Source organism: Tympanuchus pallidicinctus, unplaced genomic scaffold, assembly GCF_026119805.1.
Source record: "Tympanuchus pallidicinctus isolate F22 unplaced genomic scaffold, pur_lepc_1.0 scaffold4, whole genome shotgun sequence".
Lineage (NCBI taxonomy): Eukaryota > Metazoa > Chordata > Aves > Galliformes > Phasianidae > Tympanuchus > Tympanuchus pallidicinctus.
The window spans coordinates 22,288,755-22,360,843 of record NW_026294758.1 but is presented as its reverse complement, the minus strand read 5'-3'; the positions used below and the strand labels follow the sequence as shown (position 1 = coordinate 22,360,843).

At 40.4% G+C, this 72,089-nt stretch overlaps 1 protein-coding gene across 1 annotated transcript; it reads right to left on the bottom strand.

The window, feature by feature from the left end:
- Window positions 1–38,569: 38,569 nt before the first annotated feature.
- Window positions 38,570–66,370, bottom strand: PCSK1 (proprotein convertase subtilisin/kexin type 1). The gene is made up of 14 exons (XM_052701527.1): window positions 66,191–66,370; window positions 65,182–65,286; window positions 61,983–62,093; window positions 59,841–59,987; window positions 59,324–59,400; window positions 57,217–57,305; window positions 53,021–53,193; window positions 50,235–50,447; window positions 48,949–49,049; window positions 47,732–47,965; window positions 46,220–46,377; window positions 44,153–44,286; window positions 42,212–42,373; window positions 38,570–39,449 (listed from the first exon to the last, which is right to left on the bottom strand). Exons 1-14 carry the CDS (start codon window positions 66,368–66,370, stop codon window positions 39,087–39,089), a joined length of 2,247 nt encoding a protein of 748 aa, XP_052557487.1. The 3' UTR covers window positions 38,570–39,086.
- Window positions 66,371–72,089: the final 5,719 nt, after the last annotated feature.

Below are 72,089 nucleotides of genomic sequence, written 5' to 3'. Positions count from 1 at the left end.
CGTTGCAGTGGGAAGACAGAGGTCTGGCTGTCTGGGTGTTTGGCTTCCTTTTCCATCTTGTTGGGTTTCCTGAGAGACCTCAGCATTGTCACTTTCTATCTTTCCTGTCTTTTACTTGCTTGAAAACACTTTTTGAAACTAGGTTTGTCCAATGTTTTGTCTTGATCAAGACAAAGGGAATGATGGCATGGACCTTATAAAACCACAGCTGTCACCAATTCTGGAAGTTTTATCTCTAAGCTCATAAGAACTATATATGTTCTTCTTCTGGAGGAATGTAATTACATAAATACATATATACATATTATAATTTATATATTATTCTGTATACCATATACTAAATAGAATATAAAATATATTAGTTTATGTTATATTTATAAAATTTTTCTATTCTGACAAAAACTTTTGGTACACATGGTTACAAAGAAGCTGGCTGGAAATTATAATGTGAGAAGACCCACAAAATAATTCCTGTTTTTTAAAAAAGGAAAGAAAAAGCAAAGAGAGAGTGAATCATGCCTTTTCCACACAGCACTTTGAGGGTGGTATCCAAATGGCTCTTCACTTCCAAGGGTTTGGGGATGATGGTGCTCTGACTGTGGAGACCTGAGCTTGAAATGCCAGGCAGATCCCTCCTGGAGCATCACAGAAACACGCAGTGAAACCAGCAGAATATATTTCAATCTTGAAGAATCAGAGCCTTGCCTGAGCTTGAGAATGAAGAGAGAAGGGGAATAGGTAATTATTATCCAGAGCAACTTTCTTGTTGCCTTGTGTCTTACTCTGAGCAGCTTCAAAACACCTCCCCGGCAACCCTGCAGTGGGATTCCTGACCCTGTGCCCAGGGGTTGTTGGTACATTGCTGGGTGAATGCAGCAAGGAAAGAATGCTTTTTCAAGTCAAAGCATCACAATATCATTTTTGTATAGGCTTTTCTTAATGTTTGTTTTCTTGATCTATGATTCTTCTGGTATTTTTATGTTAATTTTTATTATTTCAGTATTTTTATTTCTGCACCATGTTCCTCTTGTTTCAGTGCAGACGCACAGTGCTCTTATTTCAGGCACTCCTCTGTAAGCATCTCACACAGGGTGGCATGCAGGTGTTCTTTTAAAGAGTACATGCAATTTCTAGACTTTTCAAAGATGGAAAGAAAAGCAGACCTCATCTGCCCTGGTAACACAATGGATGTATTTGACTGTCATTAAGCAGCCGTGCTGGGGACAGCCTGGCATGTACAGTTCCTGCACATCTCTGCCCTGGTACAAGCTGTTATTGCTGCAGAGAGCTCTCTACCTTCCTGGAAATCGACCAGGCATGGGGACATTCGCCCAGTGCTGGAGGGTTAAGCAACAGCATCCTCTGCATCCATCAACTGCTCCTCTCCCTCCTCCGCTTCCTCTGATTTGACCTGCCAACATTGAGGACAACCTCCCAGAACCACCGTGCTTTGGACAGATCACTGCACTGCACCATAATAGCTGCACACACAGCTCTGCTCTTGGCTTAAATTGCTTCTGAAATTGTTTCGGTTTGTTTTGTACGGAGGAAGATGATTGAAGAGCTCATGCAGTTCTTTGTGGCATTCCCCAGGCTGACTTAGCAATGCATTTTCTCTACCGGTTCTGCTTTACGTGGGAGTATTGTGACTTGGAAAGTCAAAACAAAATCTCAGCCGGCAGCTTTACATCTCAGACAGTTACCTGCATGTGTGCTTCTACGGGTGACAACCACACATCTTTCCTCTCATCATTTCAAACCAGAAAAAGAAAATAAATTGGTGACAAGTATGCATTTTGCACAGTTGGAAAACAAGTTTCACATTCATTCTGTTTCCTTCTGGCAGCAACTTAGAACTACAAATGGAAAAAAAAAAGGAGAAAAAAAAAGATAATTGTGATAATTGGATCAATTCTTTCTCTCTTTATGTAAAGAAAACCTCAGTCTCATTTCTCTTTCAGTGTTGGAAATGCAGGCTCTACTTGTCTGTAATTTCCTGTATTACGTTGTGTTACTTTCCCAGTCATACTACAGTGATGCTGAAAGAGAACAGTCAGAACTTAGGAAATAAAGGACATTTAGTTCAGTTTTGTACCTGATTTGCTTTCCTAAAATACCTGCTCTCCCATATGTGATGGTGCTGCATAGGGTTTTCCCTATGGAAGTATGGCTCTGTTATATCCCACTGAAGTTTACTGTGGATCCACAATAAATATCCTTTATTCTTCTATGTTCTGCAGATAAGGGAGGCTCAGACTTCAGTATTTCTATTTTTAAAAAGGAAAAACTAAACAATAGAATAATGCCAGGCATATGAAGACTTTTTCTTTATTCATTAAAAAATAATTTTTAAAAAGGGGCTAGGGGGTGATGGAGGAAGAAATGCTGTATTTGGAAATCTAAACAGGTTTCCTCCAGCAGGGATAAACTTACAAGAGGTTATAATATCCCTGAAAGGGTCATTGCAAGGAAAGCACTGGATTCCTGTGCATTTTCACTTCCATGTGCTTGCAGTGCACACAGTGAATGTGAGACATGGGAAAGACATCATCAGAGCAGAGAGCTTTTCAAATGCCAGCAGTACTTTTAATTGTCTAGAAATGTTCATTTCTGCCTGAGATAACTAAATCTGCCAATAGCGGTACCGCAAGGCCATGTTTTGAGTTCACTGAGGTCTCACTTGTCATTTATGTCCATTTTCCTTATGGATAACTCATGTTTGTGCACAGGAAAAGAGCAAAAGTGATCCATCCTGCATCAGAACCTTTCCTGACATATAAATTACATAGATTAGGGGCAGGTGATGCTGATATACAGCAATTTGAAAGGACTTTGTGACAAGTGCAGATCAGCCTCTTTTCCCTGGTTACTGAGATAGGACAAGAGGAGATGGCCTCAAGTTGTACTAGGAGAGGTTTGGGTTGGATATTTCAAAAAATTTTTCCTCTGAAAGAGGGTTAATGCATTGGAACAGGCTGACAGGGAAGTGATGGAGTTACTGGTGTTTGAGGAAATGGGTAGGGAGGGATAGTAGTGAGGGTTGTAGTTTGGTGGGCAATATTTGTGGTATGTGGATGGTTGGACTAGACAATCTCAATCTCATAGGTCTTTTCCAACCTTAATGATTCTATGAGCTGCCACCTTCCCCAGCCCACCGCCAATACTGCTGATGCATGCTTTGCAATTGCTCTGTAGATGCTGTGATCAGCAGCGATGGGATGCACGTTGCATTGAGCAGGCACAGGATTTTTGGTGGGCTTGTTCCTGAAGCAGATGTTGTTGCCTGGAAAACATCCTTTTTTTTTTTTTTTTTTTTTTTTTAGGAACCAGATCTCAAAACATGCAAAGAAATTTGTACGAGATAATTCATGGGATAATAGAAGTAATTGATGACTGTTCTGGGACCATTAAACCCTTTTCATTTACTACACTATAGGCAAGATTTTAACTCCTCATCAGATATACAAAGCCTATTCACTGACACACTGAGTCACTAACTGCCTTTAAAGTTTCATTAAAAACAGATGCCTTGCTAAAGAGCAGATATTAGTCACAGTCTGATCAAGGTGCAGCGAGACTTGTGAGCATGAGCGATAACACAGCTAATGATGTGGAAAGCAGCTGCTAATGCCCACGACTCATTCTCCTCTGTGCAGCTGCAATTAATATCGATAATCACAAAGTGCCTCGTGGAAATGCATCCTGTGCACTATGTAATCAGAATACTGATAGAGAAAGAAAGGAAGACAGGTCCAAATGCAAACCATTGATACAGAGCTCGTTTTCCCCTTCCCTGTTTCTAATGTACAGTGATGAATCTGGTATTTGCCAGCGACACATCCATGTCTGAGTGCTATGTAATTTTGCAAAATATTTTCAGTGGAGCGATATTCTACACAAACTAATAACAGTAAGTTGCAAGACACGAGACCTGGTATTGTCAAAGCTTATCTTGTCGTCATACTACCGTGTGTTCTGCTTTATCTAGCTCACTTGGCGCAATTAAGTACTTCAAGTAGGACGCCTCTGGTAGTTTAATTGCTTCCACTGAACACAGGCTTTCTACAGTGATTTATGCGAGAAAGCTCCTGGCCTTAACCTATGTGACACAGGACTATTTCAGACTGGCATGCATGGGCGCAGCGACGTGCTTCATTCACAAGCTACATGCAGGTGAGAAAGCTGTCACCTCAAATAACGTGACGGGGCAGAAGTCGGAGGCGTTCCTTAGGAGGGCATGCACCTCGGGGCAGGTGAGGTCTGAGTGCTATCTGTCCTTGGGAAAACATACAACTGCTGTTACTGGGTGATTTCATCTAAATTTAAATCATCTGCCTTCTTTCCATTTTGTTTCATCTGCTTTGCAACCAGCTTAAGCTAATACCAATTTACTTCTTTTCAGATGGCATAGAGGATTAATGGCTTGCTTGTATGGAGGTGTGATGAACCGTGGAGGCAGAATGTGTGAAGCATCACTGATGTGAGCTTAGAAGAGTGCCTGTCTTTTCCAGTTTGACCTGCTCAGGTATAATTATGCCAAGTGCTGTGCAAAGTGAGGCCTTGGTGTCTCCGTGGGCAAATTGTTTGGTTTCTGAATAAAAGCTTTGCAAATTCTAAGCCTGTGAAGACACACAGATATCTCAAATGTTGCTCCTTACCCTTGGACTACCTTCTAAGACTAAGATTCACAAGGACATATTAGGAGTTGTTCTCACAGTATAGCACTGGGGGCTTTCTACATCTGGTAAGAACACCAGAAAGCCAGCAGCTTTTTCAAATCTTTTCTACACACCCTTTCGTGATGGAAATACTCCCATGGAAAACTTGTTAATTTGTCTGCATCTCTGCTTTCAACCACTCTCCACACAAAGAGGGAAAATACTGTCTTGACTGCTCTCAGTTGTACATCATGGCTCACGCTCTCGTAGCTTTATTGTACCTTTTGCCTCACTCTGTGATTTTTCTTCTGATATTTTTTTTTTTTTTTTTTTTGCCTTAAGATAATAAGAATTTTACAAATACCAGGGCTGATAAACATTTTTTCCTAGAATTAGGACTTATAAACTATCATGGTTTACCAAACAATGATACAGAGCAATTTTCAGCATGAAAACTCACGAAGAAAGATTGAGGAGATAGGCATGTTCAGTCTGGAGAAGAGAAGGCTCTAGGACACAGCAAACCTCAGCACAGCACACCACGTTATGGCCTTTCAAGACTTAAAGGGAACCTACAAGTGGTAAATAGACTGACTGTTTACATGATCTGACAGTGATAGGACAAAGGGGAATGATTTTACACTAAAGGAGATTCAGGTTAGCTATTAGGGAGAAATTCTTTACTCAGAGTCCAGCAAGGCCCTCGCACAGCTGCCCAGATGCAGTGCCCCATCACTGGAGCTGCTCAAGGCCAGGTTGGATGAGGCCCTGGGCAGCCTCAGCTGGCAGCTCTTCCCAGATTTTCCAGACTTGTTCTTTACATCATCAGCTGAAAGCAAACTGGGGAGAACTAGGGGAAGGTAAAAGAATATATTTCCAGAACAGATTAGTAAATTGCCAAAGTATTTATATAAAAATTCCAACAAAAGAACAGTAGAAGTAAAAATTCCATTTACATAAATCTATTTCCTTGTATTGTTGGGCATCTTAAATGTTCACAAAAATAAAATTTATTAAAATTTCTTTTTCTCATGCAGATTTTTCAAGCAAGTGGGGAGATAATGTAGGCCATAATTCTTAAAAAGTCTTTTAACTGTATAATAAATCAAGCAGACTTGCTGTTGATTATGTCTATTTCATGTGCTGCAATAATAAGGATGCTGCTTTTCTTCAAGATCTCTTTTGGAACTTGCTTTTTCCTAGAATCCTTCTAAGCTATCCTCCTTCTCTCAAGGAAAATGTAGCTGTTCCTGCCTTCAATTACAAAGCACCACTAACAAAAAGAATCAATAAATAATTCAAACCCACCGCACTCATCAGAATCAAGTCGTATCAGCTGAGCACTCATTTCGCATGTAGATAAACACAGATGTCTGCGTCATAGTTATATAACTGCTGGTTCTGGGACCTCATAATCCTCTATTTCCTGGTGAGAGAGAGAAAAACGACTGCACTGGACAGGTATAATTTTCAAATTCACAAAAGCAGGAAAAGCTTCTAGAAGAAGCTTGACTGTCCCGTGTGTCCCTTCAGCCATGAGGTCAGATGTCCCCTCTTCATCTGGGGCAAGGCTCAGGAGGAAGAGTAATTTTGTAACTCGTATAAGGGAAATTGAAACTCTGGTATCAGCTCTGACTCACATCACATGTAAAGTCCAGCGCATTGCTTACTCTCAGTGACTCAGCTTCTCTGTCTGTGAATCAAGATACTGCTCACTGCCTCCTCCAGAGGCAGAATGGAGATTAAGTTCATTGGCACTTCTCAAGAGCTCAGATATTCTGGGAAGGCACATCATCTCGGAAACAAACTGGTTGGAATGACTAAGTTCTGCCTTTTTTATACACTACAGTAGAAAAAACATGCACTTAAAAAATGTGATTGTTGTTATTTTATTGTTAATACTAGGTTTGTAAGCAGTTTATTTACCCTATTTGCATCACACACAATTCATTAGCACAGAAAGGATTGGTTGCTGCACACAGAATGAACAAAGTGAGACCCATCTGTTCTGCTCAGTTCATCCATCTGCAACAATGACATGCATCGTATCAACTAAAGGGACTTCATCACTAAGGATCAAATCCCAAGCCAAAGTGCAGTGTGCCATTTTTAAAGGCACATACTGTGTGCTGAAAAGGCTACAGATGCATTTCAGAAAGCCCGGCCAGAAGCAAACAAAGCTATTTTCATAATCTCAAAATAATTCAACCAAGTTGGGCTTAAATATATAGTGTATACATTGTTTGTTTCCATTGACTATAGGCAAACATAAGCAACTAACAATAGCTGAACTGTGCTTGGCCTCTGCCTGAGTTCCTTCGGTGCAGAGCTTCCACAGAGCACAGGCACAGCTGTAGGGTGCTTAGGGAGGTGAGAAACAGCATTAGTCAGGGCTTGACGATATGGATTCCTGCAGCAGCTCCAAGCCTTTGCCTTTTCTTTCCTCCAGCAATGAATTTGACCCATGGCACAAACAGCTTTATAGTTACACCAAGCCATGCTGGCAGACCTCCATTCACATTTGAAGCACTAAAGTCCCACAGAGGGAATTGCTCTCTTCTCACCTCCCACCATCTCAGTTACAGCAGGCAAATAGTCACTTCACTTCAGAAATCGAAAAATCTGGGAAGTTTATAGCCAGATCAAGCTGACAGACATGTACAAGGACAGATCCCTCAGGCACAACTAATATTGATGGGTATTTATGATGGGCTAAGAGCAAGCCAGCACAAGAGTCTGTCCTACAGCCATGACAAGCAAAACTGTATTTGCACGATTGCAGTCTTTCAGGTTATCATTTTGCATGTTGGGAACAACAAAATTAAGTCCTTTAGATCCACTTGCACACTAAAGACTTCTAGAGCTGTAAAGCATGTCACTGTAAGACCAGTGCATGGAGTGATATTTGTGGAATTAAGTATTTCCCCTCTTTGTTCTTCTGTGGAGTCTTTCATTATAAAGAGCAATTACAGTAATGAACATCTAGAAGCTACAAGCATGTTGGTGGTCATTTATTCAGTTGGGGAAACTGAGGAACTTGGTGTCAAATGGACTAAACATTTTAGGGGAACCCCACAACAAATCAACTGAACTCAGAATTACAATTAGGCCAGTACTGTGAGCAAGTCATTGCAAGAGCACAAAACAGAAAGTGGAGTGTCTCTTCTGTGTTTCCTGTTTCACTGCCAGATTGGTCTCTGACACAAGACCTTTTGGAGGAGGAACTCTCTTCCTAAGAGCATTTCATGTATAACCATGAAAACTTTTGGCTGCTTCTGTACAACTTATTTCATGCTCCCATGCAGTAATTCAGAACCAAGAATACACTACCTGAATAGAAAGTCATACATAAAAAGATATCCATTTCAAGAGAGATGTCGACAAACAAATTATATCACTTGTTTGAAATATTTTACAGAAGTTCAGAGTCCACAGTGGTGGTTTTAAGATCTTGGCACAAGCAAAATACAGCAATTTGTGACACAGCTCTTTCTCCCAGGGTTCATCTAAAGCTTAAATGAAATGCGAGCTTTGAGGTTTGGAAGCTCAATCAAAACTTCTTTGATTTTATCCTTACTCCATCTTTCTCCATGCTGGAAAGTATATTAAAGTCAGTGAGATAATATCAGCTGCTACAAGTCTAGTGTGGGAAGACAAAATATAACCAGAATCTTCATAGGGTCAGGCTCCACACCACAGAAATATTGGTAAGCACTTGTGTTGATCATTATTGATTGCAATCTTCCCTCTTGTGAAGGTAGTAGCTGAATGGAAAGTGTAGAACAACTCACAGGAAAGAGAAACTCATAGATCTAGGTAGGTAAACAGAGGGGGATGAGGAGTTAATTACAAAAATAAACTGTTCCTTATGGCTCTGCTTAGTGCCTTGGACTCTGAATTGCATCATGCTCACTGTACTCATCTCCTTGTATGGCCAAACATTTAATAAGTTTGCTGCACTTGCTAGTGATAATAAATAAATAAATAGTATTGTAATAATTAGTAATTTGTCATTAAATGAACACTCTTCCACTAGATACAAGGACTGCTCCAAAAATAATGCCTCCACTTTTATGATGTTGGCTCATAATGTCAGAGGCAGATATTGGTGGTATGGCAGTAGAGGTTGAACCTTCCCACCAATATCCCATTGCACATTGCTGTGTAACAGATGGCAGCAGAGGGGCAGTCTGACAGAATGGTGTCCAGCATGGAAGTGCTGATGAAGCAAGGTGTGGAACTGAATTCCTCCATGTGGAAAAAGTGGCACACTGACTTTCACTGATGATTGCTGAATGTTTACGGAGCCCAAACTGTGGATGTGAACACAGAGAGGCGATCCGTGATGTGTTTCAGCAGTGGCAACAGCAATATGAAAGACAGGCCACACACAGCTGTCACACCATATATCTCAATCAGCTCATCTGCACAAATTGGCAGATTATGACCAGAGCACTGTGCATGGTGCTTACTTTTTGCTTCAGTGCACTAAGAATGACGGTGGCAACACTGGAATACCACAAAGTTTGCTACAGGTTGATTCCACAAATGCTTACACATGAACAGAAAGAACTCAATATGCAAGCTCATCAGTACCTAATGAACCAAAACAAGGCTGAAGGCAACATTACTGGTGACACGAAATGATGTCACTACTACGAGCTGGAGTCAAAACAGCAGCCCATGGAGTGGTGATATGTGAATTCCTCAAGGAACAAAATGTTCAAGATTCAGCACTCAGTGATGTCTTTTGGAATGGGAAAGGTTCTGAATTTCTTGGAAACTGGACAAACCATTAACTTTGGCTGCTCCATTGCAACACTGAGTGAGCTGAAGGCTGTGGTGAACTTCCAGAGTCAGCCCAGAGAAGAAGTCATTTCTCTTGCAATGCAGTAACTCCAAGGCCCATACCACTTTGAAGACTGTGGAGCACACTGTCAGTCTTGGATGCTCTGTCCTACCACAAAGTTTCAATTTGGTGCCTTCTGACTTCCACCTGTCTGCGTCAATGAAAGACGGACTGCAACATATTCCTAGCAACAATGTTGTCACAGTAGGTGTAGAACAGCAGTTCACCTCCGCTGACGCAGATTTTTATGAGCATGGCGTGCAGGCTCCTGTTGAGTATTAAAATGATTAAAATATGTTCTCATTTTTAATGGATGTTCGCAGTAGAGGCAGAACAGCTCCCTGCTTACAGATGGTCATGAAAGAAATCCTTGTCAGAGACAGAAGGGAAGCCACGTCAAGGCCCTGAAAAACTGAAGTTGACCATTCCATTACCTGTACTGAGACCTGGCAGAATGAAATATCATGCACTGAGAAGATCTTGGGCTTTTTTTAATATTCTGAGACCATACTGGTTTTCAGGCATCCATCAACATTTCTTCTGTTACTATACATGACTTCAGTCTCCAACTTGTGATGTGTACCAGCTGAAGTGAGGGCTCAGTTCTGCATTTATGAGATTGAATTTTGAAATAGTAACTCACTCCTTTGCACTGCCAAGGAGGACCTGTAGTGCTTTATTTCCCTTCACAGGCCAGCAGTAGTGATCTTACTGGACAATCAGGATGTTATTGCATTTCAGCTCTTCCAGCTGCAAATGGTGAATCTCATGAGTTGCTATGTATTGCTGTTTCACACACCACCTGGGTGGGGAAAAGCAACACTTCGTAGTTCCGAGAAACTGAAAACTACTTTTGAAGGAGTTATTCAAAGCCCAGTTGGCTTTTCAGTCCTCTGCCTGGGGACATGAAAACATTTCTGTACTTACTTCTTTTTTTTTTTTTTCTCCGCCTCTATGGAACCTAGCCTTTAAAAAGCTAGGAGGTTTCCCGCTGGCAGCTTTCTTTTTTTTTTTTTTTTAGACTTAATTTCCTGCCCTTTTCTCCTTTGGCTGCATCAGGGAGGGTTGTTGGTGCCTCACAGGAGTCACCAGTAACAAAGAGAGAGACACGAATGCTAATTTTGCCAGCTCTCAAGAGTTGGTCAAAGAAGGTATCTTAAATAGACTGGATGTCACTCTCATGCTGCTACTCAAAGGATCTAATGGTTGGATTAGGTCTGTGAATATAAATTACAGAATTTCCAGCTTCGCTTCACCACCATCCTTATCAAATTGCTCTAGGTGCGAACTCAATGCCAGATGGCTCCTCAGATGTGTCAGAGGTCCATGCAGAAAATTCATTTCATGGTCACTTCTTTGTTTTGTTTCCTTGAAGACCCTATTGACTCCTGCTCCCCATGGAGAAGGATTTTATTGAGGGCTTGGGAAAAGGAATGCTGCTTAGATGAAAATGCTGAAAGATCAGATCCCTGAAGAGCAAGCAGCAAACTCAGCTAAACCAGACATGCAACATGTGAGATTGGGGATAAAGAGTACACTCCAATTTGCATTCCTTTAAATTGGTTAAATGTTAATGAAACTCAATCAAGACTCAGGGACATGATCCTAATCTGCAATAAAGTTAATTGGCATAGACAGAAAGGTTTAGGAAGGCCATGGGACTTTATTTCGATGTTAAATATATATATATAAAGAAAGGTATATATATATATATATATAGGTATATATAAGGTATATATATATATATATATATTTATATTATATATATATAAAGATAATATATATATTATATATATTATATATATATTTATATAATATATATATAATATATTATATATATTATCTTTATATATATATATATAAATATATATATATAAAGAAAGGTATATATATATATAAAGGTATATATATATATATATTAAAGAAAGGTAAATCTGTGCAAATATTTACATATGCTGGCTAAAATAGGAGATTGGCTTCTATTTGTAAATAAAAAGTAACAATGTGAGTTAAAAAGGATAGAAGAGTTCTAAACTGCATAAAGAATGTTCCCTCAGGGGTTTCTGCATTTCAACTTTATCACAAAAGATGAACAATCTGTGTGTCTGGGTCAGATGTGATCATAACAAAAATCCTGGCTGTAAAAATCATTACACTGACTTCACTGTCAATAAAGGTTTCTGTCTAAGAGCCAATGGGAGAAATAGCTCCTAAAATCTTTTGCTGGACTGAGCTCTAAATATTAGCTGCCTCATTCTCTGATGATGAACATGGCAGGGACAAGGCACTTCTCTTTTCTGCGCTGCAGTGGCTTCAGCTCTTTGGTGTTAAGCAGCATCCCACTTGTAAGTGCATATCCGCATGCAAGGGCTTGCGAAGGCACACTCAATTGTCATTAAAGGATCACTAGATGAAGAGCAGAATTTGGAAATTGCCTGGAGGAGACAGGTTCAAATAAAAGCTATAGAAGATTAAAGGATTCCACACAGTTAATTCTTTTCTCTGCATATCCTGCAGCAAGCTCAGTGCTGATTCGGGAGGTCTGGAAGTCCATGTGCTCACTGCAGTGTTAAAGCTCAAGATGAGTTGGATGGTGGGCTGCCAAATTTGTGTTTACAACAAATTTTATGTATGCCTACCAAATCCTATGAAATCAGGAGGACCTGCAGATGGTGCACACTGCTGACAATTTTGAAAAGTGCAGCCAAAACAAGTTTTGATTTCCTCTTGCTTCATTTTAAAATTACACTTTTTGAGAAAATAGATGTTGCACAACTCTTGTGAAAGTAAACTGTATTTATATTTATGATGGCATACTGCCATTATTAATGTGGCACTAAGTATGAATCTAGAAAAAAAAACGTGTATGTATTTACATTTCTACCTACATCCACATCTATATCCAGATAAGTATATGTGGACTCATCTATAAGATAAAGAGAAAAAAATACCACTAGTTTTCTACTTATACTATCCTACTTTTAACTGTATTGATGGCTGTCTTGTCACAACATTAATTTTATTTTTTTATTTAGATGTTAAAAGAATAAGTGGCCTCATTGAAGTCGACTTACATAATTTTTAATTATCCGTTATTGTATTTAAAAACAAAAATTTTTGCCTAAATAAAGAAAACTTTTAAAATACATGCTTGGAGCATCATTTCTAATAGTTGAAATGATTTAACACGATGAGGTGATGATAGCATGTGTGACATGTCAGAAATAATTGCGTACTGGGACTGCAGAAGCCATTTCTACAGAAGGTATATTTAAAGCTAAAATCCTGCTGTCAGCAAGTGGAGGAGCCCTGATATACGCAGGATGCTGTGACACCATTTTAAACACTGTGTAATTAGGCTTGTCCTCAGCAGGGTTCAGCCAGGGCAACGCTTCCAGTCACTCGGCTGTTACTCTGCCTTCTATTAACACTAAAAGGGCTGAACTGGTTTGAGCAATACCAGCCGGAAACATGAATAAAGTCATGTTTCTCTCTGTGCTCTTCCCTGTCTTCAAGTACCATTGTTCCGACTAGCGGACACAGAAAAATACCCTGACAAATAACACTAGGATGAAGGAACACATTTCAAATTGTGCCAGAGGAGGTTTCAATTGGCTGTCAGGAAAGATATTTCCAAGGAAAGGGTAGTCAAGCACTGGAACAGGCTGTTGGGGCAGTGGTAGAGTCCCCACCCACCCCCAGAGGTACTTCAGTGATTCATGGACCTGGCACTAAGGGTTTCAGTGTGGAGACTGGTATGAGGTTGATGGTGGACTTGGTGATCTTGAGGGTCTTTTCCAGACTAAATGATTCTACGATTCTGCTACTATAATGAAGAACAATTATATATTGTTATTATTGGTATTTGTGTGTTAGCTGCAATACTCTTCACGTGCAGTATATAGCATAATGCCTCTTCTGCAACCAGGCTTTTGTGCTCTGAGGGAAAGCTGACAATAATGCAGACTGAGATACAGACCTTTAGAACGACTGCAAAGCAAAAATCCACCAGAAAAGTAGCCAGAGATTACACTGCTAATGTGATGAATCATAGCTTCTTGTCATGTAGATATCTTAGCTACAGAAGTGCAGACTTTAAAAATAACTATTGCAAGGACATTAACTTAATTTTCTCTTTACTTCTTTTTTCTTGCTTCTTATTATATTATTTTATCCTGTTTGGACTGAAGGCTGAGGGATGGGTGATCAAGAGCTGGGCTCTGATGAAGTCACGTATGTACTTAGATTTCTATCTACAGAGGTAAGCTGACATTCTACTTACAATTCAGCTGCTGAGGTGTAAGTATTCAACTGCCTGAATTTCTACCGAATGGGACATGGCATACTCTTGGTGCAGCATCTGAAGCTAGTTAGAGTCCAACTCCTTCAGTGTATGGGTGGTTTCCCTCATAGTTAATTTCAGAAATGTTGTTAGTAAAGTCTGGAATGAAAGCAATCATATTAGGTAAACTAAAGTGGGGTAGGAAACCTGAAAAATGAGATAGAGTACAGAGTGCATGGCTTCATTTCACTAGCAACTGCCCACTCCTGAATCAAATGCCAAATTCTTTCAAGAGCAGATGAAAGTCAGGCACTTGAAACTAGGCGTGGACAAAAAGGATGCTCAGGTTACAGCGCAATCAATGCCTTACAAACACCACAAGGCATGCCGCAGAGCCTCTAGGGCTGATGCTGAGTGAGATGCGGATCTGTGGAGCTGAAGGAGGTTCTCATCAGATGCACACCTGTCAAGTTGGCATCAGCACGTGTTTTGCATTCATGTCACAGTGTGGATTTGGGTTGATTTTGTGAGCCTCTGCCTGCAGGAACACTTTCCATGCCCATATTGCTGCCCACTAGCTCCCATTTTTCTGTCTGATCAGCAGCAATCCTTGCTAGAAGGCTTTCTGCTTCCTCTGCTTGCCCTGAAAGGAAGTGTGTGTAAAGTCCAGGTAGTAGCTAATAGATGAGGAGCTGGCAAGCCTTGCATAGCCTCTGCGAAGGAACAGGAGGAGCCAAGGAGCATGAGCACTGGCACAGGAGTAAGTGCTTTGGCCCCCCCACTGTGCTATTGTAAAGGAAGGACTCATGGCAGCAGTAAGGCTTATCTTAGCACTCTGTCTCCACAACTTTTTCCATTAGAAGTTATTTGTGTGATTTTAAAGATCAGAGCAGGGTAAGATAAAAGGATACATGCGTCTCTTATGCCATAGTTTGTAAAATGGCTGTAAAAATATTACAACTCCATTACAAAATTATCACAGTGTTCAGCTTTGCATTTCCCTCTTCTCAAGAAGCCAGTCACACAAAGAATGATAATGAGGTATTTAAGTGAAAGACATTTCTCCTGAATTAATCTGTGTAAGAATGAGGTGAGGCTGTCTAAGCTCCACATTTACAAACTGAAGAACACACTTAAAAAACTGGTTAATGACCATGACTTGTAAAGGTGGTGGACACAATACTCTGTAACAGAAAGTGTCAGACTCCAGTTGTACACAACCAAATCCAGAGACAAAAGAGTTGAAAACAAAAAGTGGAGCTCTTGAAAATGTTAATTCAGGGTCTAGCACCTCAAAGGATTCCTTGCCAACAGAATCTTCAGAAGCCTCCTCTCAGTCACTGTAAGCAAGCAGGCAGCCCTTTCCACCTGGCACCTGGATGTGACACAGCTGCCTTGCTGAACTCGTATCAACCCGTGCCAGATCTGGAACCTGGTTGCTCATTTTAATCATGCTTCAAGATGTAGATGTATTCTGTGTATCCACTGAGTCAAGACTTTGGTTGGGCAGATCTGGGAAGAAGCCTCTGAACACAGGGAGCTACAGAGAACTGTCTGTGCCTTGTATATCTGGGGAACAGTCAAGTTGATCCCTCTCTCAAAACTGCTTTAAAACTCTAATTAAATTCCCAGTGGAAAGCTTCTGCTCAAACTCATTTTTCTTAGTGAGATAAGGGTTTTGCTAAAATGTATCCCTTCCCTCATAATACCCTGTGTATTCTGTGAAATTGCTGTGCTCAAAGAAAGCAGTTTCATGAGCACCATAACTGATGGAGCTAGGCTCCTTACAGATCTTCATCTCCTGCACAGCGGACTTTGAGGGCAAGAGGTAGCAAAAACTCAATTTGAAATTTGCCCTGTCATTAGAAAATTTGCCACTTTTTTAATGGATTCTTCAGGATCTTGTAAAATATATTATATCTAGTACAGTAAATAAAACTCGGAAAGGCTTCCCCACTTGTCTTGCTGCAACTCTACAATATCAGCACTTCTGTAAGATTTCTCAGTCTGGCTGAGGAATGCAAGAGTTGTGCTGGGCTCCTGACGTATCTGATCATATCCTCTGCTTTGGCAGAGGGGTTGGACTTGATGATGTCTGAAGGTCCCTTCCAACCCCCATGCTCTGTTTCCTGCACCTGCAACTTTTCTGTATTCTTACTCAGATACAAGTAAGATAGCTGCCTTCCCCAGAAGTTATGATTATTTCTGTATATTCCCAGATCTATAGGGTGACTCTCCAGTATAATAGGTTTACTGGTTCTGTATCGTTTGTTGCAGATTAAAAGCTGAGCTGCAGCTTTCCTTCAGAGTTCTGCCTGGTCAGGGCTAGGTTTTCTCCCTGGGGATTCTGATGCCATTTGGATTACTGCTGGATTAATGCACTCATCCAATTCAAAGGCAAAGGAGACTAACTAGTCTAACTTTCACCTTGCTCCATGCAGTCTGATGACTCCTCTGCTCCTCGGCTGGGGTGAATTGTTACTTTTATGCTGAGTTACTCATGTTTCAAAAAGAAGAAGAAAAAAAAAATAAAAGGAATCTCAGCTTCTCAGGAAGACTTCAAGAGAAGTTTTTGTTCAGTGATTCTTTGCTTCACTATTTACCCATGTATGGCATATCGACTCATGTTTGTTTTCATCACAGTGAAGAACACTTCAGGACAGCTGTACCTCCACCATGATTGCCCAGACTGCTCCCTGCTGATGGTGGTATGACACGGCCAGCTACTTCCCCAGCACCAGTCTGTCCTTGTGGCTTTTCACAGACAAAGGCTTGGCTGGCTTGGAATTTCAGATTTATATTCCCCTACTGTCTGGGAAATTTTAAATTATTGGTTATCACTTAGCTTCTGTTCCTTTCTTCCAAGAAAAAAATCAAAGTCACTTTAAAGTTTTATCTTGCCCAGCAAATGAAATGGATTCATACTGGCAAATCGGTTTTAAAGACAACAGCATCATGGATTCTAGATTCACTGTATTTCTAGGGACTGCTTAATTTTTAAGCAATAAGATTTGAAATCCAAATTGTACTTCAAGGATAAATGGTCAAACTCATGTTTGTCTGTGACTCATTTCATTTGGCTGCTCCTTGCCTCTTCCAGACAGTAAACAAGTGCCAGCAAACACCCAGCTGTTACTTAATTACAAGTAATAAAATTGTCTCTTAACACAAAACTGCTCAAAACACAAAACTGCACTGACCAGACTAAACCTGAATTCCTCTCTGCCAGCCATAAATGCAGTGGAATGGCCAAATACAGTTCTTCAAAATTATTTCACTTGGCCTTGCAAATGCTTTCACAGGACCACGGCCAAACCAAGCATTACCTGAGCAGTGTGATCTGCATGCTGCTGGGGAAGGAAGCCTTGCCTTGGGGTCAGAGCAAGGGACTGGCAATCAGGCAGCCTTCCTAATGCTGGAACAGACACCCAGCCAGACCATGGACATTCCTGCCAGACCTTGTTTCCAAACTTTGCAACAAACCATTTTTTTAGGCCTAAATTTAGCAACCCTAATCCTATCCACTACACAAACACCTAAACCAAACCTTAACCCCTGCCTTAACTCTAACACTAACCCTAACCCTAAAGCCTAAACAGAAAACCCTAAAATCTAAATCCTAACAAAAAACATAATACTACCTCTTAGGACTTAGGACTAAACCTAAGTCCTTACCCTGTAAATATCCTAAACCTCAACCCTAAAGCTAAATTCTAATCCTAACCCGTACCTTAACTCTAACTCAAGTGCTAATCCTAACTCCAAACCTAAACATAATCCTAGCCTTAAACCTAAATCCTAAACCTTAAGGAAGCCATAAAGCCCAAACATAACCCAGAAGTAAATCCAGACATAGCCTTAACCTGAATCGTATCATTCCTACACCTAACCTAAAATAAACTTAACATTAACCGTAAACTTATCCCCAACGTTCTCTCAATCCTAACCCAAACATTAACCTTAACCCTAAATTTAACCTCCACTGCAAACCTAACCCTAACATAATCCTAATCCTAACTCTAAACCTAAACCTAAAGGAAAACCTAATCCTAGCCCTCACCCTCACCATATCCCTGTCTCTATCTCTAACCAAAACAGTAAACTTAAACCAGACTCTAGCCCTAACTATAAATTCTAATCCTACCCCAGACCCTAACCGTAGTGCTAAGGCATGGTGCACACATATGCTGTTGGAAGGCATCCCAGTTACAACCAGTGGTCCACCCCAAAGACCACTCCTGCAACTGACTGCTCTTCTTCATTAGCACAACTCTGCTCTGCATGCAAAATAGGACCCTGGGTTTAGCCAGCTAGCCAGCCTGGCCACACTGAAGCCTATTCTTGGCAAGCTGGATTATAAATAATAAGTGAGGAAGAGAATGCCTGTCTGTTTTGGAGGAATGAAATCTGGTTTATAGGATACTTACACAACTGAAGGCTTACATAGCACTATTTTACTTGCATTTAGCTTGGTAATGAGTGCTGATATCCACTTCAGTCATTCTCAAAGCACTCTAAGACAGCTCCAGTTCCCTCTCTTGTGGGTACCTGATTTGCACCCACAAGCTGATGGTCTGGACACCCTCCAGCCCTGGCCGTGCTCAGGCTGGTGGCTGTGCTTCAGGCTGTTCTCCAGCTGCTCTGCTCCTTGATGCCATTTATAACAGCACTTAAACAATATTAGTGATAAAAGCCATAATTGGAAATACAGTTCTTGCTGTAATACCTTTTAGATTGGCCATGGAGAGCTGAAATCTCTCAGAAGGAAGGACTGCTGCAGGTCTCTGCAGTGGGGAATGTCCCCAGTCTTGAGGAAGGGTAACATTACACGAGGAGCTCGCAGGCCAGACAGCTCTCAGGCAGAGGTGCTTGAGAGCAGGGTGCCCTCTAGAGCGTTCGGAGTGCAACAGGCACTTGGTTCGCATCGATTGCATCGATCACACTTACTAGAAGGCACACATCCCTCATGTTATTGAGGAGCATATGGTGGGATTTAAAAAGCAACGGAATGAATGGAAATGTGACTGGAGCTTCAGCATGTCAGAATGAACAGCAGTTCGGTCTGGAACTCGATTCTCAGGCTTTCTTTCTGTGGGGCCAGTGTTCTGCTGTTTCAAGGTTTGAACAGTTTACCTCCTCAGCTAACAGAGGGGAATTGAAGAAGAGGTTGCGTCCAGACTACAAAAACCAGCAAGAAAGATTTTAGCTTTAGCACCTCTTAGCATTTTTAGCATTTTTTTTTTTTTTTTTTTTTTTTTTTTTTTTTTTTTTTTTTTTCCTCCAGGAGAAAGTTTGCAATGTAAGTGAACGGGCAATCCCAACAACTGTGATCTGAATGTTTTATGCCCCTGGGTCCCGTGCTGAAACCACTAGCTCTGCAGGCTTTGGAGAGGAGAGCTCAGGCTGCCAAATCAGGGAGGAAATTGCCTATCTGACAAGGCACTCAACAGGATGTTCTTGTTTCATCTGATCATTTAGAGCATCTCGGAAATTGTCCAGTTGGCTGTTCAACAAAGGACTTGTTTACTGCGTGGTCTGTATATACACAGATCTATACTACATGGCAAAACAAGAGTCTGGCTTTCAGACAGTGCACAGGCTTTTGGTGAACTCTGCTCCAGCATCTTCTCCAAGCACTGTAGTCTGGAAGGCTTCTTCTTAGGGAATGGCAGTCAGAAATTTTGAGCCAGATCCATTCTGTCTACTCGCCACAAATCCATTTTATCATATAAAATTCTTAGCTTCTGCATCTTCATCAGTGCTGTAGAGGGAGAGCTACTTCCCTTTTTCTTTCTCCAAATGTTTTAGTGTGGCTCAATTTAAAAGTTCTATAAAATAGTTACAATTTCATCTTCACTATGCCTTAACAAGGCTTAGTCCACAGAATTGAATGACATATTCTCTCAAGTGCAGGGTTTCTCACCACAGCCATAATGCCCACAAGCCAGCATCAGTCACAAATATTTTATGTTTCTGTCCTGAATTCTGAACTTGTTTAATCAAAAAACACCTTATTTTCTACTTATGAGATTTCCACTCTCATACTTTGCACACTTCCTGGTGCAAACACAGCACATACATGAATATTCTTTGCAAAAAGAGAAAGAATAAGAAGGAAAAAGAAATATCACTGCAAAGTACCCGAGTCTCTGACAACCTGGTTAGGCTCCAGATCTGCCTAGGAAATTTGAGACTCCACCATCCCTCACCACTGCCCAACCATGTCCACGAGGTGGAGCTCCAAACAAGAAGATGAGCGTTGTAAGGATGGTTCAGTTCGCACAGTGATGCTCATTTATTTATCTTCCCTTTACACAGGACTGCAGAGATATGTTTGGTAATCCATTTTCTTATCTCAAAATTCAGCCTGAGGTTTTTCTTTTCCACCTCTTTCTCTGAATTTACCTAATACCTGTCTTTCTCTCTTGTTCAATTACAGAACCTCTTAAATAAACACGACAAAATCTTACTGTAAAAATAGGACATAAACAACAAATTAAAAGTGTTGGGTTAGCTTCACTCTACTCACACAGTGAGGTCAAGGAGGCAGAGATTGTTGGAAAAGTCAGGAGGTAGATAATGGTAGTTAATGGTAACAGGTGGAGGCAGAACCATGTTCAAGGATTTCAAGTGTTTCACCAAAAAAAAGAAAAAAAAAAAAAAGCAGTTTCAGCTAGCCAATTTCTGTGACTGTAGAAAGGTTTTAAATGTCTTCTCTGTGGCCCCAGCACAAAGAAGTGATGATTACTGTAGAATATAGAAAAAAGAATCAGTAATTATAGAAATCTTACATACGTTTAGAAGGCATTGTTTGCAGAGGAGATTTCTGCTTGTTTTCTCTTAATGTCAAAGATGTAGTTCTGATTCAAGCATAAAAGGTATCTTTCTTACTGACAATTATATAAAAACTCAAGTGTTTCCAAGAACAGTAGTGCATATAATCTCTATCCTTGCTCAATCTTCAAGACTCAGCCCTATCATCACATGGCAGATGTGCTTCATGAAATTTGTTTTCTTGCTGCCTGCCAGGCCTAGCAGACAGGTCCATTTGAGTGCAGGTCCATTTGGACATGGGTCTGAACCAATGCACTGAGTCCATACCCACATGGGTTTGGGTGCAGATGCTCTATATACAACAGGCTCTATCCCACATGGCAGCATTTTAGCAGCAGACTAAAATAAGAGCTAGTTTAAGTCATTTAAAATCTGGTGCGCAACCACCATCCTGCTCAGCTTCAGTGCCCTTGGACTCTGACTGCAAAGACAGGCAGACCTCATGCTGGCTCCTTAGCTGTGGGCAAGGGGATGAATGGGGCTCATTGCCAGCCCAAGGCTCTGGGGGCCTGACAGAGACACACTCATGCCAGGAATATAATAAAGAAAGATTTCTTCTTGCAACAGCTTGCCTGCTGTCTTGCTGCCCAACGAGATGCACCTGAAATCCTCTGCTGTTTGGACTCAGACGATGACTTTCCTATTGCTTTTCGATGAGAACAGCCACTCCTTTGGCTAGAACAGCCACTCTGTGTTTTCATCTGGCTTTAGACCTCCCATTATGAGAGCAGTGACTCACTGTAGGGAAGGAAGGCTTTGTGACGTGATGCCTTAGAGCTGTAATCTCGGTAACATCACCATTAGGGCTCATTAATTTGCTTACATTTTCAATGGGTGGAAAACATTAAAATTCATTGCAGCCTCTGCAGAATGGCAGACTTCACTCTACAGGCATGCCCTAGCTCCTAGTCCTATCTAATGACCTCTTTTTTGGGACCAATGTCTCAGCTCTCATTCTACATCTCGCCTTGTGGACCAGCTAGCCTCCCTGCCCATTATTCAGCCCCAAATCCAAACATTACTCATGATAAATTTTTTGTTTCTCTCATCCTTAATCCCTGTTGCTTTGATCTTAGGGATGACTGCCCCTTCTACCTTTCTACCACCTGTAGTACTGCATCCAGTTCTGGAGCCCCCAGCACAAGGACATGGAGTTGTTGGAGCATGTCCAGAGGAGTGCCACAAAGATGATCAGAGGGCTGGAACACCCTTCCTCTGAGGACTGTGAAGCTCTGAGTAGACCTTATAACAGCCTCCCAGTACCAGAAGGGTGCCTACAGTAAAGCTCTGGAGTCACTTTTCATGAGTATGTAGCAACATGATGGGGGAAAATGTTTTAAACTGGAAGAGGGTAGATTTATAGTAGATATAAGGAAGAAATAATTTACTGTGAGGGTAGTGAGACACTGGAACAGGTTGCCCAATGGGGTTGTAGATGTCCTCTCCTTGGAAGCACTCAAGGCCAGGCTGGATGGGACTGTGAGCAACCTGTTCTGGTGGGAGATGTCCCTGGCTACAGCAGGGGGGTTGGTACTACGATCTTAAAGGTCTCTTCCAACCCAAACCTTTATATGATTCTATGGTTTCAGGCTGCAGAATCACACTTCACACCCTGACAGCTTCTGCTGAAGCACCCAGCTGCATTGACGCATTCCAGCACCAATGGTCCTCAGGGACCTCTTTCTTCCATTGCTAGCTTTTGGTGCACCTACTGTTAGGCTGGATGCTTGCATGGAGCTCTTTTGGATTTGCGCATCAGGAATGGCCAGGTAGTTTTGCAGACAAAGCTTACCCAGTATAGGGATTTCTGGAGTATTTAATAAAGCAAAGCAATGGAAAGTTGTTCCTCTGACCTTTCAAAATTACTCATAACTTGACCACATAACCTAGCTACTGGCTTGAAAAAACAACAATGACACTAAAAATCATCTCAGTCAGAAATCAGATAAGGAAGACAAAGAGTAAAAGCACTGGGATAAAAGTTGCTTTTATCTCTTACACAATGCTACATACAAATCATACATCACAAGATTAAGACAGACAAATCATTTTCTAATTGAGAAGCTACATTTTGTGCTTATGGCACATTATGGCTTGAATTTTAGTACTGGTAAGTGATTTCTAACTGATTATACTGGCCATAAAGGTTTGAGATGTGGAAATGGCATTCTTTCCCACTACTGAATCCCAGTGAAGCCAAGGAGTAAAAGCGATAGAGATTTAATGTCTGCAAGTACACTGAGCACAGCAGTAGGCCGTGCAGGACAGGACTGTGAACAGTCTAGGTCTGATGCAGCTCCTCCTGGAGCTCAGTAAAAATCACCAGGTGATTTTTGACAGTGAAGTGTGACAGGAGAAGCAGCAGTTCCTGGCTGGAAGCCTAATTGCAGGGTGGGAGATTGCTCTTTAGGGAGCATTTGTTTATTGCTTTTAATCCATTTGCCTTTTGCAAGGAAGGCTCATACTACAGTCTGGGATGTTCTCATTGCCAAGTCCCAGATTTTCTAGACAGAATCAGACAACTCTATCTAGACCTGGCTTAAGTGGCTTTGCTCCCACATGGCAGGATTTACAGCTAAACCTTCCCTGTGATTTTCTGCTCAGCACAATGACTCTGAGGCATCTCACCTCCCTGCCCTGATTCTCTCCCCATGTCTCATCTAAAGCTGTGATTTCTGCCTTGGGAGACAGCTGATTATAAGCAAGCTGCTGAGCATTTCAACATGCAGATTCCTAGGATCCAGCCCTAATTAGTGCAATTTATAACCACCTTGTTTTCATGAGGATTTTTCCTCCTCCTAGCTAATCAGAAACAAAACAAATCATTATTTTTCCTATGGAACACTGAGCAGCATGGCTCTCTGGAATAAGATGCTTTATTTTCTGGCATGCTTTTTTTTCTGGCACAGTTTTTTGAAGACTGTATTCAGTGTGATAGTCAGGCCCTATCATCTGAGGCCCAGCCACAAACAAAGCAGCTAACTCCAGATCTCAGACCAGTAGCTAGATCTTGCTATGCAAACAAAATTTTGTGCATTTGATCCACAACAGCAGCTATCAGTTCTGTTTGCTCCTGGTGGTTTGTTGTTGCTTTGAATAACATTGTGTTTTACTTAACTCTGCGTGTACAAAACTTCAATAAGCCTCTGACTCTCTTTACTTATAAACATACCAACATGAAGTCTTGAGAGTAGCTGAAATAGGCCTACCGGCCTAGGAAGAACAAGCTATAGGGCTGAAATAGGAAGTCATTAGTACCACCTTCATTCCTGCCTTATTAGTCAAGGAAGCAAAAGCTGGTTAACATAAAATTATGTTAAAACACCCAGGGATGTTTGTCACTCAGAAAATCCTACTCACAGGATGGGATGAACACACTGTGAATGTGACATGTAGTTCCCTCACACCCCATTATCTAATCAACATTTTCCTTTGATTTATACAAACAAAATTTCATTGTAACCACCAGCCCAAATTGCTAAAGGATCTGAAAACCTGACACAACCATAAAATGTTTTCAAGTAAATATGTAATTAAGACACTGAATCAAATTCAAGTTTTAACATCACACAGTAGCTTTAAATTCTTTGGAGTGGGGCAGCACAGCTGAGGGAAAAGGGAAAAAAATTCAGCTTGCAGGAGACTTGTATGTCTTAGAGAGTGCGGATGGATTAAATAAGTCATGACTGCTGTGCACCTAAGAAGGACAGGAAGAATAGTTCATGCAGCTAATGCCAAGAAAACAGTCATCCTTGCTGCAAGGTCATGCTTTAATTAGAAACAAAACATATGGTCTCAATGAGCCAGGGGAAAACAGGCAATGCTATGGAGAAATTCTTTCCAAAGGTCACAAGAAAGTACAAAAATTAAGAAGTAATTTTGTAATTCTTTACAGTAATACTGCTTTTTTAGGTATTTAACTGATGATAGAATTGACACTACCGTTGAAGTTGTATGATAGAATTATTACATCAGTAGATTATTTGGTAAATAAAAAGAACAAAAGGTTTTCGTACTATTGGTACTTTACCATCTACTATTTCAAGCTTTTATTGAGTAGTCATAATCAACCTTTACTTGTTTAATAAATTCTTATCCCAAAGTGTTGCTTTTTGTGAAAATCACCTTGTCAGTGAAGGGTGTAATTTTTTAGTGCTAAAATGAAAGATGCTCTCAGTACTGGCAATTGTCTAATTATTTAGTACAATTTTTATGTTTTAACAAGCTCTGTGAGTTTCAAGGCAGGGTGAACACATGGTATGGTTTATAAGCATGTTAGACAGGAAGGCACCTGGCAGCCTTTTAATTACATGTGGTCTTCTTGTTGATCACATTGGTTCTTGTTGAGTGTAAAAAAGACATCACTTTTCACGCACCACAACATGAAATATTTTCCTATTCACTTTCCACTCACAAATAATATGTTAGTTTTGAAGTGCCTATGAGACTACAAAGTAAAACCCCATGAAAACAGCTCTACTGGATGCAAGGCTGGCATGCACCAAAGGGACCATGGGAGTTTTCTCTCCTGTCAGACAAATCTTTGATGTCAGAGAAGAGACAGGGAGCCCTGTGCCATGTTCAGCAGTTTGGCTGTGCTCACTTGTTTTTGCAGTAGGCTTCACTCTCAGTGCAAACAATACAGCCTCTATGGCTGGTACTGCTACAAACCTGCGTCCAGATTGCACAGGAATGCTACGTGTTACCCAGGTTACTGAGGATTTATGGCATGCTGGCTGCAAAACAAGAACCAGAAATAGCCTGAAAATATAGTGTGAAGTGATGCTAATCCAAATATGTACTGTAGTGGAAGAGACATCCATGTTTAGAGAGTCTGGTGTTCCCCTGGAGAGAAGGATGAAGACTGGCACCTTCCTTACGGTGTGGTCACTCCCAATACATTAGCTGGAAATGAGGACAGTAGCAAAAGCAGATAGAAGACAGGGCCTGCTCACAGCAAGGCAAAACATTTATTATGGGGAGTACTTTACCAAATCTGAGCTGCAAGTGCTGGGATATCCATGCGCTTGCCTGAAACTTTCCTGTATTGACCTGCTCATCCACCATTACATTTGCCTCTCTCCTTCCGGCCTTTGCAGCACTTCCTCCCCATCTTCTTTTCTTTTCTTTTCTTTTCTTTTCTTTTCTTTTCTTTTCTTTTCTTTTCTTTTCTTTTCTTTTCTTTTCTTTTCTTTTCTTTTCTTTTCTTTTCTTTTCTTTTCTTTTCTTCTCTTTTCTTTTCTTCCCTTCCCTTCCCTTCCCTTCCCTTCCCTTCCCTTCCCTTCCCTTCCCTTCCCTTCCCTTCCCTTCCCTTCCCTTCCCTTCCCTTCCCTTCCCTTCCCTTCCCTTCCCTTCCCTTCCCTTCCCTTCCCTTCCCTTCCCTTCCCTTCCCTTCCCTTCCCTTCCCTTCCCTTCCCTTCCCTTCCCTTCCCTTCCCTTCCCTTCCCTTCCCTTCCCTTCCCTTCCCTTCCCTTCCCTTCCCTTCCCTTCCCTTCCCTTCCCTTCCCTTCCCTTCCCTTCCCTTTCCTTTCCTTTTCTGTTAAGTGGAATGGCAAGGGACATAGTTAAGGCTTATGCAGCTGAACATACTGAGAAGTGAGCAGCCATCCAAAAAACAGTGTAGAGCTTTCCTGCTCTACACTCCATTGGTGCGGCTTCACCACAAGTACTGTGTGTAGCTTTGGGCACCACAGTACAAAAGAAGCATAGAATGATTAAAGAGAGTCTGAAGCAGGGCAACAAAGGTGAGGAAGAGTTTGGCTGGCAAGGTGTGTGAGGAGCGGCTGAGGTCCCTGGGTGTGCTCAGCGCAGAGAGAGGAGCTGAGGGGAGCCGTCACGGCGGCTGCAGCTCCTCCCAGGGAGCGGAGGGCAGCGCTGAGCTCTGCTGTGTGTGCAAGCGACAGGGCCGAGGGAACGGCATGGAGCTGCGTCAGGGGAGGGCAGCTGGGGGTCAGGGAAAGGGGCTGCACCAGAGGGCGGTGGGCACGGAACGGGATGCACAGGGCGGTGGGCACGGCCCCAGTGCTGGAGTTCAAGGAGTGTTGGGACACTGCTCTCAGATGTAGGTTTGAATTTTGGGTGGCACTGTGTGAAGCCAGGGGTTGGACTTGATCTTTGTGTGTTCTTTCCAACTCCGGATAATGGTTCTGTGAGTCTTTGATAAGCATTTTATCCTCCTCTGCCAGTTCCCTTACAGATATTATACCTATGCCAGGCTAAGGAGCAGCATGCTGCTGAACTCCAGCACAGGAGTGAAACACAGACTGTCCTCTGTGATTTGTACCACTGGCATTTCAGATAGTCACAAACCCCTGAGCAGCAAGAAACAAGTGTTGCTTGGTGGTATTACTGATTTTCTTATTTTGAGAGAGTTACCAAATTAGCACCAGAGGGCAAGGTAGGAAGGGATCAAAAAACAGCCAGATTTGTACTGCAGCAAAATACTTGTCAGGTTAAGAAAATTTCCTTCTCACAAATTAATGTAAATCATGCTTAGAAGGAATGGTCTCATTTTAAAGGTGGCTGAAAGACGACAAAGAGAATCCTAAGTGACAATATAGCAAACCGAGATAGTTTGTTCATCAGAAAAGCAAAGGGATAGGTGTCAGATCTTATTCTATTTAACATCCTCATTAATGATCCAGAAGAAAATAACAGTATGTAATGAAATTTGATACTTGGGAGCATTATTTAGCACTGGTGAAAGCTGCAAATTAATGCAAAGCAACAGACATCTGAATCACAGGCAGAGAACAACAAAAGGCATGGAGCACATGGGTAGCAGACAAATCTAATAAAGGGAAATGTGAGGAAGCTGATGCCAGAGGAAATGCCTCTGCATCACAGGCCCTGGGGAAAGCCTGGCAGCTCCCCTGCCATCCTTTAGCTTGGCAAAGACAGGCTGAGTGTGGCTGTGGGGCACAGCCACCCCTGGTCAGAACAGGCCCAGAAAGGTGAAATGTGCCCAGACAGCTGAAACCATGGCTCTGCCTGCCAGGTCAGGAAAATGCAGCACAACACCTTCCAAAGGGTTTGGAAATAACAGCATTTGGGAAAGTGAGAACAATTTCAGCAAATTCTAGTGAAGACAAAGCCCTACAAAATCTGATGTTCTTAATGAGATGGTAATAATGTAACATTAATAACTGCTTGAAAGTAATCGGCCTTATGTGAATAAGATATATATGATAAAACCCGGGTTCAGAAAGGCAGTGTGATATGACCTGGGGGGGGGGGGGGGGGGTTATTCCTGTTTATGGCTGCCTAGATTCTGGACATATAGCTCCAGAAATACGAAAGGCTTTCAGATGCCTTGCAAGCACAGCCTCAGCTGCTGTTATGAAACAGGACATATTAAATCTCTTGAGGAGCTGTGGATTTCAGCTGTGTTTCCTCTCTCATTGTTCAACCGCACACTCAGTTGGTCTGCAGCTCTCTACTTCATCCACTTTGCAACGCTGCAAACCCTCTTTAGAAGAGTGGCTTTGAAAATACTGCTGAGCAGCACCCACAAACATATGGGACTGTGCTGGGAATAGGAGACTGCAGGTACAGGGTATCTGAAGCCTTCTGTGCAATTTGCTGGGTCAGCAGGGTGGGGACTTGAGATGAAGCAAGAATTAGGTGTTGCTATCCCATTTTATTAGGGCTATCCCATATTATTAGTGTTACCCAGGCCTGTTGGAGCACGTCCAGAGGAGAGCCTCAGAAATATTGAAGGGATGGAAAATCCTCCCCTGTGAGTACAGGCTGAGAGAGCTGGGGCTGTTCAACATGGAGAAGGCTCTGGGGAGACCTGATGGCCTTTCAGTGTCTAAAAGGAGGCCATAAGAAAGAAGGAAACAGACTGTTTAGCAGGGTCTGTGGTGATAGGACAAGGGGAAATGGTTTAAACTAAAAGAGAACAGATTTAGATTGGACATAAGGAAAAAGGCTTTTACAGTCAGATTGGTGAGGCGCTGGCACAGGTTGCTCAGAGATGTGGTGGATGCCCCGTTCCTGGAGACACTGAAGGTCAGACTGGATGGGGCTCTGAGCACCTGATGCTCAGTAGGTGTCCCTGTTCATTGCTGGGGTGTTGGACTAGATGGCCTTTAAAAGTCTTTTCCAACTTGAACGATTCTGTGATTCTATTCTGTGATTATATGTTTTCTTTGTTAGAAATGTCATTAAAAGAAGTCTTCCTGACAGCATTATCAGATAATTAAGGTGTATCATAAATTCCTTTCTAGATATACACCTTAACTGACTCTGTTCTCCGTTTCAACAGTACAGCAGCATGAAAGCAGTGCCTCAGCAGATACTCCACATGCCCATGCACTTGCAACAAGATTAAAATTATTAAAAACTCTGACAGGAAGGCAGAAAACCCGTGAGGTATTTTTTATCTCAACAAGAAATAGAATTAGAAGCCTAATATGAGGTAATCCATTGATGTTCACAGCAGAAATTAAGTAATGCAGAGAGGTAATTCCCCCACCTAGTGTGGCTGTGCGGAACAGCTCTGAGCCAGTTATTTGCAGTGTCAGAAATGCATGTCTGCCAGCTGACTGTGCCATGGCATGGGTACAGATGCAATGGAGAGGATTGGGAGTCATGCCAACATGGAGCCAGGCCTCAGCCTGTCCCGAGCAGAGAACATTGCTATGTGGAGGAAGTGCTGAGCAGCACCCAGGAACAGAATCCCTCTGGGAGCTGGCAGCTTCCTGTCAGTCTTTCAGTATTTCTACTTTGACCAGAAGAAAGCTGATAATTTCTGACCATATTCTGAAATAAAACTTCTCAGGCTGCTTGTACTTCTTTGGAAAAGAAAAAATGTTTTCTCTGCATGTAAGGGAGCATGACAAGAGTACCGAAAGTGAATGCCATAATCACAGACGTGGTCTTTGCCACCACAGATTGTAAAGAACAGCTGTTGGTTAATGGGACAAACAGGATGAACTGTGATTATTGTGATTATTGCCAGGCTGACTGGGGTCAATGTGCACAGAGAAATCTATGCCAGAGCATGCCAGTGTTCCCTGACACTTGCATCTCCCCTTTCCCTTTCATCTTGCTGCATTTTGCTCCTGACTGCAATCTACACAGCAGCATGACATAGCTGCTGGCTGCCTCCTGCAATACAGCTTTATCTTTGTCATTCTGTTTTTATCTCTACAAACCCAGAGTATTATTAAGCACAGAAAGAAGCTGCTGTGGCTTCACACAGGTTAAACCTAAAAATACCTAAAATACCACGAACACTTTAGAATTTGCTTGAAGGTCTTCCACATAACCTATTTGTTGACAGCAATAGTTGGAGCACATTAAGAATAATACAGAACCAGAAGGTTTTGATTTGTGTACAGATGGCACAGCAGGTACTAAGCATGCCATGTTCCTGAAGATGAATCGGCCATTCCTTCTTTCAGAGTAAACAAAAGGTGATCTTGGCTCCCCTGCAAAACTATTCCAGCTAGCTGTGGTGCTAGTGCTTACATCTCCCCTCACCATCTTCGGACTGGAAAAATTTAAAACCTAAGCTGGTGGGCAGAATAGAGCTGTAGCCCTCTACTCCTCCATTGTTGTTTACAAACAAATATAAAGCATTGTCAGTGAAGGAAAACTGATGCTACCCACAAGAGGAATTAATTAGTGATGCTTATCTTCATAAGGTTTATATTGTTTATGCATTTATATGTCTGTGTTTGTATGTATATATTATCCAGTAATTCTAAAGGAGAATGGCCATTATCTTCTAGCTGGGCAGTGCTGTTTCACATCTCAGCTCTTGGCAGACTGGCAGCTTTCTAGTCCTGAAGATACCCTTATTTCAGGTTGTTACCATCTACAGTCCTCTTTGCCACTAATGAGTCTTGATTAGGAACTGATAAATTCCTACATGTTATGGGACATGCAATCTTTCACACAATGTGTGGATTCCATTGGCAGTAATGGGACATTAATGCATGAGATAGTGATCTTCGTAATTATGTTTATTGTATCAAATATGCACTGCAGGAGTAGAGAAGCAGAATACATTTGTAGGCTGAGCCTCATTCTTGTTAAGAGAAAATGGTCGTGCTCTTGCTAGTCCATAATATTCTAGCCACATCTTGCGTCCTACACAGGGATATTTGTGCCAGTGAGAAGCTGGCACAAATAGAGGTAGAAATAGAGGAGTTGAAAAAATTCCAAGGGATTGGAATACTCAGGGATTGGAACTGGGTACTCAGGTGCCATTGAAAGATGAAGAGAGTTATGCCCCTTCCTCTCCATGTCTCCTTTCAGAGTTTAAGCCATGACAGACTTCTTCATCAACTCATAAGAACAGTATGTTGAAGTCATGTTCCACGTACAGGCTTTCTGAACTGAGCATAGAATCATAGAATCATAGAAACATCTCAATTGGAAAAGACCTTCAAGATCATCAAGTCCAACCTGAACATATATAACTGTTACTAAAATCATCTCTAAAGATAGGAACATGTTGATGAGTGTCCTTAAAAATGGATAAAGGCTTGAACTCCCGGCTGATGAAAAATTGCAGGCACGAAATCAAGGAACTAAGCTGATTAATACGAAGCAGATGAACCTTGAACATGTGGAATTGCTGTCCTCTGGATTCTAGAAACAGCAGCGGCTCCAAAAATAATGCCTTGTATTTTATTATGCTGGCCCACAGCATCAGAGGCAGATCTTGGTCATATGGTGGTAGAGGTTGAACCTTCCCACTGACATCCCACTACTTCATTCACCACTGGTGAAAAGTACAACTAATGGTAGTGACTGTATTGAAAAAGCGTGTTTGGTAGCTGAGAGTTTGCAGTATCCAACTGTGTCTTTGTATCTGTTGCAGTCTCCATGGAAATAAATATAAGGCATTATTTTTAGTCAGACTTATGTAGAATTCTGGTAGGGAGGGAGGGATGAAAGATCAAGAAAGCAATGAATTTTGTTACGAAACAAACCATATCTGACTCATCAGCATGAGTAGCACAAAGATCCTTATAATTTCTCCTTTGAATACAAGGTAATGCAATTGAAAACTGCTTGAATAAAGAGATTAGAAAAGCACAAAATTCAATCTTTCTTAACTTTCATTTCTCTTCCTTTCCACAACTGTGGAGTAACACCTGACTCATATTATTTTTGTCTGGCTCACTTACATGAGACATTTGTAAAAAGCCTATAAAGACAGTGGAATTATTATAAACTTATGTCAGTGTGAGTAACAGGGCTCATCTTCAGACTCCTTTCCAACCCCAATGCACTTGAATAGCAATGTAATACAAAACTTTAATAAATAAACTTACCAAATAAAACTAAAATAAATTAACTGCGTGTTATAATACACCCCAGTCTAGCTTCTTGTTAAAGGGATGAGATTCTCTGAATTTCTTAAGAATGCTAAGGTCACATAAGTCCTAAGTTTCCAAACACTGGAAATATTTAGTGGCAACATGGGACTAACCTGCATAGAAAATGCCAAACACACAGGTCTTGCTTGGGGCTTTGTGAATATTATTTCCCTGATAAAGAAGGACTTGTATGCACTTCCCTAGAGGAGAGTGATTCACCATATTAGTTGAGAACCAGTACAGTGCAGTGCAAGCACACTGTATGGAAATCCAGGCATGACTCATGACACTCAATATAGAATCTCAAGCAGACATTTGCAGTAACTAAGGAGGTCTTTAAAACTGCATCCCTTTACTCTGTGCAGAGGGGCCCTGTCAGAGCAATCCTTTTGGATTCAGCAAGGTGCTCAGTAAGGTGCTTAATACTGTATGTATGCTTACACAGGACAGGAGAGCAGTTTAAGGGAGTTAAGTTGAAGCATGTGTTTAATGTTTTTACATCACCTACAGTATGCTCTTCTACAACATGCTAAACTGGAGACAAAAATGGCCAGCATTCCCCTCCCAGACTTTTCCTTAAGCTTGAGGGTCACACAGGGTATTTACAGACAGCAATATTCGACTGAAATCTCATATCCCTGTGAAATTCTCATTAGTGATCACTAGATAGGAGCACATTGTTATCTCAACGGATGCTAAATCTGGCACAGCTTCAGCGTGGCTTCTCAAAAGCACTGAGCAGCTGCATTGAGACGTGCTCAGCACCACTCACTGACAGACTTAGGGGCAGGGGGTACAGAGAGCTGAGGACAACTCTCACCCTGCCTAAGTTTAGATGTGTAAATGCAGTGCCTGGGGTAGGCTCATGATTCAGAAGAGAGCTGCTTACGTACCCATGAGACAGTCAGTCTCCTCCATAGCGTGATGCAGAGAAACCTCTGAATCTCACAGCAGCTGTAAAGGAGGCCATTTCTATTAGTTGTAAAGAAGTCGAAAAGGAACACTCGTTCTACAAATAACTTTCCATAAAGAATTTCAGATATAAAGCCGTGAAAGAACTTTAACTGCAGTGTTTTCATGAGACACGTAACACCCAGCTGTTACAGTGCTTCACACAGGTTTTACCCACTGTCTTACAAAAGCAGTGTTACTGAACTGTCTGAATTGCTCAAAACTCCCTGTACAATTATGACCATTTTATGTCTAAGAGCAGGTTTATTTGTCCATTAATGCAAGTGCAGCCAAACAGGATTCTCTGGAAAACTGTACTCCAGATGTTTATTTTATAAATAAATAAAAATCCCTTCCTTCTCTGCCACTGTCCAAAAGAGCTTGCAGTATCAGTTCTACTTTGATGAAAAATCTGAGTAGAAATTTAAATTCTGCTCTAGCAAATGAAGTCTGCATCTTCTTTCATTCTGTCCTGCTCAGAGTTGCTAATTTCTGCCTGTCGTGGTTCTATTTTTTTTTTTTGTTTTTTGTTTTTTCTGGGGGGGGTTTCAGTATTCCACATCAAAACATCATGTAGTGTGCGGGGCATTAAAGTGTTAATGCCCTAATTCCAGGTACCTATCCCTGTACATTACAAAATAGTACAAAATAGAACCATGACACTGCCTTTAAGAAGCGCTTAGACAGAATCATGTAGAACATGTATGTAATTTTTCTTTTTTAATTGGTTTCATAAAGTCTGATATAGTTACTGGTTAAACAATGTTTTCAGTATTTACTAGTATTTTTGGACAAGCCTCATGGTGAAATTGCTCTAAGGCAGAGTAATTGAAATACTGGGTAAAAGAGGAAAAGCTGTGGGTTTTTCCTAGATGTATCTTTTTTAATGTCTCCTACAAACACACAACTGCACACAGGTAGCTGAGTTGCTTATTGAACCCTGGTGCTGAGTGTTGCCTTTACTTTCTGGATGTTTGCGCTGCTCTGCATTGCACTATCGCTATTCTTCAATGTAGGACTAATTCACTGCAGCTAATGGAGTTGACATATGGCTTTGCTCTTTGTCTAACCTTTATAGGTCCATTTCACATCAGCACTTCATGGACTGGCATATGCAAAACTGCACTTTCTTAGTTCCAAGTTCATTTCCTTATCAGAATATATGGCACTGCATTATGCCGTATGTTTATGATTTGAAGCACTGACTGATAACACAGGCACAGTCAAACAAAATGGTATGGGGAATAGCAAGCAATTCACTTGTTTTGGGGGAAGAATATGACATCAGAAATACAGCCATAGCCCAGCTAGATTTGATTGGATGTAGGCAATTAGCCGAAATTATAAAACCGTTAAGATATTTTTTTCCTGATAACTACCCATATTTAAGTATTATTTGTTTTGTTTTGTTTTGTTTTTCTGGTATCTTGGTGTAACTTGGAACGCATTTGACATTATTTTCCAGTGTGCATTTACTGCATTGTTGGATGTAAAATTTCTCCTTTCTGGTTACACTATCCTCATAAATTGCAATAAGAAAAGCAATATTTTTAATGAGTACTCGTGTCATTAACCATAGAAGTGTTTACTGAAATGATTTCTAGCAATGTCTGTTAGGGTTGGAGTTTGAACCTTTTCAGTCTGCAGTCAGAAATATTTGTTTGCTTAGAAACTGATTCAGGGAAAAAATCCATTTTTTGGATTTAGAGATGTGCCTTTCTGAAATGCTGATACAGTGGGAGTTTTGGACACAGACTTTGTGGAAAAAAAAAAAAAAAAGGATGTGATCAAACACAACAGTTTCAGGTTGTGTAGATATTCTGTGTAACTGCATGAGCACAGAAGTGCTGTTGCATAATTAGAAGCTGAAAGGTTTTTTTCCTCTAAGTTTTGAATTTTCAGAATTGGAGTAACTGACTTGCCTTGTATTTGTAACATCTGAAAACGTGCAAAGGTAGCAGTTGGTTTGCTTTTGCAGGAAGCATTTAAAATACAGCACTACTGTGATATACAAGGATGTAAGCATGGCTGTCACTCTGGCAGGGTGTGATCTGTGCACAAGATATGTATTAGTTTATAAGCAGTATACAGATGCTTTTTTATAAAGAGATTACATTCACTCCTAAATTCTAATACTAACGAAATTCCAAAGCCAGTAACATGTTCTTTACACTGAAGGTGCTTATGATCGTCTTCAAATGACTTTAGGAGAAGTAAGAGGACACATTTTCCAACACCTCATTTTCTGAGGTTAGGTCTACATCAGTCTGAACAGAAATTCTGCTTTGGTAACTCAAAACAACTAATGCTAGAAAGCTTAAATGCAACATGACTTTTAAAAATCATGCCATATTTTTGAGAGAAAACCCATTGTTTAGTGTGGAAATTAGTTAATATGGCTTGAATGTAGACTTTAAATTTATTTCATTTATGCTGCTTTGGAAATGTATTTTCTGCACATATTTACTTCAAAAAGATTTTTGCTGTGGAAGAGTTAAGTTACTGAAAGCACAGGAAGTATTTTGACAACATAGGAAGCATTTGATGAAGCACAATTTGCTCTGCAAGCTATAGCTAAGCAAGACCCTGGGAACAAACCCAAGGTGAGAATGACTGGTAATGCTTTCAGAAGCCAAAACTCATTCCTCTCCATGCAGAGAAACGTTGCCCCAGCACAGTGTCCTCACATAAGGGTCTTTGGTGGAGACAGCTGCACCTCTCTGGGCATCAGCACAGAGCTCAGTGCGGGCCAGCAAGTATCATCCTCAGAAGAGCAACTCTAGTGCTTCCATATATGATTGATAGTACGTTAAAGGCTTTTTTCTTACTGTGTTGAAATGTGTGTGGTGGAGAAAAAAGGACACGTGTAACTGTTGAGGCTCTTATGCAAGAAAAAGATGTGAATGTGACTCCATGACTGATTCTTCTGTACTATTTCATTGTAGTGCTTGTGACACATCTGTATGTGAAACATGCAGAATTTTGTCTTTTTGGCACACATCAATGAGCACTGCTGCCGCTGCTGTCAAGCAGCAATCCTTACTCCATTGCAGTCGTGAAAGATGCAGTGTTTCTCCTTGTGGAGAAATTCTCTGCAGTTCTTCTTACTCAAGTAAGGACACGCTTTCTGCACCCAACCCATTATTACTTTCTAATGCCAATGCTTTCAATTCTGAGCTATATTTCCTTGTCATTTTAAGTCAGTGGTTTGACATGACCTCTTTGTTTTCTTTACAAATGTTAAGACCACACACTCTGATCTCTGCTAACACACTGTATTATGCTATTAGACAACTTTTAACATCACATCACATACATATTGCAGTTGCTGTTGGAACATGCCTTTTAAAAAATACCTTTATTGGATGAAATTGTCTCTTCCCCAAGAAAAATCTGGTTCTCCAATATAATTTATTATGCCTTTTAAAATTCTGTCTGTTCAATAAAATCTTTGCTACAATATAAATGCCTGTAAAGAAAATATAATTTAAAATTCTGAGAGAAAACATTTTTTTCCTTCAACATTTTTCACAAAACCCACACAGGCACCAAGGAAAGACTAACAATAAAATAAGTTACTCCTGTACAACCTTCTCTGGGTTGGAAACATTCAAAAGAGAGACTTCAAAGTTGTCCTCTGAAAAAACTTTGGCTACAACATAGGAAACATCTCAAAACAAAGGAGAGTCCTATGTTTTCCACCCGTTTAAATCTGAAAACATGTTTTCTGAAAGCTGATTTGAGTGTTTGTAGTACTTTCCTCACTTTAACATACTTGACTGACGACTGGTTAAAATCACTGTTATCTGACAGCCTCTGCGCAGGCCTAACAGTGGTCCATTATCACCAAATGGGATTATAATGGTAAAGATTACACTCCCAATTCTGACAATTAAATGTTAATAGATACAAGTTAGTGCTCTCACTAACTCCTACAGTAGCAGCAATTAGAAACTTTAACATTCTGCTTGTTCAGTAGTTATGTATCACCCAAAAGCTTGTGTATTAAAGGGACAACATAAAAAAGCTCTCTTATTGCAAACAATTAGCTTTTTTTTGTTTACTTCTCATTCCATTTAAATGCCTTAGTAGAGAGTAAACAATTTAAGTGTAAGATACATTTACTCTTGTAATTGTTATCTCTGAAGTATGGACAGAAATATGGAATAATTCTTCAAATCAACTACTCTACGTCTATCTAAAGCTAGCAAAAACACAGACTGAGCCACAGGTAGACATCAAACCACTAAAATCAAAGCAAAGGTTTTTAAATCTTAAGTTCGGTAAGATAATTTTTGAAGTTACCTTTAAGCAGTGATTACAGAATTTAATGTGAAATTTGAAAAATCTCTATCCAAACAGATGAAATATGAACACAATGTTAAACTCCTCTTTTAGAGACACTTGGATCATTTCAAGAAATAGACAACAAAGGAGGAACACATTTTTCTAGAATATTTGGAAAATATTTCCAGTCTATGCTTCTACAGCAGATGACAGAGAGAAAAAAGTAAAACCTAGTCAGCACTTGTTTGGATTATGTTTAGCACTGCAACTAGACACTAGGAGCTTTCATTTCCTTGTACTAGATCATGCCCAATTTCAGAGCATCCAGCACTGCATTGTTTGTTGGTGTTTTTTTTGGTTTTTGCTTGTTTCTTTGTTTTTTTGTTTTGTTTTGTTTTAAATTACGAACAACAAAATATTATTTCAATCTTTAATCTTATTTTAAAGAAGTATATGCAGAAAACTACTTGTCTAGCATGCTGCCATTCATACCACTCTACTGTGTATGACAGCACATATAATTTTTTCCACTTTAGATAGGGTGATAGATCTTTCTGACCAGTCCACTTCTCCCTTCACTACTTGTAATTATACTCCAGAAGAGCCTCACCACTATGAACTTTCCTTTTATCTTTTCATTCTTATTTTCCTATCACTGCTGCAGGTAAGCAGCAGCCTGTCCTTGCTGCTGATACTACTTTGTTCCCCATCCATCACTCCCTCGTATTCTTCTTCCTTTCCTCTCCCTCTTCCACATCCTATTCTGTCCTTCCCTCTATTTATGACTCCCTTCTGGGTATTTTTTTTTATATTACACCTCCCTCCATTAATTTTGCCTTGACTTCCTAGATACTTGGGAGGTGTTACAATTCACCAGACACTTGAAGATGCAGTCATAGGTTAAGGATGGGACAAAACAATCCCAGCTTTGTTGTCCTGGCTGCTGCGGACGTGGACATCTCAGAATGCATTTATATCACTTAACTCTAGAAATCTGACAGAGGCTCCAAAGGCAGGAGGTTGGTTCTTCAAAGTTCACATAGTCAATAAAAATAGATAGGTACTCCACATTATGTAATTCTGAACCAGCGCAAAAACTGGTCAAGTGCTTTTAAGTGCTATCTGTCTTCATTAGCTACATACAGCCTAGAAAAACTAAGCTCATAATTCAGGCACTTCATTTAGGCAGTTTAAGTTAGGTGGTGAGAATCCCCATGGTCTGGAATGCTTTGTTTGGAGCTCTTTTATGTTAGAATATGACTGTCTCTAGTCTAAAACATTAATAACTTAGTGATGCTCCAATTCAATTCCAGTTTCCCAACTGCTCCTTTACATGAGAACAGAAGGGTAAGAGTGCATTGTTGTTCAGAAAAAAATAAAATAAAATACTATGAGGGAAGAGGTACTTGCTGCAGGTGTTAAATCTTCAGTAAATGCCAAATATAAGACTGCTCTACTCATTACAAACACAGAGATGAGAGTATCTCCCCATAGCTTCAGCTGTTGTGTTCAAAACTGCTTGGCAATTCAGATTTTGAATCCTACTGCAGGCTAAGGGAGTAGGGTAGAAGAATAAATAATGTGAAAATGTTTAAAATAGAGCATTAGTATTTTCAAGGGAATACTGCTGCATTTCACGCCTGAGGGGGCAAATCTACTCTGATGGTAATGAAGAAAGTCTTTGAAAAAAACTATTACTAAAAAGCATCAGCTTACTGCCTTATCATCCCACATTCATTTTTTCTTCCTTGAAGTTTGTGTTAAATATGAAGCAAAGCAGCAATCACACAACTAGAGCATACAATAGAGTTCTGAAGAAAAACCCAAAAAAAATGGAGGTGGGGTGGGAGAATGAATATTTCCAACTCAGTGTCATATCCTATAGTTTAGTTTCCTTCATTTATAATATCAACCAAGGCTTGCAGCAGTCTGTCATCTCTATGCTTGTATGGTTTGGCATTGTAAAAAAGATCAACATAGTCACTGTACAGACTTTCTTCTGAGTCTTTTAACTGGGAGGGCTTGTTTAATTTTTCGAGGGCTTGATAGAAGTGCTCATATGGAATGCTTAACTTCTCACTTGCAGTCTTCTTCGGCAGTCGCTTCTGAGCCATCTGTCTGCTAAAAGCACTTCGCAGTAAATGCAGCATAGCCTCTGATGGCAACTTATCTTCTGCTTTGATCCTGGTGCTACCGATATCTTGTGTTCCTTTGTTTTTTGCACTCAAATTTTCCTGTGTGGTACGATCCTGGAATGCAGATTGGCATAAAGGAGATTAGGCATCACTGGAATAAGAGTTGCTCTGATTAGTAATTTTCATGTACATGTTTGTAGATGCTATTTTTTTCAGTTAGGAGCCACTAACATCTAAAAAAGAACTAAATCACTACATGTCAAAAAGGACTTCAAAAGGACTTTACTGCATAAAGAATCAAATCTCTCCACAAGTTATGGAGATCCCACAGTGGAAGGATGCAATTTCTAATTTTACAGCGACATTTGTCTCAGTCTCAAAATACTCCTAACGGTGCTATGAAAGACAGTTTCATGGCTATCCATCTGGAGGAAGTACACACATTGTGGTGATGGCAACTCCAGATGTGCCATATACCCTTTGTGGAAAGGACTGAACTAATGTTTCCATGTTATCTGCTCCACAGTTGCTCTTGCCTGGGAAGACAGTGAACTTTGGCTTATCTGTGGCCATGACAGGTAACTCGGTAAACTTTGGAAGGCTAGTGCCAAGTACAGATGTACAGAGAAATCAGTCATGCACAGCCTCATTTGAACACTGTTATGGCTCAAATGCTGTAGAATGAGCCTGCATGATGTCTTTCTATTGGAACATTCACTTCATCTTGAGCTGATTTTTATACATGTTTCCACCAAGTTTCTTCTACAACACCACCTGAATCCAGTTTTATTTTTTCTTCAATTTTATTTTACTGCATGTGGCTGCCACTATGGACACTTAATTTTATGCCTTTAAAGTCCATAATCATGTTTCCCTCAATCTTCTTTGTAACCTCACTGAAGAAGGTTAATCTCTTTATACGTTATGGACGTTCTAATTACTTAAAGGGGAGATGAATAGATGGGATGTAATTAAGTATTCTGCAGACACTGATATAATCAACAGTACAAGGGCTGCTTCAAAAATAATGCCTCCTCTTTTATGATGTTGGCCCACTACATCAGAGACAGACAGAGGTGCAGTCATAGAGGCTGACTTTCCAACCAGTATACCTTCACATGTTGTTGCTGTGTGACAGATGGCAGCAAAGGGGCAGTCTGACAGAATGGCAGCTAAAGTGGAAGAGACATGAAGTAAAGGTGAGTTACTGAATTCCTCCATGGGAAAAATAGTACCCACTGACAATCACTGATGCTTGCTGAACAATGATGGAGACCAAACAGTGGATGTGATCAAAGGGAGTAGACAAGTCATACATTTCAGCAATAGTGACAGCAACGTGAAAGAATAGCCATGTTCTGGGTGGCCATGAACAGCTCTCACACCACAAAATGAACAGTATTTTGATCAGTTCATCTGCACAAATTGGAGGATTACAACCAGAGAACTATGTAAAGAGCTGAATACTGGCTTCATTGCCAGTGGCAACATTGGAATAATGCAAAATTTGCACCAATTGGGTGACACAAATGCTCACACAGGAGCAGAAAGAACACTGTACACAGGTTGGTCAGGACTTACTGAATCAATATGATGTTTAAGGTGACATTTTCCTGCATCACATCATTACCTGAGACAAGACATGGTGTCACCACTACTATGTCAAAATGACAATGCATGGAGAGAAAACATCATTGAAGAAAAAGTTAAAGATGCAGCGCTCAGCACATGAAGTGATGTTTTTCTGGGACAGACAAGAAAGCAGTGATCCTTCTGGATTCCTGAAACCCAGACAAACCATCAATTTTGACTGCTACACCATGACACTGACTTAGCGAAAAGCTCTAACTTCCTGAGTCAGGCCAGAGAAGAAGATTACCTTTCTCCTGCAACACAGTAACTTCAGGCCCTATAGCAGTTTGAAGACTGTGGAGCATGTTTCCAGGCTTGGTTGAAGTGTTGTACCACACCCACCCAAGTACAGTCTTGATCCAGTGACTTCTGACTTACACTTTAGGCTGATGAAAGATCAACTGTGTGGGCACATATTCTTAGCAACATATTCTTAGCAACAGTGCTGTCATAGCAGCTGTGAAACAGGGGTTTACTTCTGCTGATGCAGATTTTATGAGCATGGCATGCAGGCTCTTGTTCATGACTGGCAAAAATGCACAGCTAATGGTGATGACTGTGGTGAAAAATAGTGTTTTGTAGCTGAGAAGGTGGTCCATCAAACAATGTTATTGTAGTCTTTGTATTTGTTATCATTTGTTCTGAAATAACAGAAGGCACTACTTCCAGAACACTGTGAATACTTGCATCCAGAAAACTACTGCTATTCTAAGAAGCCTCAAATACATTCATTTTCTATGAAATGAACTATGCCTCAAAATTACGAAGAGGTGAAAAAGGAGATTGCAGCTCCTTAATTGAACTGTCTGAAGTGTTCTAGCTTTTGTGATGTATTATGTAACAAACCTGCTTCAAAACTCCCTAAAAACATATCAGCAGATTCTTTTCAGATTCAATATTAACTTTAACTAGAATTACAAAAATTTACTATGCATTCCTCCCTCCTGTACCATTCAACTGCATAAGCTGTTGAGTTCAAAGCTTTAGTATCAGCATCCCCTTTCAATACTAAAACTGTAAGGTATTGTAGTATTTGAGACTAATGAAAATATCAATTGTTGATATGTTGACAAAATTACAATACTTGCACAACTCAAAAGTGTTCTGGAGCTAGAGAAAATAAATGCAAAATGTGTATTATCACTAGTGTCTTATCACTACAAAAAAGGAAAAAGAAAAAAAAAAAAACTTAATTTTCTTACAAATTTGAAAATACGTTAAGAAAATGATTAATGAGACACTACCTCTACAAGGTCTGTCATCTTCTCCACTCCTCTTCTGTCATTTTGCACAGCATTGTAAGACGTGTATACACGTGGTTGTTTCATATGTTCAGGCTGGGTATCAGTGCCATGCAAAATCAATTTCCAATTTACAATCCTTCCTTCATTTTGTATTCTTTTGGACTAAAGGACAAGACAGCATTAGCATAGGTTCTCAGAATGTAAGAGGAATAAACAGAGGATATTTGATCATAAATAAGTGAGAATTCACTAAAATAAAAAAGGACTCCATCAGTATATAAATTTAGACCATGATTTGTAAGCCCCAACAGACTGACACATTAAGGACAGAACTTACCAGAAGGTGGGATTTAGTACAATGGCTTGACTAGCAACATGTCAACAAAACATAATTATTAATTAGCCTTATAAGCATCAATGGAGTTTCATAACAATACTAAAATTACTGAAGTAGTATTTCGTATTATTAATGTTAGTTCACTAAGCCATCAAATGACAATTTTCTTTAAAAAGTTACCTATAAAATGTTTGGAATAACATTCTGTTGTGATGTACAACAGCATTCTGAATCACAGCTTGTGGAAGCAAGAAACAAATGCTTTGTACATTAGTTTTGACACTGATCTTTAAAAAGTAGAAAGTGGAAGAGACAAGTACAGAAAACAGTGAAATTTTATTTTTCCAAAGCTTCTTTCAGATTTTTTGCTTCTTTACCTAGTGGCTGAAGAGAACCTTCTTTACTATAGAAAATTTATACCAAAGTTACATATGAAAGTTATATGACAACTCAATTATCAGTAACCCTGCATGGTGGTCTGTTATTCCAATTAGTCATTAATGGTAAACTTCTTTCTGGAACCAAAAAACTCTAAACACTGAGGAATAGTACATTATTTCTTGCAGACAAAAGTTTGCCATACTGTAGGTTTTAAGAACTTACTGCAATTGGAAAATGAGAGAGAATCAAAACCAAAATACCCTTTTTGTTTTTTTTTCTAAAAAAAAAAAAAAGCATCATTTTAGTTACAAAGAGCAAGATATCTGTAGCCATAGGATTATCCATAAGCCCACACAGTATTACCACTATACAGTTGTCAATAATATTTACTTCTACTGCCTTGTCCACCTGTTCAGTATTAAAGCCATGTTTACAATTCGAGGCCAATAACGGTTGGAGACTCAGTGTCTGATAGGAAGCATTCAGTTTCTTGCATGATCTGATCCCTAATGACAAGCTGATTAACAGACAGTTTCAATGAAATTCTCCAGAGATGAGTGAGCTCTTATTCTTTGAAAAGAATGATTTTTTCACCTGCCTATCAAACAGCACTCTTCTGATTTTAATAAACTTACTTATTTTATATCTGCAGATTTCTTGGCTTTAGTCATTACAGGTTTTTCAGCAGTCATTACTCTTGAGAAAGAGGTTAGGGGAAGATATATAACAGAATAGTTCCCCAAGGTCATCAGAAATTCATTAACTCAGAAGGTTTTGAGTTAATGACAATTATGCCCATGTACCAAGAAGAGACTAGGTATATCCTGTGTGCTTTTCTGCAGAAAAGAACTAATTTGCAGTTAATCATATGCAAATTTGATTACATACTTCACACCATGAATCACAGAAAATTACATGAAGAACTGATCTCTTTCAGTGACATACAATGTGAGAAAAACATAGGCATGAAATGTCTTTTGACAGGTACATGTCAATGAAATGAGTACAGTGCATTGCATTCATGTAAGAACAAGAAAATCTGTCTGTCTTTTTCTGCCTCAGATGAGCCTTTAATCTTTAATCCAATGGTTACTTAGTTTAAATAAACTCTTGTTGTAGCTTGCTTAATGCATACTCAGTATTCAACACATTTGATAGTGGTTGTGATAGGGTTAGCGATGAGTTAACTTTCAAACAGCCGGTTGGCATGCAGACATACTTACCACATCAGTAATTCTTAACACCCAAGTGCCTGTTGGATTCTCTCCCCATGTGTGCACAGACATGAAATCCCAGTTCTTAAAGCCATTGGGAGATTTATCTCGCTCTCTCTCAGCCAGTAATACAGTGCTGGTCCCTGTGTTAGTGCAAGATCAACAGTAGAGACTGTTCATGTTTCCCCTTCAACTTTCACGTTGTTTGTTTGCAAATTACATAGTGTAAAGGTAACCTGAAAAAACACTATTCAGCAGTGGCTTGGTGAACGTGGAATGTGCTAGTTCTGATCGCTGGTTACTTCAACAAATGAGCTTATGCAGTATACACCAAGGCCTTACCCTGAATTTATCACTGTATATTTTTTGGTGAGTGTAAACCGTTACAGTCTGGAACTCCAACGGGGTGAAATGTATTTGCATTTTTATTACTATTACAAAAATGCTGTACTTTACAAAGCAATTCTGCAGCAGAAGAGATTCTACTGGAGAGCAGATTTGTTGTGCTGATTTGTATGTAAGCAGAAAACAAGGGAGCTCTATTTTATGTAACAAGGAGAGCAGAGAAACGCCAGAGAGCCTAATCACAAGATAAAAATACATCACATTTGAAAAGTCATGGCTGTCAGGCAAAGACCCCGATGACTGGAAAAAGGGAAACATCACTGCTATTTTTAAGAAGGGTAGAAAGGAAGACCTGAGGAGCTACAGGCCAGTGAGACTCATGTCTGTGCTTGGGAAGATCACAGGCCAGATCCTCCATGGAGCAGATGGAAAAGATGTCAAGGCACATAAGAGATGAGGAGGTGACTCAAGATAGCCAACATGGCATCACCAATTGCCAGTCTGGAAGCCTTCTACAATGGAGTGGAAGAGCAACTGATGTCATCTATCTGGACTTCTGCAAGGCCTTTGACATGGTCCCACCTCACATCCTTATCTCTAAGCTGGAGAGAGATGGATTTCAACAGTGGACTACTGAGCAAGAGTAGAATTCTTTGAGAGTGTTCCACTGGAGAAGGACCTGGGCTTTCTGGTGGGCAAAAAGACAGATGTGAAGCAGCAGTGTGTGCTTCTAGCCTAGAAGGGAAACTGCATTCTGGGTTGCATCAAAAGAGTGGTATGTACTGCATTCATATCTAGGGCTCCCAACACAAGAAAGACATGGAAGAGGTGGGACTAGGTGGGCTTTAAGGTCTCTTCCAAAACATTCTATGATTCTCTTATTCTCTGATTAAAGAGAATAGTGTAAATATAGAAATGGAATGACAAATTCGGTCGGAATGTTTCACAGGAAAGTAGAAAAACAGCAAGAACTAAGGGAAAGAAGAGTCAGATGAATCCAAGATAAGGTAGGGTGTCTAAGTATACCGTATGTACAATACCTTAACCTGCTTTGAAGTGAGGTCATGTAACAACAATATGAACAAATCATTACTTATTTATTGTCTGTGAATTACTAGATTAGCCTGATGTTTAAATTCATATCTGTTTTCTTTTGTTTTTGAATAATATCAGCTGAACTGACTGAAGATCATACTTTCAACAAAGTTGTTTATACTCATTCTCTTTTATTTTTCTTCCTCTCATCATGTTATTTCAATGCACCATAAGGATAGCTTGCCATGTTGCAGTATGTTTTGTAAAGTTGTACTAAAGTGACAAACAGAGACATACTTTTTTTTTTTTAACATACACCAGTGGGGAGACAAAGTCAGATGAACTCTAGGGAGTCAGATTTCCTCAGTTTTCCATTAGGTCATCAAATCACAGTAAGGTTAATAAGCATTATTAAACTATAATTTGATACCACCAGGGGCTCTCAATTTTTAAAGGTCCTGCTGCTGCTTGAAGGCAACACATTAGAAATAGTGCCTTCATCTCTAAATCATGATTTACTTTCACCTTACAAAAATAATCCAAAACACAAGAATGAAAAAGGGATTCAGAGAACCAGTTCCTTCATTTCCAGGATGCTCTGTTCTCACACTCCTCTGTTCATTGTAACTATATTTGTATAATTATGTATTTTCAATCTACAAAGAACACACAGATAGTTTCTAATGCTTCCCATACCTGATGGAGACACCAGAGTGACATGAAGATCTCCTCTCCGGGAATATTCAATTGTTGCTTCAAGCTGCACATGCTCCAGAGATGCAATTGAGTTCTCTTGACCCTCACAGGCTTTTGTAGGAATTTCAATGATGACCTCCTCATTTGCTCTTAATAACCTGGCAAAATTACAGAAGTTTTATTTACAGAAATATATGATTCTGGATTAATATGTGAAGTGTAGAGATGAGTTTAACAGTCATTCTAGAATGGGGGCACAGCATAAGCAAGTGTTTTGCAGCCCACCCTGGAAGCAAGCAAGCAGGTCTGATAACTGAGTCTCTCTCTGTATTTTGTTGTCACACAGAGACTACAAAATTAAGTCTTTGCAGCCAGATACACCACATAATTGTCAGACCTACACATAGTTGCCTCACTGAAATATTCAGGAGAACTGAGAGTTAAAACACTGCAAGAACCTGAGTGCTTTTAAACTTTTGCAATTCATGTCATCTCTAGAATAAAAGCATTACTTATTCTGTATATTCTCAGAGCACTGTGCATAGTATTCTCTTCACATTTTCCATTAATAGTAATGAGAATGCAGTAACCAAATCTCCAAAGAAATGATTCAGAACTCAGTGTATTGAGATCTTTGTTTTATAATGCAACAAAGAAGACAGCAATAAAAATGCATAAAAAACAGATACAACATACATCACTAGATCAACATTCTATGCAAAAGAGAGGGCTCATAAAAACAAATTGATAGTAAAATAGCATAAATAGTAAGGTTACCGAGCAGTTACAATCCAAAACAAAAGGCAATCCATTTCTACAGAGAGATTTTTAGTGCACTCACAGTGTAATTTCTATCTTTGAAATACTGTATTTATTCTACAGAACGAACATACATATGAACAGGTAGAAAAAGAAAGGTCTTACTGATTAACTAGTTTAGTGACTTCTGATATAAGCTACCTGTACATTGAGCTCAGCTTAGGCTTACTGTGCTGCAATCATTAGTGGTTATGGCTTGTCACTCTTTTCAGCGAGCCTTAGAGACTCTTATTTTTCATAAAAGCAGTGCTGTAGATAGGACTAAAGCTAAGTGTATCATCCTGGCTTATATTATGCGTGTCATGTGAGAGAAGTTGCTAAGACTTATTACAGATATTCCTTTTAAAAACATATCTGAAAAACTTTGGTATCTTTTTCTTCATCCACTAATAGCAATCTAAACACTGCTACTTGATCAGGTTTGGTCTCACAGCATTATCCACCCATACACTGGCTGTATGAAGAGCCACAGTGAGCTTATCCTATGTGAGGGTTCATGCTATTTATTTTAATCAGTCTTACACTAAAAAATAGCAAACAAACAAATGTTGCTTTCCCTCCTGGGGAATGCAGCTGGGCAAAAAAACAAATTAGAGACCAAAGATACACTTTAATTCTAATTTGTTTTAGAGCAATCTGTGTGCAACACTATCTTTCTCGCTTTACTAAGCCTAACTACTGCTAATGTCTTACCTTGGTTCAAAGCTTCTGTCTTTAACAATACACTCTCTCTTTTCTGGTACACCTTTCCACCTTTTGGGATCAGCTAAATCCACCAATGCATTTGCATTGAGTAGTCCAAATCCAAATCTACTGTTCACCATCAGTCCCGCTCCATTCTTCTTCCATCCTGGATTGACAGCCAGTGGATCATATTCCGAGGTCCACACTACCAAGTGCTGCATATCCCTCCATGTTAGATTTGGGCTGTTGAGAAAATGATCCTGGTTAATTGTTTTGGTACTAGTCATCACTTTTCTCTTAGTTGTTATTTTGCAATATAAAGTTTTTGAAATGCACCTAGTACTGAATTATTAAAAAACAACAACAACAAAAAAAAAAAACAGTGCATGCTTATGCTGACAACACTTTGGGTAGACAAGATTTCTATGTAAATTAAGAACTGGTATCTAGCAAGATTAGAGTCCAATCACTCAAAATCCCATAGGCATTTAAATTTATCTAGCAAAAGCAGTATTTCCCACCAGTCTTTACAGAAGTTGGGTGTGAATATTCACTGGGCATTTGATTCTATCTATCTGTGATTATACTCCAATCCTTAAAATATGGTCCTAGGTATCTTGGCTTATATCATCAAAGGAGTACACAATAGCATATGGAGCAAAACACGTACTATTCAAGTGCTAAGCCTGCATCTTAACACCTGAAGTGAAAAGGCCATTGCCTTGTCTTGTCCTGTCCTATTCTTTATCCCCGCCTCAAAGTCATACTATCTAACTATCAGGCCTGCAGGGTCTGAACATATCTTCTCTCTGCTAGCTTTGAAAGTCAAACTTGTGTACCTTCAATTATATGTCTCATCATTGCCAGGAAAGATTCTGCACATTGATTAAACATTTCACTCATACTCCTGCATTCTACCATCTTCAAAATATGCTCTCTTGACAATACAGCCTCAATTCTTTTAAGTCCTATTGATTGACTCAACAAACAATTATCATCAATGCACTAAATGGACTGAAATTCCTTGGTCATTACATGTTGCTTATGTAGGTTCTGATTTGCTAGACAGGTGTTGAGGCAGAAAGCTGTTTAGTTTTGTCATCAGGTTGAGCAAGACTAACTGACAAAAACTGGAACTGCAAAGTGATATGGTTTAATTTGAAATAAGCAGCATTTGAGGGAAGACAGTAGGGAAGAGTTTCAATTGTAATTTTATGACATCTTACTTTACTTCCAGAGCAAGAGCAAAAATGCCTGCTGCCAATGGTGCAGATGCAGAGGTCCCAGTGTGAGTCTCTGTACATTCATTGTGAAGATCAGCACTTGTCTGCCAGAAAAACAACAAAAAACAAATTGCATGAATAAACAGTAGTAAATACAATCATATCCACACTCACGAACGTAGCCATGTATCTTCCACTTGGTGCGTATTTATACATTCCTTACCAGCAGAGGAAGGGATGTTTAAATTTGTTCATATTTCATTCTACTCTTTTTACTTCAGCTATATTTTTTGTATCAAAATGTTTTGCATTTGAACAAAATACTCCCACGCTGAGTATCTTTTTTTATTCTAAGGTTTCGCAATAAGTGTTTCAGGCCTACTGGTGAATCATAAAAACAGATCATTGTGTTGGGCCTAGAACATTTAAAATTACTGCTTGCTAGAAAATTACTCATAGGATTAGTATTAGTGTTCTGCTCTCTCTTCAGCTGAAGAACTATAATTTGCAATGAAACATGTGCTTTATTTGGCAATTGAATACCAAACTCATCTGCCTATGTATCTCTAGAAACAGAAAGGGAAACACTGAGACCTTTATAACTCAGATCTGAAGAGTAATCTCTTAGGAAGTATCGGTTCCTCATCTAAATTGCAATGACATTGTTTTTATCTCCACTCATATAATTCATTCTGAAATTACCACCAACCAGAGCTGAAAAAAAATCATAGGTCCTTCAGTATTATTTAATCACAGCAGATTTCTTTCGTACAAGTTATTTCTTGCACAGTTAATGAAGGTACAGGCTGATCTGTCCATTACTGGGCACCTTTTATAGGTCTGCAAGCACCATTGTTGTTGTCATTTGGAACATTAGGAACTGAGGGGTTAAAAATATTACAGAAAGTGTTCGAGTGACAACATGCACAGAGACACTAACTTGTATGGGCACATAAAACTCACTAGTTCTTTTTGCATATACTCTATGTCTCTCTTTGTGATAAATGGAACCATCTTCATGCAGAGACATCTGTCACACTCAAATGTCAGAAGATTTCAGCATGCTAATTTAAATGCATTGCTACAACAATTAGCCAATGTTTTACAAAATAGTAGGTGTTCGGAAATACAAACATGTTTTGTACTATAAACTCCTCACTGTCTGAAAATGAAATCACTAAGCATATGAAAAGTAAGCAGTAGAAACAAAGCATTTAAGAACTCTAATTTGTTAGTTACATATATAATACATTTTTATGTTTGTACTGAATCTGATAAAAATAACCTACAATTCTTTGGTCAGTATAGTCCCCACTGCTGTACGCTGTGGCCAGAGTTGAAGAGCACTTCTCTGCATACCAGGGAGAAAGGCCTTGCTGAGAAGCACTGCTAATGGAGATAGTGTAGATACTATCAGTGTAACCATCACAGTCACAGTTGTCACCCTGACGACCTCCATTCCCTGAAGCCCACACAAAAATGGAGCCTTTTCCATTTCGGCCCTGGAGGAAATGAAATGTGCGGTTATAAAAGAGATTTCAGTCGTCATAATACATCCTTAACAACTCCTCTTGTCTCTACCATGAGACCCTAACACATCTAGCATTTTCAGGTAGAAAAAGACAATCCTCTATAACATCATAGAAGACATACAGAAAAAAAAAATGCCACTTGAGGTGTTCTATCTCAGGTCTTATAGTACATCCTTAGTTTGTCTGTATCTTTTAGTTTGACTGGTCTATGTTTAGTGTCCAGAGTCAGTAATTTTCCTCAAAACACGCATTAATGTTAAAGACAGGATCTGTGATCAACAGGTAAATTTTCCCTACTTGTCTGCATTTAGTGCTGAACATTTGTAGGAAGAATACTCTTTTTTTTTTTTTTCCTTTCCTGTTTCCTTTTTTACTTTTCCCTTTCATTTTCCCTTTCCCCATCCTTTTTTTCCCTTTTCCCTTTCCTTTTTCTTTTTTTTTCCCTTTCCCTTTCCCTTTCCCTTTTCCTTTCCCTTTCCCTTTCCCTTTCCCTTTCCCTTTCCCTTTCCCTTTCCCTTTCCCTTTCCCTTTCCCTTCCCCTTCCCCTTTCCCTTTCCCTTTCCCTTCCCCTTTCCCTTTCCCTTCCCCTTTCCCTTTCCCTTTCCTTTTTCTTTTCCTTTTCCCTTTCCAGTTCATCAGGAGTTATTTCACTTGCACTTGAATTGTGGGTAACCAGTGAAAACAATATACTTAATATGACTCTTCTGCCATTATTTTTGGAATAAAATCTTTCACTGTTAGTACTTGCTGAAAACCAGAAAACCAAAAAGCACATCTGGATGAAAATCCTCCTTTCTCTCACAAATCCATGAACCAGCACCAGCAATCTCAGGATGTAATCATTCTCACTCCCTTCTTGGGCCTTCAGTGTGTAATAAGGCACCAACAGCTAACGACTGATGCTGACAGCTGACAACAGAGTGCTGCAGCAGCATGTGAACTATCACAGCTATCAAAGAGAAAGCACACACCAGCTATTCAATTCAGTCTTATGCTGAGATAGTCCTTTAGAAGAGACAATACATTTTGTGTGAGGAGCAAATTTGTATTTTATTACTTGTTAATATATGTATATTCACTGGAACCTGCAGTTGAAATACATTCTCACTCAGATGAGATTTATTCATGCAAGCACCGAGTGATACTTGCAGCATTTAAAACGTTAAAAATAAAGAAAACAAAACAAAAGCTGCACTCTTTTTGATACAGTTGCAAAAATACGCAGGACAACCAACATCCGTTACAGAAAATGAGATAATATTTTGTTTTGAGAATCAAGGCTGCAATCCAGAAAGGCAATGATATACGTAAACAGGTGTTTGATTCCTGCTGGAGTGCTCCTGATGGTGCACAGATGTTTACGGCTATGCATATGCTTAAGTGCTTTACTGGGCCAGCAATAAAGGGGTCAGGGATTAAACTTAACTTTGTTGGCAACCCCATCTCTAAGTAACTTGATGGGGAATGAAGCGCATTCAGATCCTTGCCAGAGGAAGCCTGACAAATTATGGGTAAATTTGATCCCCTCATTAAACAAAAGAAGTTGGGGAAAAAAAGAAAAAAAAAAAAGTACATTCTTTATCAAATAACCTGTCTTTTTTTCCAAGTAAAAGCATTGAACACTGGTTCCCTAACTGCTGCTTTTCGCTATCCCTCTTTTCTTGCCGTGTACATACTGGATGCTTGTTACCATAAACCCATTCCACAACCTCCACTCTTCCCTCAGAGCATGTCACCTGTCAGACTTGCCTTTTTTTTCCTCTCCTGTCTCCTCTGTTTCCAGTATCCTCTTTTGCTCTGCTCCTGTCCTTCATGCATTCTCCATTTTCCTTCTTTCTTGACCTTGATTCACATTTCCTTTCTACATTAGTGCCTGTCCATCTTTAGATATCTTTTTATCTCACTGGCAAGAGCAAGAGCAGTTTTTCTGATAGATCCCCAGTAGCTCTGTTAGTATCCCCACTCATCATCCAATGAGATCAAAAAAGCATAACAAAAAAAACCACACCTACTTGTAAAACCACTGTTTCCATTACTCTACATTATGCATTTTTGCTATCTTCCCTTTAATTGTAATGTGATACGCATTTATTTATGAACTAATGCAACTAACACAATACAAACCCATCCACAGGGCGCTAAAATGCATCAGTATTTCATACAGCAAAATATTCATGAAGCAGAAATTTTGTATTAAATTTTTATAGGCTTTCAGTGCAGAAATCCAATTACTGTTCAGTGCAAAATAAGCGGCAGAGAAGGGTGGGGGTAGGGTGAGACAGAGGCAGCAGAAGTAAGGATGGAAGAAGAAAGCTTTTCTGTGGAGAATACCAGCTAAAACAAGCTTAAGAAGGCTCTAATCGCACCTTTTTGAAAGTCATGTTCTAGCTGGCAATTTCTGACCAGTACTATTAAAATGTCTGTTCTGCTTTTCAGTTATGTGAATAGAGCACAAATCATTTTCATTTCCTGCCTGAGACAAACCACTTTAAAATTCTGTCCTCTGTCACGTTTTATTGTATTTTTTTTCATAAGTATAATACCTGTTTTATCCCATATTCAAAAGCTTTCTGTGCCAGTCTCCCAGGTCCCTCAACAGTTTTACCATCATCATTTGGGCCCCAGCTTGCACTGTAAATATCCACGTGTTCCGGATTGAAACCAATTGAACTGGCCTCAATAGCATCAGTGACTATTCCATCCAGCATGCGTATACCTTAACAAAGAAAAACAAGCAGATTGTATTAACTTTCTGTTTCCGTCTTCCTCTTTGTTACCTCACTGTTGCACTTTCAGCAAAATTAATCTAAATCAACTTCACCATAGCCTATTGCTATTTATTTAAATAATACTCAGGTCAGTGCAAAACAGTATACTTACCCTTTTTGCAGAGCTTGGGGCTCTATACACATTGGGGAAAAAAAAAAAGAAAAAACCACAAATATCTTGATTGCACCTTATTGACTTCTTTTTCTCTTTTTGCAGAAAGCCAAGAAGATGATGTTCCATTTAGTGTTCCTGTTTTCTTGTTATTACATTGAGCTTGTTTTACTTCATTCCTTTCCTACTAAATCTGCAAAAGACTTCTTCACTGAAATGGCTATTGTATCGTTAAAACTACATAGGTTTTACCAACACTATTTTTAAGAGTTAATTATGACTGTGCCACTCAGTCCTCTCTGCCATTAAGCTTGTACTGTCTTTGTGATCCTATTTCACCAATTCTTCATTCTTTATGACAAAAAAATCTCAGTGCTGTTTTACTACCACATTTTTTCCGACTGTGAGCAATCCAGAGAGACTAGTGATATCAAGCCATTAACATTTTATTGGGAACTGCCTGATCTAATCTTCAGAGCAAGCTTGAGATCAGTGGTACTTAAAATTCAGCAGCAGACAGCCGCTCATCTGCAGTGGATGACTCGCTCTGCAAACTCTAGCCTTCAATAGGATTGCTATCACTGTCCAGGACTGGATGAGAAAAGAAACAGCAGCAGTCTGGCAACCTTCCCACTGTGGTACCCTTCTCCCAGCAACAGTAGCAATAGATGAGCTACAGGAGTCAGGACTCAGCCCATTTTCAACAAATAAATATTCTCCTGAACCTGCCAAGCTTGTACTACAGCAGTGTGAGTACTATAGAATTATGTGTACTCATTTCCTAGTATTTTCCACTAAATGGGAATTTTTCCAAAACATGTCAAGAAGAATGTGACTGCTCTAGAAAAATGAAAAGAAAAAAAGCTCTTCCACTTGCATCTATGTGTGTCATTCTTCATTTTCACTACCAATCATTAAAAAAGCATAACCTTGTGCACAGAGAAGAACCCCAAGACTCCTAAAATCATTTGTGAGAAAGCTGAGCTTGATTATTTAATAATATTTACAAGGGGAACTTACAAGCAGGAGGGAGAACTACTTTTTACACAATCTGGTTGCAATAGGACAAGAGGGAATTATTTTAAACTAAAAGAGGAAAGGTTTAAATTAGATGTGAGGAGGAACTTCTTTACTCAGAGGGCAGTGAGGCCCTGACACAGCTGCCCAGAGAAGCTGTGGTGCCCCTTCCCTGAAGGTGCTCAAAGCCAAAGTTTGTATGGGGCCCTGGGCAGCTGAGCTGGTGGGGGGCAGCCCTGCCCACAGCACTGGTTGGGGCTGGGTGGGCTTTATACTTCCTTTCAACTCAAACCATTATATGATTCTATGGTTATTTCACATTAATAAGTGGCAAAAAGAGGCAAGGGAGTTAATTTGCTCAACTACTGATACCACTATCACTCCTTAAGCTGAGAAAAGAATCAAGGTATATCCTGTGCCTCAGGTTCTAAAAATACCACTTACCCTCCAGAGGCTAAAGCTTGTAATATTTTGAGCACTCCTATTTCAGGTGGCTTAGAATTGTGAGATGCAGTCATAGCACTGTGAGCAAAGATCTGCCTGTGTGAAAATGACTGAAAGCTTTCGGCACTGGGTTGTAACACATCATGAGATAGTGGGAATGCAGAGAACAGTATACAGATATTTCCCAAACAAACCAAGCCAATGCAACTGACAAATAATATGGTAAGGAATAAAACAACATCACTGGTAACACAGTGATAAAAATGGCTCAAGAAGAAAAATAAATCATTGCCTTATTTTTGTAATCTCCCAAAACGCTGCATGTTTAAGCCAACCCAGAGATTTGATGACTGCAGTAATATTTCCCTAAGCAGATTCCAATGATCTTCTCTTGCATAAATTCTTCCGCATGCCTTCTCCCATCATCAGTACCACAAATTGACAAGCAGGCAAAGCCCAAGGTAATTTCAGAGATGTATACACATTTGCATGGCAGAAGGTTATTCTTAGCAACACATCACAGTGTGGGAACTCTCAGCCCTGTCCTTTGTAATATCGAGCTTCTTCATCATTTGATTTCCATGGCAGCACCAGAGAAATGCTGTAGCATGGTGTGATGGTTAGATATGTATGAAGATATATAAACCCTGCTTTACTCCATATACACACGTTTCTCAGCTCTATCCAAAGCAAGAGGTTCATGTTAAAAGAAACTGACATTAGTAAGCATTTGCTTCACACCATACACAGAAAAGCTTCACAGATACAAGGTCTTAAAAAGACTCGTGCAGATTTCAGAACAGGGCCAGACATTAACATGACAAATTAGAACACCCAAGATTGTTAGTACTTTCTGTTATTATTTTCATGGAAAATAAGGAATTATTAATTGACTATTTTGCATTAGGACAAAGTTAAAGCAGTCTCTGCTGTTGAAGGTCAGAGAATAGCATACTCCAAGTGTCAGTCTCTTCCTTTAAAGCATATATTCCTGACTATCAGAGAGAATACAGTGGCTCTGGACCAATGGATTCATGCAGCATGGCAACTGATACAATGAAATAACTGCTTAAAAAAGCCATCCTGAACTGACATCAAATAGAAGTGTGAAATGCATCATTTCAAGCATTTAATAAGAAAAAAAAAAGAACAAAACCTGTAAAGAAATAAATCCTGCGTAGCTCCCATGTCAAAAAAGCCTTCCAGTGACCACTCAGAGCAAATCCCAAATGTAGCTAATCCTTTGAAGACTCCTCCTATTGCTCTTCAAAAGAGTTTTTGTTCAATCCCTAACATAATTGGGGTAGTCATGCAGGCCAGCTTACTATTTATTTCAATTTTCCTAATTTTCACCTTTCTTGTCCAATTACAAGCAGATTTCTGCAATTTGGAGTGCTGGATTGCTTTTCTTCCTGTTATTTTCCTTTTGCAGACAAATCACCCAGTACAGAATTCTAATACGCACTTGCAAATGAAAACTGTGGAAAAACCTTCTGTGTAGATGTAAGTACCTTAAAATAGTGACACAGCAGGAGTTCAGACATCACTGCAGCTTCATCCATTTTGCCTTGCTTTGAAAATCTGGCATCTTCATCTTGTGAGTGAGATATTTTATTTAAACAGAGTATGACAGCATAATGCATTGTGGCAAAGGTAGAATGCAAAGCTGACAGCTCAGCAGAGTAAATGGGAACCTATGAACGTAAGACTAAAATGGTGGGAATGGCAGTTAAAGGTGTCAATTGCCACTTAACATCTCTTTGTTTAAAAGAAAAAATGGAAAAACCAGGACTGTAACAAGTATCTTCCTCTGAGCTAAATAACCATTTAAGATTGATACTTCGATCATAAGTATTTCATAAATCACTAATGGATTAAACTTTTAATCACCTCTTCAAAAAATGAAAATACTGACTGATGGACAAGAATAAATATCTATTTTCAAAATTAATTTATGATGATAATAACCACAGCACTATGAGTATCTGTACTGACACGACTTCTTGAAAATAACTGCGTTGATGAAAATAATATGCTGTAAGCAAAGGTGGGTATAAATTTGGATGTATTTTCTTCTGTTCTTCTCAAATCATTCTCCTCCCCCATGCCATCTTCTCCCAAAACAACCAGCTATAAGAAGTGGATCTGTCATTCTTTTAAAGAAACAACCTTCTCTCTGGGTACGAAACAGATTGTTTTTACTACCCATATTATTTTCTTGTTATTATTTTCTTGTTACATATTATGTGATTTACCTATATTGAAGTGAAAACCAGAATCCAGAAAATATGTTGGAATTTAAGAAACAGTGTCACTCTATCCTCTAGCCTGTAACGGCAAGAGTGATGCCTCCTGGTTTCCATTCACATCACACATCTAACTATTCTTGGTTTCTTACCTCCAACTTTAGAATTGTAGGCTACTCCAACTCCACATTTTCTATTGTTGGCTTGCATGGCAATTTCTCCTGCACACCGTGTTCCATGCCTGGATAAATATAGCAAGAATGAATGACTTCTCATAACCTAGACGCTTCCATGTAACACATACAAAAACTCATCAGTGACTTTCTTGATGTGGTGGATGTCTTGAACTGAATGTAATGCAGCTATTGAACAGCTTTGGTATTATATTCACATTATACAAAAATATTTGTTTGCCTTAGACTTATGTCTCTATAATTTTACATATTTAATTGTCAAACAATCATCATGACAAGATGATAAATAACTAATCTAATCTCACTAACCTATTAGTTACACTTACTTTAGCTGAGCACAAGAGCAGTGCAAAATTATGTGGCAAGGTCGTTAATTTTTTTCAGAACAAAACATGAAAGAGACTTCTTTAACCACATTTTTAGATATTCTCTTTATTTTTTCTAAGGGCTGTCTTTATTTCCTTATTTAGAAATTTATTAAGAAAGTCAGCCTGTGAAGTATCTTCACCATTGCTGAATTTTTCTTGTAACTATGTACATACTATGCAAATTTTTTTTATTTTTTTTTTTGCTATAGACAATTCTGTACTCTTTGACACAGAAAATCTTCAGGTAAAGATAATTGTACAAGAGTTTTATTACTTAATACTACAGATTGTTATTCAATGAGCTATTTAAATGCTTCTGGGATGAATTCCACTTACTGATTAACAAAGATTAGTGATAATACAGGTAGATCTAAGAGATAATATCATCAGAGCAAGAGGATAATGTACTCTTGCTCTTAAATAATGTTGTAGTAAAGTAGAAATGTCATTTTTCAAAAGTCTTGTTCATTAGACATTTATCCATTGATTGTTTTTTTCCCCACACCATGATTGATATTGTTGTGGATGCTATCATACTCTTTGACAGACAATAAAGAACCAGTGCTTTGGTTTCTTACTGCATCTTCACTGAACAGTGGCATCCCAATTGGTTTAATAAATTGACTTATTCTTTGCACCAGCTTTTAAACAGTTCCACTCTTTTCTCCTTCTGAAGGATAAAACCCTCACAGAACTACTATGAATACTCCCACAGTAACAGATTCACTGTGATGTCCCACTGAGAACCAGAGTGGTAGATCAAGAGAATTCCCCACTCCTTCCAAGACACACAAGTCCACAAAACGAACTGGCTGGTGCCTGTGTTCAAACTTTCTGAAACTTCCTAAGTTATCACCTGGAAGATGCTCAGGCCAAAACTGGTCTACAATGCTTCCACACACACTTTTTACCTGAAAGATTTTCCAGGAAGTGAATGTAACCTTCTTCATAGTCACATCCATAAAAGAGGATGAAGTCAGAAGCATGGCTGCACCTGTGCCCATTTGCACTGAGCTAGAACACATGCTATTAGCCCAGAAGGTACTGACAAAATCACAAAGCTAAGCTACAAGAAATGACGAGGTGGGATGAGATTTTTTGGGCAGGTTTCTAGATTCCTCTAAGAAACTGTATCTTACAGAGTCCTTCACAAGAGATGTATTTTAAGTTTCCCAGTGCAAAGCAGGGAAAGTCAAAGTCTACTCAAGCAGATATTATTCTACAAACAGAAAAAACATTTTTCTGTTCAACTTACAGAAATATATCAGACTTTACACATACTATGATATGGAGAAGTTCATTACGTGAAAATTTAATTTCTTTAATTTCCAGTGTCTGTGAAAACATTTATATGAATGAAAATACTGAGCATTAGGAAACGTTTTTTAATGTGAGTGCTTCCTGAACACCGGCACAAACTGATGAAAGAGGTTGCAGAGTGTCCATCCTCGGAGCACTCAAAAAGCTTCTGGACAAAGTTCTGGTCAACCATCCCAAAGGGTACCTGAAAGAGCAGAGCTTGTACTAAACTAGTCCAGAGAATCCTTCCAACCTCAACCATTCTCTGATTCTGTTGCACAAATTTTCTGTTCATATATAATTGCAATAGGGGTCATAGATACTTCCACACTTGCATGTTGTAACACACAAAGTACTGCACTGTTTGGTTCTCTTCACACGACTGGGAGGTTACTCACTTGTTTTCGTTTGTTGGGTCATATCTAGGAAATGGATCGTAGTCATTGTCATTGAAATCATAACTTGCCTTCGGATCCTGCATTTAAAATAACAGAATTAATTGGGACAACTAGGAAATAGATATTTAAATGTGTTACAAAATGGGTTCTAGAGCCTGTATTTGTTCATTTGGTGTGCTTCATACTGCATAGTGCAATCAAGTGCATAGAATTTGATGAACATTAACAATTCCATAAATTTTTCATGGAGCTTTAATAATTCAGCATTAAACCACTGTATACAAACATGTACACAACTAAATCCACTGAGAGAAAAAGAAGTTACCTTTGCTAAATAACACTGAACTTCCTGTGACACAGATCAGGTTCCAAATAATACCTGAGACAAACATTTCATTCTCTGTAATATAGAAGCTGCCTTACAGAACAGAGAGCAAGACAGAGACAGCAAGAGCATCTGCATATCAAATTTACAAATAGTTAACCTATTCAACAGCAATCTAATACCCAAACTTACATAGTTAGAGTAGATGTCAGTGTGATTCCATTCCAATCCATCATCTAATACTGTGATGACAACACCCTTGCCTGTAATCCCTTTTTGCCACACAGGAATAACGTGGAGATCCAGTTTGGGAAGAGATGGAGTTATTCTTGTATCTTGCTGAGGAACAAAATGGATTACAAATGCATTAATATTTCCATCCACTCACAACACACAGATTCAAAGACATATTCTAAAGGTTCTTTAAACCATTCCAGGCTGAATTTGTGTATTTTGTTCAAACTTCAAAGAAATAAAACAAAAACCTGTAGTATATTCAAATACCTGTAGTATCAAAAGACAGCACCCCGGTCACCTAAGCTTCCACCTCTGAATAAAAAGCACCTTGTATTTATTAGAGGACACAACAGAAAGATGGGGATAGTAGAGACATAGCCATGATCCTTGGAAAGCTGAGTAAATAATCAGACCTACTAATTGTTCTTTTCTCCTGATGAGAAGACAGTACATAGCTCACAGCACAGTAAGCTGTATTTTCTCCAAACGTGTTTTCTCCTGTGATGTTCAAGTTAGCCAGAGCAGAATAATTAATGGCTAAAACAATTAAGGCAGCCGTTTGGCTAGGAACAACTGTGCTGAATCACAACTTTCTGTTTACTACCCTCATTACTGTTCCTGTGGTAAATCAGCTGAAAGCGTGAATCATCTAGAGCTTTCCTTCCCACAGCAAGTGGAAGTGCTCTCAGAAGAGCATTTCCTAAGCAGGTCATTTTTCCTCTCTAATATTAAATGTGCAGTACATACATTGAATTTTGAAGCTTTACTTATTACACTATAAAAACAGAGACATAAAACCCAGCACTTTGTTTTTTCCTGTGCATATTAACTTAGTTGATCACAGGTTTTTAATTTCTTTGTTTCCAAGAGAATATTGGAAACATATTTGAGGCTCAGAGGAAGAAATACGTTATGGCAATTCTTTCAATTTATACTTTATTTTCTGACTGCTGCTATGAGGGAATTTTTGAAGTTTCAGGTTTTGTTCTCTAGAATCCACAAAAAATCATTTTTTCCTGGTGTTGGTTGAAGGCACATAGAAGTTAGAAACTGTTGTCATTAATCAGATAATAAGAAATTTACCACAAGGCAACGATAGATTTTGGAAGGAAATATTTGATGCATTTATGCATTTAGTTAGAAAAAATCAGTGTGTACTGCAAACATGAGTAAGCATCACGCTTTCTGTTTCTCATATGGGTAAACCGGAGTGAAAGAAAAAGGAGTGAAAATCACAGGAAGGTGGGAAATGAAACTCTTAGAGAGCAGGATTTTGCTTCTTTCAAAAAGAAAAAAAGAAAAAAGAAAAAAAGAAAAAGAGTTTTTGAACTCTTGTGCTTGTGCTTTTGTCCATTAGTCCATTACAGACATCTTGGATATCTCCTGTTTCCTATTAAAAGCAGGCAAACAAGCAAGCACATTCTCAGCTTCAAAGAAAAGTAAAATTCTTAAAGATAACCATTTTCCACGTTGAAAAGAAATCTGCAGTAATCTTCAAGGAAATATGTTACGCTATGTGTTTTGAAGAAAATAAAGTACTTCCAGTCACTTGGGTTGTGTTTGCACTTTGAACATTTTTCTTGCTATACACCTTTTAACCTATCCCCATCCTGAGTGCAAGAACTGACATCTAGACTGAAAGTACAGTGAGATGCCTTGTGGAAATACGGACTCTCAAAAGAAATTGTACAAAATATAAGTGATTAACTGTATTTCTGACTTGTCATATTCAATCTAGAGAGGTCAGGAGATTTATTTTTCTTTAGGGTTTGAACATGTGAGCTACAAAGAATCTTTTCTACTTACAGTCTTGACCAAGAGGTTCAAGGTGCCTGTTACATGTGCACGCATGCCTTTGTTTTCTGCTGGAGTATGCTCTCCACACAATCAATTTTAGTGAAGGAATATGCACCCAGCTTCAGACATGATAAAGGAATTCTTACATGCTGACAACAAACATTTTTAAGCTAAAGGTAGATTTTAGCTAATGTATCGTGTTCTACTATCAAGCCCTCGCTCTGTTACTAGTAAAATAGTACAGATGATAGCACAACCGAAATCCATTGCCCCCAATTCCACAATAAGGCAAATTCTTACCAGATACCACTGCTTATTCCACATAGGATCGTTGAATAGATTCTCTGCCGAGTCTGTCACAGCAGCACGCTTAGTTCGCTTTTTTTCGTACTGCTGCTCTGCCCATGACACCTGCAGTTATTTACATAGATGCGAGAAGTAAGCCATATACACAGGGACTTTCTTAGCCTAAAGGGTAAGAGTTTTTCTCACACAGAAAAATACTGATGCCTAATGCAAAAAAAAAAAAAAAAAAAAGCAATGTCTGATGCAGAGAGGAAGATTATTTATTTTGTAGTACAGTGCACTTTAGAAAAGGGGATATGGTAAAATCACAATGCAGTGCAATTAAAATCATTAAGTTAGCAGTTGAGTCCCAGTGAATGCCAAGCAAAGCTGGCTTTTATATCAAATGTGCTGTATGGTGAGAAGGTTATTTAAGAAGCAAATCTACAGCCTGCTTCTTTATCCTACCTTCATTTTAATGCCTATCAACTACAAGTGGGAATTCAAAGAAAAGATGAAAGATTATCTCAGGTTTTAGTCTAACAGTCATATCTACAATGTTATCCACAGCCCAGCTGGACCTTCAACTCTCCTTCCCATTTGTGTTTTGAGGCATGATCAGTTATTAAGCTATGAATATGGGTCTAATTTCATCATGTAATTCCACTTAAGGCAACTGAGCCAAAACGTTTCAGTGTGTTTTGTTAATGCATCCTTACACTGAATTGCATAGCATTTGCGCATGAACACAGCATTCTCTAAGTCACAGAGCTACATTTTAAAAATGTTTCTCACTCTTGTTCCTTTCAACACATTACTAAATCCAGTTCAAAACATTCTCATACCCATGGTAATAAACGTTACCCACTGCTGGCATGTGGACAGTCACTGACACAGACCCAGGTGATGTTTTTCCCAATTTCCTAACAAGCAAAGCAAGCTCGTGTTCAGGAGACTGGCAAAGTCCTGCTGTGAGCCTCAGGTGGAGACTGCTTTGATTCTAAACCTTTTGCTTTAAACACTGGAATAGATTTCAGCATTTTTGTCTGCTGCCATACCATAACGTTATGCTCCTAACGTCTATCACCGAATATAACATGAGTGAGTTGGAAACTATTGTAATAAAGATGTACTGATTTGATTTATTTATTTATTTATTTATTTTTAAGGAGAACTTAATGAGAATTCACCATAAGAACATAAACCGTTAAAAAGAGAAGCTAAACCAGGCACATGTACTGAAAGCTAATGACATTCCCTTTGCAAAATATTTAGAGCAAAAACCCCTAAAAAGCACCATTAGTCACAGAAGACGAACATGCCAGTGCAGGTGTAAGCATTCTAAATTGCATTACTGATACACAAGGCTGTGTGTACTTGTGCCGAGGTTACAACAATTACCTTTATCCCTCCTCCATGCCCACAGCAAAGCTTGGTCTCTTCATCAGCGAACAGTAATTAAGAATTGACAGCTTCCATGCTCACTATTTTTTGATGCGGACAGCTGCTCTGAGAGAAATGAGCTGGAACTACCGAGCACATATGTCTGACAAACAAGCCAAACGCTTGTCACTCAGCAGCTGAGCCAGGTACAGGCTACCCATCCACTGCAAGAGCAGACGGCCCTCTGCCAGATCTCCACTCACTGGTACACAAAGCAGTGAAAATGATCGGGATCCAGGTCCCTACTGCAAGAAGTGAGGAAACCACATAACTGTATCCTTTTGAAACATTCATTGCCACCGCCTGTTTTACTGTAACACTGGGATGCCCATAGCAGATACAAATTTTCAGGTTAGAGGCAAGCTTTGCCCCCCAGCTGTCACTCTTAACGTGCTGTAAGAATCACAAAGGCTCTACACAAAGAAAAGCAGGACTGTCTTCTTTCCCCCTCCCTTTTTTAAGAATGAATTTTAATCTTTTTAGTGGGCTGTTGCTCTTTGGAGGAAAGGTTCGTGTATAACTACACAGCACTGCATGATTATTTTGTGTTTGTATATTTACATAATGACATAATTACACCTAATTCATTCACATCGTTAATTTGCATATTAGATGGTAAATAAAAGGGAAATTGGAATAAATTTAACAAATCATCTGCAGTACTACAAAGCCACTTTTGAAGTCTAAGTATGTAAGTATAAATCCCCCCAAAAAGACAGAACATCTCAACTTGAAAGGGACCCACAGGGATCATCCAGTCCAACCCCTGGCTCCACACAGCACATCCACAAATTAAATACTGTGTCTGAGAGAGCATTAATCAAAATGCTTCCCAAACTGCAGCAGCTTGAGGCAGTTGGTAAGAATTAGAAGACACAAACTTTATTGATGATTACTTATACTGGAATATGGCTTTGAACATGCCCATTTTAGAATGATTTCACCTCAAAGATTGTAACTGTTACAACAGTGTTTGAAAGGAGGTAGATGGGAATGGGCAGCTTGAACCAGAACACGCAAAATAAATACACAGCCTTTACCCCTCCCTTAATTCTTCATAAAATCTTTTCTCCCAGGTGACATTTGCATCCAAAAACTTCACTCAGATAACAAATTATTTGCCATCAAGTGATTTGTCCTTACATGGCTCAAAGTGCTCACAATGGAGATACTTGACATTTTGGACCACTGCTGCAATAAAGTTGATCTGAAATTCAAATGTCAGTGTTCTGATATGTGTCTGATATTGTTTGACAGTATCCTGCTCTGTTCCTTAAATTTGCCACCCACTGCATTTTCTCACCACGTTTACAAGCAAGGAAACTTCACTCTTAAGCAGAGGCAGAGAAATGGGGAGTCTGCTCCATGGGACATGCCTTAGGTACAGTCCAGAGCAACTCCTTTTTTTCCCCCCAGTGTTCAATCACATTAAATCAAACCTGATTTCCATAGCTATTGGATTGCATCATTGTTTTTTTTACTTTAAACTCTGTGGTTCCTCATTTATAATTTTCATCAGCAACAGATCTGAAATTCCAAACCTCTGCAGTGCTTCATATCTGAAATCTGCAACTGGAAAGCACTTGCGAAAAACGTGTTGAGAGGATCAGACTCTGCCTATTAATGACAGAATAATTAAGTACTATTCAACACAAGCCAAACGCTGAATGCATCAGACTTGCAAAGCGAAGAAGGTCTGCCAGTGACCTCATCAGGCAGTAGCATTACACTGCCAGAACGGACAGAGGAGAAGAAGGGATACAATACTCACCCGCTCATCATCAGAAAGCCTCTTGGTGATGTGAACGGCACTTCTCCGGGACCGTCGTGGATGGCTCTTATGTCTGAACAGATAGTGATTTTTGAGCGACCCAATCTGCAAGACAGAGGTGCACCTTCACTCTGGAAAGGTGTTTCCTTACAGACAACACATACCAGTACTCACAACCAACTGTGTGCCTGAAAGGGCAAGGAACCAGCCTTCTGCTGTGTTAATCTGAAGTAAAACCTTACTGAAGTACTTCGTGCTTATCACAGCCTTATCACAGAAGGTATGGAGGAATAGTTTTATTTACAGTAATGAAGTTGCACTCATTAGTAACAGAGCAGTTAGCACGGCAGTGCTGCTCCTGCAGTAATGACCAGCACCACCACAGACAGACTGAATGACTTGTAAGACAGACTGACAGACTGAGTGGCTGACAAACACTGGACGACAGACTGACAGCCTGGCAGCAGACCGACAGACTGACTGACTGACTGACTGACTGACACACTGACAGACCAACCGACAGGCGGACCGACGGACCGATCGACCGACCGGCTGACGGACCGACGGGTACAGTCGCACTCCCACAGGAGCACAGTTCCACCCGCGGCACTTCGCAGGGCCGCCCCTGCCCGCGGCTCAGGTGCGAGAGCTCCTTGCGGCCCCAGTACCCGCGCCGCTCCGGCGCTAGCCGAAGGGGCGCTCTCGGAGCGAGCTGTCCCGGACCCCGGCCGGAGGAGGGACAGAGCCGTCACCCCCGGGCGGTTACTCATCCCTGACAACGCTGACGTCACGGCATCCCGAAAAAGCGCCGGGAGGGCCTGCGGGAGAGCAGCCCCGCGACGGCGCTCCGGGGCGGGGAGTCGGGGGCTAAGCCCCGTCCCGCCCGAAGCAACCCCCCCACCACCCCCCGAGCCGCTCGCGGGGACTGCGCCCGCAACGTCCCCGAGCTTCGCAGGCACCGGCCGGGGGGCAGAACGCCGGGGGTCCCCAACCCGCCTCCCGCCCCTACCTGCCCCACGAGGTCGTAGTCCAGCTCCTCGGCGATGGCTCTGGCGGCGTCGGGGCCCGCCGGGACCTCGGCCGCCCACTCGTTGAGAAACTGCCGCTCGGCGCCACCGCCGCGGGCCAGGCAGCAGGCGGCCAGCAGCGCCAGGGCCGCGCAGCGACAGGCTCGGCGGGGCCCGTCCATGGCTATGGGGCGGCGGGACGGCGTTGCTAGGCGAGCCCTGCCCGGCTCGGCTTGGCTCGGCTCGGCTCGGCGCGGCGCGGCACAGCTCAGCGCGGCGCGGCTCGGCGCGGCAGCCCGGGGCTGCGCGGCTCCCAGACCCTCCGGTGCCGGAATGGAAATGAGTGTTTACACGTCAAAACGACGACAGCCATCCTGACGTCAAGTGTACCTGGCCCCCGAGCGGGGTGGTGATTCCCCACGGGGCGGGCGCTCGGACGGGCGGCGGGGGCGACGCCCCGGGGCCGCGGAGGGGGGGGAGCCGAGCCCGTTGCCGTGGTGCGCGCAGAGCCCGCGGCGGGGCAGTCCTGGGGGGGGGGGGGGGGGGGTCGGGAGAAGCCGCGCTCGAATCTCCTCACGATCCGAGAGAATGGAACGTGTGTTTGAATGGAGCTCCCGACCCGGGACTGCCGGACCGAGCGATGGGCGTCCCTGCCTCCGGCTCCCATACGGATGCGGCTCGAATTGGCGCTTGCTGCCCAGCCTGGCGGGATGACAAATGTCTTCCCCCTGAAATGGGACTGCTCTCTGAATTTAACTGTTATTCAACTTTTAAATTGGACGTTTGAATGTCAGAGCTTTAACGCTGCTTATGGTAGAGTAGCAGGTACACCTACCCAGCTCCTCGTTGGCTTTTAGAATAGGAAGAGCATGGAAAACATAAATGCGAAGAGAAGACAAGTGAAAACAAGGCACTTTTAACAGGCTGGCGTTCCAGCAAGTGGGATGGGCACGGATTGATAGCTTCGGGAGGGCCCTCCTTGTGCTCCCGCTGTGAGCGCTGCGGGTGGAGCATGGGCAGGGCACCCATGGAGCAGAACTGAGTGGGAGACCGAGAGGGACTCGAGAGAAGCGTGTGTCCAAAGCACCAACATCGCTGAATGTCAGTACACAATGTCCATAAAATTACACTACACCATCCTGACATTCAGCAGCACTCGCTTTCTGCAGCATTCTAAGGGCAGCCCAGGGTTAGTCAAAGTCAAGCTAGGGACTGGATGTGTTTTCTGTTCAATTTATTGTATTCACCACAAGATTTTCTCAGTGCTTACTGCCAAAAAATGTATTTTCGTTACCTTTCTGGACAGATGCCATATAAATCCCTCAGCTCCACTTCTAGCTGTGTTCCTGAGGTTGCCTTTAAATGTGCTCTTCCTGTCAAACTGTCTCTGGATCCATGCAGGCTTTTTTCCTGTGTCAATTCTGTCAGTACTGTTCTACTCAGAACACAAAGGAATTTTCACCTCTCAAGTTCTCATCACTCTTATTGCACTTTGGCTTCAATTATATGTTTGATACTCCGCACCTACATGGAAACATCTGTATACAGAAATAAAATGAAAGCCATTTATCAGGATAGTGATGATTTATATTCACAAGACTCCCTAGGACTGCCTTGAAAATCTGCTTTTTCTTTTCCAAATTCTTCATTCATTTCACTGTGCTTTATTCACGGGGAAAATCATTTTGTTCAGGCCTGGAGTTAGGTGTGCACAGATGTCTGAGCTCTGGAGAAAACAAGCCACATGCTCTGCAGACTTGGCTGTCCTAACCATTAATGAGCGCTGCTGTCCAACCCTCTCTGCTCCCATCTAATAATAGCGCAATGAAAGGAACAGCTTGCTCAGCAGCCTCAGGTGGAGCCAACAGTAATTGTTCCATGCTCCACGAGCACTTCAGGTTTGTTGTTTACCTCTGGAAGATACATGTAACTCCTAGTCCACCCCATATTCCAGTGAGCGCAAAATCAGACATAAGAACAATTACAAAAAGATTATTTCTACAGTATCGCCTATATTTAACTTGGTTTTCCAGACAGAGCTTACTTCTAAGTGAGTTGGCTTCTCGTAAGGATTTTTTTTTCTTCTCGTGGAGAAATGTTAGCAAAGAAATGCTTGGTTTTATTATTAATGTGATCACTGAGTGGGAATCACTTGTCGATATTCAGGATTCTTCCCATGCAGGGCACCCCCCACCTCGAGGGTATTTGGAAGAGCTTCTGTTCATGTTTGGCTCTTGGGTATTTAGAGAAAGACGATAATGGACATCTCTTTATACATCCTGGAACCCCATTAAGCTACTATAGGAGACAGTCACTATACAGATACTATTTCTTGGAACTTAATTGGTTTCGTGTGAACGTTTGGGGATTTTTTTTTTCTTTCCTCCTCCTTCTCAAGAGGCTTCTACGATTTCAAGCTCTAGCTGTATGTTCACACTCTGATTTCTGATCCTTCAAAAAATGTCCATGAGAGAGGGAGACAGACCAGCTTTGAGAAGCCAAGTGCTTACACACAAAGTTCTATTTTCTGCTTTTTAGTAGGGCTAAAATACTTACACATGATAGCTCATGTTCGAGCCCCAAGGCTGGCACTGAGGAACATGGTTGGTGGACCATGGTGAGGATAGGCTGACGGTTGGACTAGATGATCTTAGTGTTTTTTTCCAAACTTGATGATTCTATGAATCTGTTACTATTTTTGAGCTTGACTTGCTGCTTAGCTGGTATGGCATCATTCAAGACACCTGGTTCTGTTTGCTGCAGCATGTGCTGGTGAGAAGACTCTGCTGGATGCCTGGCAAGCAGGAGCCAGGAAGGGAGCCATGGCTGGGGTTTGCTCTCTGCTCTAGTTGGTGCTGCTTGTTTTACCAAATTCTCACCGTTAACAAATCCATCCTGCCACATTTCTGCTTGGGATCAGTTAGAGCAATGCAGCTACTGTTCTGCCAGATGAGGAAAGGCTGGAAAGTTCAGAAGCTTCATCACCTCTGAATGGCAGCTGGTATCCAAATAAAAATATTGATTATAAGGTAGGAAGCACAAGCACAAAACCCTGAGACTTGTGAAGAAAGCTGTTGCTCAAATGAAACTTAAAAGAGAAACTTGTATTCCTTTATTTTTGTGCACCTTGTAGAAGAGGATCAATTGTCTGAGACAAACAGAGAAAAAGCAAAGGTAAAAAGGAACAGATCAGGTTGGAAACTCCATCATTTTATCATTTTCATATTTGAAAGATTTTTTTTTTCTTTTTTTATGAAGAATGGAGTTATGTAATTACATTTGCCAGAGAGCAAATTCATCTCTGATGTCACTTCCTAAAGCTGGCCTTTTGATTTTTCAGAATGAAACTAAGCACCAGGACCAGCTGGGAGCCACCCAGCTGGAACGCAGCCTGGAAGAAACTGACCAGGGCATCCTGGTGAACACCAAGCTGAGTATGAGTCAGAAATGTGTCCTTCCAGCAGAGAAGGTTGATGATGTCCTGGACTGCAGTAGGCAAAGTATTGCCAGCAGGTCAAGGAAAGTAATTCTCTGCTCAGTTTGGTAAGTACAGTGCTGTCACTTGGAATACTGAGTTTTATTTGGGTTCCCAAGTAGAAGACAGACATGGACATACTGGACAGAGTCCAGTGTAGGACCACCAAGATGACAAAGGGAATGGAGCATGTCTCCTGTGACAAAGGTTTGAGAGAGCTGTGATGTTCTGCTTGAGGGGAGGGTGCACAGAGGACAGAGCCAAGCTCTTATCAGTAGTGTCCTGTGCCAGGACCAGAAGCAATGGGCACAAAAGGAAACACAGGAGGCTCCCACTGACCATCAGGCAGCACTTCTGTGCTGTGCAGGTGATGGAAGCACTGGGCATCCTGCTCTGGGTGTCCCTGCTGGAACTGGGGTTGAGCCTGATGGACACAGAGATCCTGCCACCCTCAACCTGTCTGGGATTCTGTGATTTTTTGTTTACCTGTAGAGCTTTCTTTCAGTAAGCATAACTAGGCTAAAATATTGGAAGTTCTTCGTGAGTAAACAAAAGCCATCAATATAGTAACACTTGAAAACAGAAGGAATACATTCTGGAGGCGTTACTGCTTCTCTGCATTCTGCTGCTACATTAACAACGAAAGATGAGACCAGAGCTCCATGCTCAGGAATGTTCCATGACTGACAGATGTAATAGAGGTCTCACATTGCAAGCTCTGTGCTGAAAGAAATCGGGGTGAAGTGCAGGGACACTTGCTTTCAGGGAAGAGCTCAGTGCACAAGGATCAACAATCAACTCAAGCTGAGTTTGCTTTGAATACTCTGTGCATTACAGGCTTCCATTGTGTATGAGCGCCTTTGTAGGCTTTCCCTGGACAGCCCTAGATCTGCAGTATACCCCTGACTTTCACCCTGACCAGCTGGCAGAAGCAACTCCTCTTTTGTCCTTCCTCCTTCTGTCACTCATGCAGGTGTATTCATCGAGAACAACCCACTGTAAAACGTGTGTGTCATAGAAAGCAGCCACTGACATTTCTACCTGCATCTCATAAAATCATGCCTGCTGGTAACACTGCAATACCATCAATCTTAGCAGCTATCAGGAGCTCACTGGTTCTGCAAGATGAAACTTGAGACTGCACAGTGTAAAAGCAATCTACTAGAAGATGTCAATGTTATTTTACTGGTTCTGTGTGAAAGCTCCAACTTGGGTGGGTTGACAGCATCTAAGTGGCATTTTGCGTTGCATTTGGTTTTAACACACTAAGTCACACACAGTACCACACTTTAAAATGAGAATTGCTGGAAGCACGGTTTTATGGCTAAAGTAGCTGCTGTGGTTTAATTTTTTAAATGCTAAAGAGGGCTGTCGTATTTAATTTGGCTGTAGACCAAAGAAGACTCTTGAAACCCACTCCTTTTTGGTAACGCTATTTCTTTTTCAGCAGAAGCCAGTGCTCCAAAGTCACTGAAGTACAATATAAAAGCCCCATGTGTAGGCAATCACAAAGAATATGGGAAACACCTGTTTTTCCTTCAATTACTGCCTGCAAACTAGTGGGGCATGTTTATTTTGGGGGCATTACATTTGCTTGGGTAATAGTGCATGACACATTTTCAGTGTTACTGCAGACGAGCTCTGAGAACAGCTAATCATATCTGTTCAAATGAAACGCAAACATGCCCTCCCAGCCATACGTGCAGCTAAACGGGACTAATGACACCACACATTACCCGCTGTGCGCGCTTATGCAAGCAGGAAGCAGTTGGTGAACAACCATCCATTTGTAGAAACCTGGCTAATTCTGTTTACTGTATGCCTCAAACTAATCCAAGCAAAAAGCCCAGAAAATGCACAAGCAGACCTTGAGAAGACAGGGAAAAGTCTGGAAAAACAGCAATAAGATGAATTTTTGGAGGGGAAGAAGAAACCCCAAAGTAGTATTCTTCTGGCAATAGAGAGAGAAGGCTGCATGTTCATGTCTTATCTTAGTCCTGATAGCAAAGGTGATCAAAGAAAGGAAATATTTTAAGGAAATGCTTTATTAATTCCACCTAAATGGATAGAAAGCCTAACACTTTAAAATTCTACATATCAAGGTTATACTTTTGTCAATATTTTTATTGCAGTGAAGGACCTTATTGTCCTCACTTGCACACCCTTCAATAAAGCCTAGGTGAGGACCAATACATTGTTGATGTATTTTAATAACAGTATAAATATCATTCGGTGTTGATGAAAACATTTCTTAGAACTCAATGTTTTCACTGCACATTTAATTTGAGGGGGACATTTTTCTAGAAGCTTTTTTAGAAGACTAAGTACATTGATTAATCAATTAAAAACAGCTGTTATACAGTGTTCTCCATTTACCATTTCAAATGTGCTTTGAAAGGGAAAGACAGGAAAGAACAGAGAACATG

Coding starts and splice junctions, on each gene's coding strand:
- PCSK1 (XM_052701527.1), bottom strand. CDS start 66,370: ATGGACGGGCCCCGCCGAGCCTGTCGCTGCGCGGCCCTGGCGCTGCTG. Junction 59,988..61,982: donor GGAATAAGCAGTGGTATCTG/GTAAGAATTTGC, acceptor TTTGTTCCTCAG/CAAGATACAAGAATAACTCC. Junction 39,450..42,211: donor AGATGACAGACCTTGTAGAG/GTAGTGTCTCAT, acceptor TCTGCATTCCAG/GATCGTACCACACAGGAAAA.